The sequence below is a fragment of the Phyllostomus hastatus genome, unplaced genomic scaffold (genome assembly GCF_019186645.2).
Source record: "Phyllostomus hastatus isolate PE091 unplaced genomic scaffold, TTU_PhHast_1.1 phas_contig_34, whole genome shotgun sequence".
In the NCBI taxonomy this organism is placed as follows: Eukaryota; Metazoa; Chordata; class Mammalia; order Chiroptera; family Phyllostomidae; genus Phyllostomus; species Phyllostomus hastatus.
Window position 1 is genome coordinate 55991221 of NW_025333857.1, and position 71618 is coordinate 56062838.

Consider the following 71618-nt stretch of genomic DNA (forward strand, 5'->3'; position numbering starts at 1 on the left):
ATGAAGCAAAAAATAATGAAATAATGGATTGTTTTCCTATAGATAATCCGGAGTGAAATCTATATTTTTTTAAAAGACTGCAAGGAACGGAAAGTTCAGCAGAGTGGCCACGAGGGATGGCCTGCCAGGCTGTGCGAAGCGGTGAGTTGGAGAGGCCGGCCCAGCTGGTCCCCAGCACTAGAAACATTCTGGCTTCTAAGTTGGGTGGTGGCTTGTGGTGTTCATTTTTAAAAATTATATTTCCAAATGTATATGTGTAGCGTATACGTTTTTTGTAAGCATCCTATATTTCCCCCTAATACTAATAATAATTTTAACAAGAAACAAAAGGGGTGCCCGATGGAAATGCGCAAATAAATTGAGCGAGTGAGCTCTCAATGAGGGCCATTTGTAGCTCCTGGGAATGCAGGGCCTCAGGCTGCTGGCGCTCTCCCCGGCAGCTCTTCTGCAGATGGGTGATACCACCCCAGTCTTCCACTCATTCAACAGCCATTCCATGCCGCCACCCTGAGCCACGGATTTGGAGCTAAAGAAGAATTGCTCCTTGGTCTAGAGGAGCTCAAGCAGTTGGGTGGATGCGAATTGCAGGGACACACTGTTGGGGAATCAGGGCTTGGCTCCTCTGGGCCTCCGACGGTGGCCTCAAGGATGCGCTTTGGAGGAGGCCAGTTGGCAAGAACGGAGCTGCTTTCATCACTGGCATAGAGGTCCTCCTCTGTGCAGGACCCCCTTGTCACTGTCCACCCAGTGACAGACATTTCTGGCATGAGGCCTCGTCACACTATCACACCTGACTTCCCGACTCTTAGCCAGCACACATCCTCACATCCTCCTCCGACCCCCAGGCCCTGTGGACTTGGCCGGGAATAGTTTGAGGGTTGTCCAAGTGTGCTGATGTTAACCCGGCATGTTATCAGCACCCGCCATCACTGCGCAGTGCTCTGCTCGACACTAGGGTGATGCTGGGGAGTACTAGACACGACTCACCCTCTCAGGAGGCCCCACGATTTAGCTGCGTCTCTGAGAACCAAGCTGTTGCTCTTTCCAAACGCTCTGGCAATTTTAAAACACCTCTGGGAAATAAAAACATTATATTTTTCTTGTGAATCCAGTATGAAATGATTAGTAAGGTAGTATTTCACTTCTTTCCATTTTTTTACCCTCACCCGAGAATATTTTTTCATTGCTTTTAAAGAGAGAAGAAGGGGGAGAGAGAAACATTGACACAAGGGAGAGGCATCAGGTGGTTGCCTCCCATATGCACCCAGACCAGGGATCGAACCCGCAACCTTTCAGTTACTGGACAGTGCTCCAACCAACTGAGCCACACCAGTCAGGGCTCATTTCTTTCATCTTAAAACAAACCCTTTCTCTTCTGCCTCGCAGTGAGCTCTGGATCCCCAGGATTGGGAGCTAGGTCTGGGAATGTCTGCGGTCCCCTCACCACTCGGCATTGGAACTGCTGACTCACACGGAGGTCCCCCCCTGCTAGGAGAGATACTTGCTGAGGCCAGAGACATAGCCTTTATCTCTGTGTTGTCTGGGCCTGGCTGAGAGGAGCTGCTCAAGCCAGTACTGTTGAATATCTGAAGGGAAGAAACTGTTCCTGGATTTTGATCACGTATCTCTCCTCTCAGGCTCTGCCCTTCTAAGCTGTGGAGTCCTCATTGTCCTCTCTGAGCTTCTTGCGTGTCCTGGCTCCCAGCAAGGCCTCAAAACCACATTCTGCAATCAGGGTGTGTGCACACATGTATGTATAGATGCATAAATGTGCAATCCGGTTATTCTAGTTACACAGTATCACACTGAAAACCCCATAGCACCCAGGTGTCCTCAGTTATGAGCTTAAAAATAACCCCTTTATCCATTCGAAAGTGACTTAGGGTTTTACAAAGTGCTTCTGCAGCCGTTCGCTCAGGTCAAAACTCACAGCCACCTTGGCAGGTGGGTATGACTCCTCCCTTCCATTTTACAGATGCGGAAACTGAGGCTCAGAGAGGAAGACGGATTTGGCCCAACGTAAACAGATTGACGGCTCCCAGTCCTCAGTTCAGAGACTCTGGAACACAAAGCAACAACCTGTAGAGAGGAGGTTGGGGTACAGTGCCACAGGGAATTAGGTCCCTGTCCAGGGTGAGCACAGACATGAAGTTGACTTGCTTTGAAGCCCTGGCTTATTGCTGAGGTTCTGTTTAAGTCAGGAGCTCGTTTCTCAGGACAGGCTGAACTGGCGAGCAAAGGCCCACAGTGACAAGCGGTGTGCTTTGTGCCCATTCTTCGACACGCTCCTCAGGACTCCTGCTTCATCTGTGCTAGCAGCTCTGCTTCAGAATTAAATTAGCTGTATGTCCTACCTCCTGAAATCCACAGAGGAGACACCTCCAGCTAGGGCTAGAAGTGGGGGTGAGAGCCAGAGAAGCTTCTGGAGGAATGAGAGCCAGAGCTGGGTCTTCAGGCAGGAGGAGGCATTAGCTAGGCAAGGGTGTGATGGCTGAGAAGATGGGAGACAAGTTGGAGAGACAGGAAGACTGGGCAGGGAAAAGGCATTAAGACAGGGAAAGATGCTCATCAACAGATGAGTGGATAAACAGGTTGTGGTACATTTGCACAATGGAATACTATTTGGCCATAAAAAATGAAATCTTATCTTTTGTGACAGCAAGGATAGACAGAGAGGGTATTATGTTAAGTGACATGAGTCAGACAGAGAGAGTCAAAATACCATAAGATTTCACTTATATGTGGAGTCCAAAGAACAAAATTAACAAAATAGAAACAGACTCATAGACACAGAGAACAGGCTGACAACTGTCAGAGAAAAGGGAGTTGAGGGGCTGGGTGAAAAAGGTGAAGGGATTAAGAAATAGACATCGGTAGTTACAAAATAGTCAGAGATGTAAATTATAGCATAGAGAGCACAGTCAACAATATTGTACTAACTATGTCTGGGGCCAGGTGGGGAGTTGAAACATTAGGGGGACCACACTGTGAACTACATGATTCTCTAGCCACTTTGCTATACATCCAAAACTAATACAGAATAATACTGAATGTAAACTGTAATCGAAAAATTAAAAAAAATAAAACAAAGACAGGGAAAGAGCTTAAGCTAAGATACACTTCAGCTCCACCTACATCACCTTCATGATCTTTATTACATCTGACTACCGCCTCTGCTGACAATGTTTCTAACTGACTGTTTCTAAGACTTCCATGCACGTATTTTTAAAAGACACACTAAATCATGAGGGTTGCTTGTTAGTTTCTTTGTTCCTGATACACGTTAAAATAAACACCCAAGTATTCAACTGAAAAACAGTCATCCTTTTATCCCCCTAAAATTGTCTGGTATAATCATTGAGTAAATTGGGTGCTACATTTAACAAACAGCGAACAAAGGTGTGGCTATGAGTAAGAACGTGGGGTGTGGAGGAAATGCTCAGAACAAGCGTGAGGCGAGAGTTGTGACGAAGTTGGAGACCTGAGTGGGGCCTGAACTTGAAAGGACTTGTGTGCCTGGCTAAGGAGCATGCTGTGTCATCTCTGAGCTGAGAATGGGGAAGTTGTGGAAGTTGGTGCTCTGAGCAACTCAAGGACGGGAGAACCATCCCCTCCTTCTTGTGGCTCAAGTGGTCCTTTGAAGGGTCTTATTTATATATTTTTAATTTTTATTTATAGAAGAGAGAGAGAGGGACTCGTTGTTCCACTTATTGGTGTATTTATTGGTTGATTCTGCTATGTGCCCTGACCAGGGATTAAACCTGCAACTGTGGTGTACAGAGATGATGCTTTAATCAACTGAGCTACCTGACCAGGGCTTGAAGGTCTTATATTAAAGGGTTACCATAAACCTCAATGATGAGGAATTCTTGAGGAGGCATATCTCTAAGAGAGAATGAGCCTCAGAGTCAGAAAACCACGTCCCTGACAGCTCAATAACTTTGGGCAAGTCATGTAACCTCTCATAGCCTCAAGCGTTCTGTCTGTAAACAGGGTGCATGCCAGGGCACCTGGGGCAGCAGCTAGAGGCTTCAGGTCACAAGCATCCTCGTCTGCTTCCCTCGAGATCAGGATTTCTCAACCTCAGCACTGTGAACCTTTGGATCTCGATAACGCTTTGCTGTGAGGGGCTGTCCCATGCGGTATAGAAGGTTTAGCAGCATTTCTAGTCTCTACCCACTGGATGCCACTAGCATCTTCCCAGTTATGGCAACCAGAAAAGTCTCCAGATCATTGCCAATGGTCCCCCGGAGGAGAAGGATGTCACCCTGTTCGGAGAGGTGGAGTGTCAGGTCCTGGTAGTCCCAGCAGTGTTAGCGGAAGACGGACCCAGGGGAACACAAGGCTTCCTGCAGAGGAGCTCACACATCCCAGGTTCAGAACCCCAGATGGGGAAGAAATTGGTGGTGAAGGAGTTTTTGTCACTGACTTTGTCACCGAAAGGGTGACTCATTGATTCCCTATGTAATGTCCCCAGGGAAGGACACACCAAAGAGGATCACGTGCTCCCAGCACTCACAGGTATGACCCAGTGCCTTCCCGCTCTGACCTGTCCCCCACGATAAGACAGACGGCGGGAGGAGAAAAGACCACTGGGCTTAGAGCGGCTTACGGGGACAATCAGAATGACTCCCCGACGTGCTGGTGGACTCACACTTTCCAAGGCCTAGAACCCAGCCAACCTGTTCTTTGACTCATGAAAATAATTATAGTAATAGAATCTCTTAAGCATCTACTGTATACCAGTGCACATGCTTACCTAATCCTCACAACAATACCTTATCCCTGCTTGATACAGGAGGAAATCGAAGCTTTGTGGGATTGGGGAATTTGCACAATATCGCACGGCTGTTAAGAAGAAGGCAACAAGTTAAGAGTGTGGACAGCAGGCTTTAGTCTAGGTCCGTTTAATTCCAAATCCTTTGTTATTGCTCTGGTGTCAGGCTACAAGTTCCCCTTCCTGATGGTGCCATGAGAAAGGAAGAACAGCTGCAACACGGTGAGGGTTTTGAAGAACCACGACCATCGACTCCTCAGGTGTTGCTTGGGGTGACAGAGCTTGAAGCCACATGCACATAAAACTGGCAAATGCAGCCTCTGATATTTTCAACTGTGTAAAGTGCAGGTACAAAAAACCCCCACCACACCAATGTACAGAATTGTGATTTATTACAGACACACATTTTTAAACTCCTGTGCACATCTACCTCTATATAATTGCACATATGAGCTTACAAACAATATAAACATAAAAATAAACAATGTATGTGTGAATACAAATAAGGGTGTACAATGGGAAGAAGGGCGCAGTGACATTTTTCATTGGTTGGGGAGCAAGGAGAAAAGGAAGGAGAGTGATGCTTTGATTCACGTTCATCACTCTGTGAATTCTGGTTTCAGAAAGGTGCTCGTTCTGTATTCAAACTGCTCATCTGAAGATGTCATGGACAATGCAAGATCCTGTAGGGGGTCCTGTGTACAGGCCAACCTTGTTTTATTGCACTTCACTTTATTGCACTTGGCAGATACTGTATTTTTTTAGACACATGGAAGACCCTTACGAAGACTCTTCACCAGCAAAAAGATGACTCACTGAAGGCTCAGATAATGGTTAGTAATTATCATTAAAAATTTACATTGTTTTTCAGGCATAACGCTATTGCACACTAATTAATAGACTACAGTATGGTATAAACATAATTTTAGCCTGGCTGGCGTAGCTCAATGGATTGAGTGTGGGCTGCGAACCAAAGGGTCACAGGTTCAATCCCCAGTCAGGGCACATGCCTGGGTTACGGACCAGGTTCCCAGTGGGGGGCACGTGAGAGGCAACCACACATTGATCTTTCTCTCTCTCTCTTTTCTCCTTCCCTTCCCCTCTCTAAAAATAAATAAACATATCTTTAAAAAACCATAATTTTATATGTACTGGGAAATAAAAACGTCATGTGACTTGCTTTATTGTGACATACACTTTATTGCGGTAGTCTGGAACCAAACCTGCAATACCTCCAAGGTATGCCTGTGCACGAAATGTGATGATAATGGACGCTGGAGTTGTGCAACACGGCCCTGGTGAGGCTGTTAACAACATGGAAGGAATTTTGAGTTGGCTGGTCTTGAGGTCAAGTTCAGGCTCTGTGGAAGACTACCCATGAAACTTTAGGCAGGGATTCAGTCTCCCTGACCCTCAGCTCTCTCATCTATAAATGAGAGTAATAACATTCCTAGCCTCCAATGGTTACTAGGGTGATTGAACAAGCTAATAGTAGCAAACAGCTCCCACGCTCTTATTTATAATGCAACTGACACTATAATACTAAGTATTTTATATGAGTTACTCAGAAACCCTGCACAGAAGGTACTGTTATTATCTCCATTTTACAGACCAAGGTAGAGGTAAGTTAAATTCTCTGCTCCATGTATAGTGACAGATCCAGGATTGAAACCCAGTCTAACTGCAGAAGCCACGTGCAACCATGCTTGTCTAGAAAATCTCCCTGACACTGTGTGTCCGATGCTTTGCCCAGGGCCCCAGACAAAATGCTGAAAAAATGGTTGTCATTGCTAGTACTGTTTCTGCTCTTCCTGTGGGCACGATTGCTGGGTGGCTGCTATATCCCAGTATGTACCTTATTTCATATACATTACCTCATGAAGACTTTGCAAGACACTGGCCAGATAAATATTAACCCCATCTTACAGGTGAGAAAACGGAGGTTCAGAGAAGGTAATTTTCCCATAAGAACATACTTAGAAATCTTTGTATTTGCTTCTGTTCCAGAAGTGTATTCCTATGAAACACTGATTATCCTCTTTAAAAGCTTCTGGTGAATGGAAAGCATCATTTCTATCATAGTCTCTAGAAATCATCTCTACCCTCACCTCAGCTGGGCCAAACAGGATTAATAAGTCCCATCCCTCATTTATCAAGAGGAGGTCTTGCCCTAACTGGTATCGCTCAGTGGATTGAGTGCCGGCCTGTGAACTGAAAGGTTGCTGGTTGGATTCCTGGTCAGGGCACCTGCCTGTGTTGTGGGCCAGGTCCCCAGTCAGGGACATGCGAGAGGCAACCTGTTGATGTATTTCTCACACATCCATCTTTCTCTCCTTCTCCATCTCCATCCCTCCCTCTCTCTCTAAAAATTAATACTTTTTTTTTAAAGGAGGAGGTCTGAATTCCTAGGAAAGGGGAACTTAAAATCAATCTTCAGTCAACACTTGTTTGAATCATCTAAAAATGCCCAGAGAGGTAACTGGAAAACTAGGAGCAGGCGAACAATGAGATGTAGTAATATAACACTGTTTGAGAAGATGAGATACAAAACGGTGAACGTGGTAATAAATTCCAGCATATTTCTCTCCTTGTATGTATATTGTTTTTGAAACATATCACCGATAAAACATCTAGGAGGTTCCTTTTTTTGTTTTGTTTTGCTTTAAATATATTTTACTGATTATGCTATTACAGTTGTTCCATTTCCCCCCCTACTCCCCTCTGCCCTGCACACCCCCTCCCACCCATATTCCCCCGTTTTTGTTCTTGTCCATGCATCATACATATACGTTCTTTGGCTTCTACATTTCCCATACTATTCTTAACCTCCCCTATTTTCTACCTATCATTTATGCTACTCATTCTCTGTAGCTTTTTCCCCTCTATCCCCCTCCCGCTCCCCCACTGATAACCCTCCATGTGATCTCCATTTCTGTGATTCTGTTCCTGTTCTAGCTGTTTGCGTACTTTGTTTTTGTTTTTGTCTTTGTTTTAGGTTCAGTTGTTAATAACTGTGGGTTTGTTGTCCTTTTACTGTTCATAGTTTTGATCTTCTTTTTCTTAGATGAGTCCCTTTAACATTTCATATAATAAGGGCTTGGTGATGATGAACTCCTCTAACCTGACTTTATCTGGGAAGCACTTCATCTGTCCTTCCATTCTAAATAATAGCTTTGCTGGATAGAGTAATCTTGGATGTAGGTCCTTGCTTTTCATGACTTGGAATACTTCTTTCCAGCCCCTTCTTGCCTGCAAGATTTCTTTTGAGAAATCACCTAACAGTCTTATGGGCACTCCATTGTAGGTAACTGTCTCATTTTCTCTTGCTGTTTTTAAGATTCTCTCCTTATCTTTAATCTTGGGTAACATAATTATGATGTGCCTTGGTGTGTTCTTCCTTGGGTCCAGCCTCTTTGAGACTCTCTGAGCTTCCTGGACTTCCTGGAAGTCTATTTCCTTTGCCAGATTGGGGAAGTTCTCCTTCATTATTTGTTCAAATAAGCTTTCAATTTCTTGGTCTTCCTTTTCTCCTTCTGGCAACCCTACAATTCAGATGTTGGAATGTTTAAAGATGTCATGGAGGTTCCTAAGTCTCTCCTCATTTTTTTGAGCTCTTGCATCTTCGTTCTGTTCTGGTTGAATGTTTATTCTTCCTTCTGGTCCACACTGTTGATTTGAGTCCCATTTTCCTTCCCGTCACTGTTGGTTTCCTGTACATTTACATTTATTTCATTTGGCATAGCCTTCATTTTTCCTCTAATTTGCGACCATATTCAACCAATTCTGTGAGCCTCCTGTTTACCAGTGTTTTGAACTGTGCATCTGATAGGTTGGCTATGTCTTTGTTGCTTAGTTGTATTTTTTCTGGAGCTTTGATCTGTTCTTTCATTTGGCCCTTTTTTTTTCTGTCTCGTTGCACCTGTTACTTAGTAAGGGGTGGAGCCTTAGGTGTTTACCAGGGCAGGGCAACCCTCTCACTACGTTGTGATGCTGTATGTGGGGTAGGGGATTAAGAGGGAACAGTGCCGCTTGCTCTGCTCTCTGCTGGTTTTCAGTCACTTCCCCTGCTACCCACAGTCAAATTGGGTCCCTCTGATGCTGATTCCTGTGTGGGTGGATTTGTGTATGTTCTAGGACCCTGTGGATCTCTCCAATGGACTCTTCTGTGAGGCTAGGAGTTTCTCCCGCTGCCATCTCAACCCCTACAAGTGTTTTCAATCTGAGGTTTGAAGCTTTATTTCCCTGCACTGGAACCCTGAGTTGCATGGTTTGTTTCACTCCCCAGTTGTCTCCTGGTTTATTTGCCTGCAAATGTGGGGCTGCCTGGTCCATCACTTGCCACCTCGCCTGGTCCACCAGCCACTGCCTTGCCGTGAGTCCTCTCCACCCTGATGCCCATCTCTGCCCCTCCTACCGGTCTGGGTGAATGTTTCTTGTTTAACTCCTTGGTTGTTGGACTTCCATAGAGTTAGATTTTCTGTCAGTTCTGGTTGTTTTTGTTTTTAAATTTGTTGTCCTTCTTTTGGTTGTGCAAAGGGGCACAGTGTGTCTACCTACACTTCCATCTTGGCCAGAAGTCAGAGGAGGTTCCTTTTAATGGAAGATTTAGTCTATGGAGTTCCTGCTAAAAGCTCACAAAGCCTGTTCTGTGCCTGTAATGGACTCTATTTAATCTTTCTGTAATGATACCATTATTTTTATAGCTTTAAAATCCCATACATGATTTATATGCAAGATATGGTTTCTTTTTTATGTAGGTATGCATTGTCCCTTGGAAACGATAAATTCCCTTTTTGGTGATAAAAACACTCAACATTCTAGGTATAGAAGGAATTTACCTCAACATAATAAAGGCCATATATGACAAGGCTACAGCTAACATCATACTCAATGGTGAAAACTGACAGCTTTTCCTCTAAGGTCAGTAATAAGACAAGGATGCCCACTCTTGTGATTTCTATATGGTATAGTGCTGGATGTCCTAGTCAGAGAAATGATGCAAGAAAAAGAAGTAAAATGCATCCAAATCTGAAAGAAGGAAGTAAAATGCAGGTGACATAATCTTATAAATAGAAATCTCTAAAGACTCCACCAAAACACTGTTGGCAATAATAAACAAATTCAGTAAAGCAGCAGGATACAAAAATCAACATACAAAAAATCAATTGTATTCTATACAGTAACAATTAAAGAAAAGTTAAGGGGACAATTCCATTTTTAATAGCATCAAATATTTTTAAAAATACCTAGAAATTAATTTAATCAAGGAGGTGAAAGGTTTGTATGTTGAAAACTACAAAACATTAATGAAAGAAATTAAAGAAGACAGAAAAGATATCCCGTGTTCATGGATTGGAAGACTTAAGACTTTTAATATGTCCATATGACCCAAAATTAGCTATAGATGCAGTGCTACTAGCCCAATCAAAATCCCAGTGGAATTTTTACATGAATACAAAAACAGACTTAAAATTAATATGAAATCACAAAAGATTCAGAATAGTGAAAATGATCTTGAGTAAAAAGAATAAATCTGGAGACATCACATTTCCTGAATTAAAAATGTATTACAAAGCTTCATAATTAAAACAATATATTACTAGCATCAAGGCAGACATATAGACCTATAGAATGGAATAGACAACCCAGAAATAAACTCATGCATATACAGTTAACTGATCTTCAAAAGGGCACCAACAATACACATTGGAGAAAAGAGAGAATCTTCTAATGTGGGAAAACCAGATATCCACATGCGAAAGAATGAAATGGGACCCTATCTTACACCATACATGAAAATCAACTCAAAGTAGATTAAAGACTTGAACGTTAGACATAAAACCATAAACCCCTAGAAAAAAATAGGAGATAATTTTGACATTGGTCTTGGCAATGATTTCTTGGGTAAGACACCAAAATTTCAGCCAACAAAACAGACACCTGGGAGCACATCGTGACTGCATCATAAAAACTTCTGCACAGGGAAGGAAATGATCAGCAAAGTGAAAAGGGAGAAATTATTTGCAAACCATTTATCTGATGAGGGATTAATACCCACAATATACAAGGAACTCATACAGTTCAATAGCATAAACAAAATAACAACAACAGCAAAAACCCCAACCAGCTCAATTTTTTAAACAGGCTAAGGAATACAATAGACATTTTTCCAAAGAAGATATACAAATGGCTACCAGTTATATGAAAAGGTGCTCAACATCACGACTCATAAGTACAAATCAAAACCACAAAGAGATATCACCTCACATCTGTTAGTATAAATACTATTTTTTTTAAAAAACCCAAAAGGTAAGTGTTGGTAAGGATGTGGAGAAATTAGAACACTTGTATTCTGTTGATGCAAATATAAAATGGTGCCTCCTCTAGGAAAACATTATAAAAGGTCTTCAGAAAAATTAAAACTAGAGACCTGACTAGTGTGGCTCAGTGGGTTGGGTGTTGCTCTGCAGACCAAAAGGGTCACTGGTTTGACTCCCCACCAGGGCACATGCCTGGGTTGTGGGCCAGGTCCCCAGTTGGAGGTGTGCAAGCGGCAACTGGTTGATGTTTCTCTTCCTCCCTTCCCCTTTTTCTAAACATAATTTTTTAAAAATCTTTAAAAAGAAAAATTAAAACTAGAGCTCCCATATGATTCAGCAATCCCACTTCTTGGTATATATTCAAAATAATTGAAATCAGACTCTCAAAGAGATATCTTCACTCCCATGTTTATTGCAGCATTGATTATTCACAACAGCCAGATGACAGATGAATGGATAAAGGAAATGTCACACATGCGAGGGGATATTTTTCAATCTTTTAAAAAAAGAAGGAAATCCTACCATTTCTGACAATTAGATGGACTCAGAAGACATTATGCTACATGAAATAAGCCAGGCCCGGAAGCACAAATACTACATGATTCTACTTGTATGAAGTATTTAAAGTAGTCAAACTAATTGTTGCAGAAAATAGATTGGTGAGTGTCAGGGGCTTGGTGGGGGGTGGGGGGGAGGGAATAGGGAGTTATTGCTTAATGGGTATAAAGTTTCAGTTATACAAGATGAATAAATTCTAGAAATCTGTTACACAGCATAGTGCACAGAGTTAACACTATGATGTTGTGCACGGAAAACTGTTAGGAGGACAGATCTCATGTTGTGTTCTTATACACACACACACACACACACACACAGGGGCATAAGGAATATCTGGAGGTAATGGACACGTGTATTACCTTGATTGTGGTGATGGAATCACACATGTATATGGCTATATTCATTGAATCATATACATTAAACATGGGCAGAGTTTTTGGTGTACAATTATACCTCAAGAAAGCCAAATATGAAACAAACAACAAAAAATCGTGTCTCATTCCCGAGGAATTGAGAAACCTGATGTATTTTGTTCACTAAGTAAAAATCAATCCTTTTGGGAGGGAGTGAGGGAAATCGTTTCCTATTCACTGCCAGGATAAGCAGGCTGGAAAATCATGCTTCTCTTCCAGTAGAACTCTGTGGAAAACTGAAATAGAGTGGAGGGTGGGGAACGCATCTGATATAGTCCAGAACTAAGACAAAGAGCTTGTGTACACCTGGGCATCCTTTAAACCCCTCTCTGCACAGAGAGCAGGTAAGGAGAAGCCCTGCAAAGGCTCTCCGATGAGTTGTCCTGGCCTGGAAGAGGAAATTCAAAGTTGCTTTGAACTGAATCCTTGAATTTGAACCCTGGCTATGCTGTGAACTAGCAAATCTCTTTCCTTCACAGGGCCTCAGTTTCTGTGTTGAAAATGGGGTTAATGCGAGCCCCACGTTCGTGACAGCCTGCCTTGGGTCAGGTCCCCAGCAGCTGCTTCTCACGCATGCTTTCCATGGCCTGGCCTCACAAGCCCCCATGATTATCCCCACTCTACAGATGAGGTGTTTGTTGGATGCACTTAACTACATGCATCTCTCCTACCAGACTCTCAAACAGTGGACCACAGAGATCATATAATATCCCTTTGTGTGTTGCCAAGCACAGAAACTGGCCCACTATCATTATTCGGCAGATGTTTGAATAGATTTGAAAGAGAAACATGTATGACACAAAGAAAATCTTAAATGCTGAAGAGCATGGAGCTTACCAGTTTGAAAAGTGGAGCCAACTGCCCAACCCCCAAGGATGACAAACCTTCTCATTTTTAGTTCGGCTTCTAAGTATGACCATCACCTGATAGTAACTTATTTTTGCCTCCTGTGAGTCACAGAGCAAAAGGCACTGTCTCCAAGCCACCGGGGCAACCTTTAAACAAATGGCCCCATAATGAATAGTTTTGGTAAAGTAACTGCTGTTGCATACCTTGTCATAATATGGGAAAACTCTGTAATTTGTTTAGTGCTCTGTATTAATAAAGTCCATGTCCTATCATTTCTAAAGAGTCTCTAAGAATGCTTGTTAAGGTGGCCAGTGAAAAGCCCCGTGCCATAGCCCGAGAGAGTGGCCTGGAGATGAGGCAGGGCTGGATGGACTGCCGTGGGAATGAGCCCCGTGTCAGCCACCCTGCCTCAGTGAGTTTTCATCCAGAAGATGGGCTGTGCTGAGGGTTAAATGGATGTAACAGACACAAGTGTGCAATGTAACTGCTAAGGCCCGTATAAAAATTGCACACTTCCCCACTCCCCCCATTTGGAGTCTGTCATGTTTGAGAGCTAGACAAGTCATAGGGACCCAGCCCTGGAGGTGCTGGCATCCTATCACACATTCACAAAATGAATCACACTTGGATTGCTGGCAGAAAATACTGTTACAGAAGTGCTCATGTAACTCAGGAGGACTTTAACTTTTACCACCCCACCCTACCCTCAATAAAAGGCACATTGACCTCCAAGAAGAAAATGAAAATAGATTTCCATGTTGAATTCTATCTCAGGAAACTGGAAATAGATATCACCGAACAGGTTTGAAAGAGGCAATCCTAAAAGCTTGAACTCTGGGAAGATCCATCAGTTTTCCTACAGGCAAAGTACCAACTTCTGGAAAGAAGGCAGGAACGGCAGGTGACAGGGCATGACATCTGACAAAGTCAAGGACAGGGAGACCCCTGAAGGGTAGTTTTCCAAGGCAAAGAACACAGCAAAGGGGGAAGCCCAGTTCAGTATAACAAATACTCATGTGGGTACCCGCTTTGTGCTTGGAACAAATCATAGTATATTAGTACTTGCTGAATACCTGCTATGTACTTGGTGGTTTCGTACACACAAATCCATTCATCCTCACACTGGTCCACTCCAGAAGGTGCTATTGCCCCAGATTTTAAAGATGAGGTAGCTGAGGTTGCAGGATAGACGGTCAGGAACTGACTGTCCATTCCATTACTCCAGGTCAGGAGTGTGTGTTTAGTATTCCTAACACTCCTAATTTCCAGAAAGGATCTGAGGCATCTGTGAGAGGGGCTTTCCAGGGGTGATGAGGTAGAAGGACCCCCGCAGTTGAAGCCTCCTGCAGCCCAAAGAGTCCAGGGTACAGAATGGGATACACACAAGGAGCACTAGAGGTACATAGTGAGTAGCCAGTAAATGGTGTAGTGATTGCTGGGAGTAGGCGGGGTTTGTACTGAGCACCTCCCACGTGTTGTAAGATACGGGAACTGGGGCCTGCTCACTGCCTGTGTGCAAGGCTTGCACAGCACCTGCCCTGTGCTACAGGTACCAGTATTCTGGGACCTGCTGGCTAGGGAAGGGGGCACAGGGATGAGGCCTGCCTGGAGCGCACAGCAGCAGCTCTGTATTTCTTATCTTGCAGTCACTCTCAGTCAGGTATGAGTATTCCTATTTTGCAATGAGGATATTAGTTTCAAGCAGGGGACGGCTGAGTGCACAGTTACAGGTGGAGTGAGATGCACAGCAAAGCTGGTTTCCAGCTGAGTGCTCAGGGTCGCTTCAGAGGGGAGGCAGAAGCCATCCCTCCTCTCCTCCCCTCAACCGCGCCCCCCCCCCGCCACCCATAGAAGAGCAGAGACTTCAGGGAGACCCCCATCCAAAGTTCCAAAGTCTAGTCAGCTAACAACAGCAACACCTGCTACTTATTGACCTCTTACTCTACACCAGGCGCTTGAGCGCATGCTCTCTCTTTATTTCATTAACTTTGTCGGGGATATTATCCACATTAGCTAAAGGGAGGCAGCAGTCCAGAGCTCCCAGGAGCAGGAAGCCAGGATGTGACACAGCCAGCATGAGAAGCCGCTTGGACCTGATTTTAAATTTTGTTAACACTGGGTCAACCACAGCGGAGAGAAAGGGGGCGCACGTCTCCCACGCAGAGGTGCGGCGCTGGGGATCTGCGGCCTGGACCCGTCCTGCCCCAGGCTGTCCGGCGGGGGGCACTGTAGACCGCTTGCCGCCCTGCGCCCGCCTCCAGCTGCAGGCTCCCGGGGGCCGCAGGGCCTTCGGGCGCAGCTCTGGCCCCCCGCCCCCGGCCCCAGCCGGCCCCAGCCACCCCAACACGGAGTGCTGACGAGCCTCCCTGCGAGGATGCCAGAGAAGGCGGATCGAGCCCCGCGGGGGCCAGCATGGACACCTCGGGAGTTGTAGGGGCTCGGCCCCGGGTCGGCTCTCCACCTGGGTGCTTCTCGCGCCCTGCCCTGCGTGCGCGCAAACTTACATCTCCACTTGGGCAGCGAAAGGCTCCAGGGACCAGGTCTTCCCGGGTGGACGTGGCGGTTCCGGCACTGGGTCCCACCAGGGACCTGGGGATTTAGACTCGTCTGGCTCCGACTCCAGAGGAGGAGGGGAAACCCAACCAGAAAGCCGGGACTCCGAGAGAATCCCCGTCGCATTTGAATGTCCAGCCGCTACTTCCCCACCCCGCCCACGCTGTCACCTCTCCTTCTGCCCTGCGGATTCCGCACCCTACCCAGCTCGTTCACCAAATTCCGACATTGAACCCGAATTTGATCAGCGTGTTTGGGCCCAGGCCACAGCCAGCAGGAGCTCTGGTCCTCGCTAGAGCAGCTGCAAGCGGGCATCACTGTCCCCGGGGAGGGGACCCCACCTCGGACCAACAGAGGTGAAGTCCCGCTTTCTAAAGTTACTCCCAGGCGAGGTATGTGGCATCCACCGACCTTGACCCTTCCCTGCGGTCACCTGGGACACAAGCATTTAAGGTGGGCAGTTTAACGAGGTGATAACGAAGTGAAAATGGCCTTACTAGTAGCCTCTTGAATTTGAATCTGGGATTGAAGCTTTTTTTCTTTTTTCTTTTGAAAGAGAATTTTGTGAATAGGTTACTCTCATGGAATTCTGTTTCCAGTAACAACCCCTGATTGTTAATTGGTCATCATTACCCCGTTAAAAGTGTTGTAAGACCCCTCCAAGCTCTAAGAGTACAAGGGAAAGAATGTTTCTGAGATTTACAGCAGGGCAGGAAACATCCTATTACTTTTTGCATTAGGTTATACATTAGCATACTTGTTGAATTGAACTTTCCGCTTTGGAAAGATTTTAATATCTTTCCAGTTCCCAACTAGTCTCTGGAAATTTAAAAAGGGGTGGTGGGAGGACTGGTGATGTGTATGCCACAGATGGAGATGGAAAAGCTGCCCAGAACACGTTGACATTTAAAATAATAATAAAAAAAAGTTAACATCCCCCCACACTTTAAAACTATCATATTAGGAACAGAGCATAATGGCAAAAGTTACTCGTAGAACATCTGTTCCTTCCAATGGGAGGATTTCTTTCCTGCCAACAATTTATGAATTTTATATAGGAACTTGGTTCTGTTTGGGGAGGGCGGGAGGAAGCCCGCCAAGGCAGCCCCCTCCTCAGCGTGGAATGCAAGAATACTTGATTCCTGACTTGTAGATGGCTCTTGAAGCTGCGGATGGGGCAAAAATCACCCTGCAGAAGGACGTGGCTAGGAACGAAAAATCTGAAACTGCCACCCTTGAGCAGAACAATACAAGGGAAGGTCAAGACCGTGGGACTTGAAGACAAGACTCCCATTCACAGGAGGCCTAATCCTTTTAAAGAGTTTATTATTGGGATACAGTCGTACTAATGTATATCAGTTCATTTCAAATGTTCCTTTCATTTTGACATTAGCCAGATAGGAGGTCATTCATTCATCTCAAAAATTTCCGTCAATCCCTTCATCTGCAGTCCATTGTCTTTTGCTGTTGTTCGGTTGAGCCTGATGGCTGGAAGGTTAAGCACCCAGGGGGTGCTCAGAAAAGCTGGCTGGGTGAATAGGGCACTAAATGGATTAGCAGTTGAAACCTTAATGAGCCTCTTTTGACTCAAAGCAAGTTTATCTAAGTGGATTTCCAATGGTCTCCTTTTCTGCATCAAAAGAACTTCCTGTTCTTGCGAAGGTGACTGTCTAGCATGACTGAGGTCAACTTTTTGCACTTTCAAGTAGACCACTTTAGGTTCTTGATCCTTAAGTGGAATGGAATTTTCTTTTTAGCTCAGAGAATTTCAGATGTAATATTTAAAAAATTAATAATCCATTGAAATAGTGAAAATTTAAATTGCTCCTTTTTGAAAGCAAGAGGGAGATTTTAAAAAAAAACAGCATTAAGCATTTGCTACATTCAAGTCCACAAATGTTTATTGAGCACCTACTACATATTAGGCACTCTTTTTTTTTTTTTAATTTTTAGAGAGGGAAGGGAGAAAGAAAGAGAGAGAGAAACATCAATGTGCAGTTGCTGGGGGCTGTGGCCTGCAACCCAGGCATGTGCCCTGACTGGGAATCAAACCTGTGATGCTTTGGTCCGCAGCCCGTGCTCAATCCACTGAGCTACGCCAGCCAGGGCCATATTAGGAACTTTTTAAAGGCATGACCTATCCCTCACTCTGGAGAGGAGCTAGACAATAAATGGGTAGGTCCAGTATGTATTACATCCCAGGTACTGGTCACTACCATGGGAAAAAGTCAAGCACATTAAAAAGGTAAAGCATAACAGCGGTGGACTGGGATGGCTCTTTTAGCCTGGCCATGGGAGGCTGCTCCAAGAATTGATATTGAATGGTCCTTCTAGAATTTTTCCAGTACAAATATACCCCCAACCACAAAAAAACAGATATATTTTACCAAGTTGTATCCTACTCTACAGGCTTTCCCCACTCCTGTTAATGTCTGAACAGTCGTCTGTGTGTAAAGAGTCTGTGGCTCCAGAACACGGCACTGGTGGAATCAGGTTTAAATCCTGTGACTCACCACTTTTGTGGTTTAAGGCAGGTTACCTAAACTCTTTGCCTCAGATTCCTCATCCTTCAAATGAAGAAAATAATAGTTCCTGTCTCATAGGTTTCTTTTGGGAACTAAATGAGAAAAAAAAAGCATGTAAAATACTGAGTATAGGGACAGCATGTAGTAAACCTTAGTAGTAGCCATAGTTGACTCTTATTCATTGTTTGCCAGATGATTTTAATAGAGCATGGTAGTTCATTCTAGGGACTTTTTAGGGCTTACTTAACCAATGCCCTCCTATTGGATGGAAAGAATTGGATATAAACCTAACCCCTGGGTCTTGCTTAGCAACTTAACCTATGGCGACATGTGCAGGCTGAGGATGAGGGTCTGGAAAAGTCTTAGGCTGGAATGAGGTTCTGCAGTAGCATAACTGTGGGAGACTGGGCCTCGACTTTCTCATTTCTGCAAAGGAACCTTCAGGCGAAATGTCCCTTGGACCTCCTTTCAGCTTGGTGGCTCATTTGCTCCTGGAGCCCTAGACTGTGCTCCCCTGCTCGGAAGGGCCTTCCCTGCCTCTGAGATCTGAGTCATTTGTTCATGCCCTACGGCACATACCCAGATCTATTTTAGGCTGAGATCCCATTTAAGGGAAAAAGGATTCTCTTGAAATATTGGGAGCAATAAGGAGAATGTTGGCAGGGCAGTTTGGAAGGTGGCAAAGAGGCAGCGTTTCCCGGGGGGCATGGCTGAGAATGTGGGCTCAAAGTGCTGCACTCCAGAAAGAGAAAAGAAGAAGAAAAAGAGAGAGAGAGAACCCCAAAACACTATACTCCAAAGTGCCACTCCTTTTGGTTTTTTCTTCTGCTTTCTTCATTCAAAGGGGCCTCAGAATGTGTGATCTTTAGCAAAAGCTACAAACTATTTTTAGGCTTACTTCCAATTGGCCCAACTATCAAAATGGCTGCTAGTCTTTATTTGAATGGAATACAGGTATCAAGCGCCTTGGAGTCACTGAATGAAATACCCAGGAAGAAAAGCAACGGCTTATTTACTTGTGACAATTTTACAGAGGCTCTGAGGGTGCCACAATGCAGAAACAAACGGCCTCTTCTTGAGTCATTATCCAAACTGGAGCAGAGAGGAATGTGATGTGTATATGTTTTGTTTTGTTTTTAATTTTGAGGGTACATTTACTAAAGCTGGGGACAGTGAAACAAGGAAGGGCTTAGCATTGAAGAAGAAACAGGAGAGACCTAGGTGGGGCTGCTTTGGCTCACTGGAAAATCACAGAAAAGGGGGCTGTGGAGACACGTTGAGGGGTAATCCTGGGATGAGCTGACGCTGCCCATTGCCCCCTTGGTTGCAAGTCTTGGGAGGATGCTTAGAGTTTAGGAGATGCCTGCCTGTGGAGGAAGAAGAGAGGGAAGGGAAAAACGTGGGCATGCCATCGAATGCGGTTTATTTCTGATAGAATGACAGATAACATTACGTTTGCTATTAGAAAGAGGGATGGGTTAGTTTAATTTTGTCCAAGAGCTTCCTGTGCACCACACAGAACCCCTGTTTAGGTTAAAAAAGAAAAAAGAAAAGAAAGCATTCCAAGGAGATGAGGAGCAGATAATTCCCCACGTGAAGTTGGTTTTACTTGATCAGGGAGTCAGTGTGATGTGGTAGAAGGAGGCTGAGCTCAGGCGTCAGGCAGATCTGGGTTCCGATCAAAGCAGCGTGGCCTTGGGCAAGTCACCCGACTCCTCCAGGCTTTCGTCTCCTCCGCTACTAAATGGGCATGATAACAAATTCCTAAACGTATAGCAAAGTTCTTGGCATACCTTAGGTGTTCAGTGAAGGTGACTCTTTTCATCTGCCTTGAACCGTCTAACCAAATAAACAAAATTCTTTCCAGAATCAATGCAGAGAATTGCCTGAGTCGAGTCCCAGCTCTCTCAACCAGCAACTCCCAAGTTCCACCTACATTCATCCATCCTGACACATGAGAAATATTTTCCTGTGCTCAATGACAATAAAGGTGTGAGCAATGGAAGAGTTAAAAAGAAAACAAACAAACAAACAAACAAACCACATGTCCAAAACCTGCAATCCAAGAAGTTGTTCCTCCTCACACACTTTCTATTCCAGGCTTTATGTTGCCAACCTGGGAGGGTGGTCAAAGCGAATGTTAGTTAAAAATTGTTTACCATGGGACAGGTAGTTAAATAGCACCTACAGCTGAGAGTATTGTTATTAGAAACCTCAAATCGTTTTTCCCATACCTTCTTTTATGAAGAAAGACATAAGTTTGACGTTTGACAGAAGAGTTCAAATATGTTCTGAGGCAGAGGACTTTTTTATTTTTTATTTTTCAAAGCACCAAGTGTTCTAATTAAGGAAGTAAGTGAGACGTGTGTGTCCCTATACCTAGGTGTTGTTTGTCAGTTGCTAAAAAGATTACTGACTGGCTTAGTAGTGCTGGAGCCCAAGCAGACTCCACCACTGATAGTGAAAACCAATCTATCACAATCCCTTAATCAGTGCAAACATTAAGGCAAGCAGTTTTATCAAATTTTAGCATACAGTGTAGATTGTGTATCAGGACAAGAAAGTGAAAATAAAGGGGAACTCTAAAGCTGGGAGAGGTCACATGTTTCCAAATGCAAATTGCCATCCCAACATGAAACAATAGCCATCTTCTAATCCTTTTACAAAGGCACAAATTGCAAATCTGACTCTGAGGCCAGAGTGGCTTTGCCTAACAAAGTCTTTAATGCAAAGAATCCCTTAGGCAAAGTCTCCTCTGTTTCTACAAGCTCTGGCACCCAGAGATACTCAAAAAGTCAGTCCTGCTCCCTGGCTATAAAGTTCGTTTTGCCTGAAACAAAATCAGGTTGTTCCCCTGGTCTAGGCGTGCAATCGTGAAATCATAAAAACTGAAGGGGCCTTGGTTTGCCGGTGGAGCTCTGTTTTTGCCAGAATCTTTCATTCCAACAGAAGTTTGTGATATTTTGTTGAATAAGGCCAAAACCTTCATGCTAAACCTGAATAACGTGTTTTACATGCTTTAACCTGTACCTGATAAACAAGTTGGATGTATCTAAAATAATAAGCAATCAAGAAAATTGTAGGGAGAAAAAATGGTATATAGGATTGTAGTTAATGTGGGTGAGTCTCTCCAACAATTATACCATCACTTTTCCAAAAGAGGTAAACAGTTTTTACTAGGGCTAGGATGCTGATTTTCGTGGAACAATTGTACCGGGAAAGAATGTCTGTGGACACACATATTTATATATACTTACTCATCTTTGTTTCCCCCCTCCCCTTTGCACAGAGGCTGGTAACATAGGTCCTTGAGCAGATTATATATGTTTGAATGAAAGTTCAGGAAAAAAGAAAGCGGAACAAAGCCAGGATTATATTTTAACCCCTTCCTGGAATGGTTGCTGTGTTCTCTACGGAGGGACACAGGAGTGAGTGAACAGTGCCTGTCTGGGGTGGCTGGTCAACAGCACTACTGCAGGGCTGTAGAGAACAATGAAATGCGTTTCTGGACATCAGAGCACAGTGTCTCATTGAATATAGTATTTTCCTTTTAAAACGACCCTTGTTTGCATGGTGTTTTTTAAAAATTTTTATTTCCTTTAAAGCTTCCCTTGGCCATCAATTATTGGCCAGTTAAGTGGGATCTAGGCACTTGTTGGTGTTCAGATCCTGACTGGATGTGACCTTGGGCTGATGGGTGACCCTTCCTCCTTTGGGCAGACCAGCCTACCCAGAATTCTAGAGTGGGAAATGCCTTCTGTAAGCTTTTAAAGTGATTTAAAAAAAAAAAAAAGCTTGATTATTTGTCAGATGTTCACAGTACACTTATAGTTTTGTTCTTGGAAGGCACGTGAGTTATCTAAGGAGAAGGATAAAATATTTCCTTTTTCCGAAGTCTGGCTTCCTGAAGGCCATGCCCAGTGGTTCCCTAACTGCTTCCTGTGAGTCAACTGACACCTCTCTTCCTCCCCCAATACAGAAAAAAAAAAAAACCCAAATAAACAAAATTCTTTCTAGAATCAATGCAGAGAATCACCTAAAATAGATTCTAGGATTTCGGGCTAAATAAATGATTAATGTATTCAATTAAATTCAGTAACTATGGGAATTCAAGGGAATATAAGAAAAGCTCCCCTGGAGGCCTGGCTGGTTAGTTTAGTTGGTTAGAGCATTGTCCTAATTGCCAAGGTTGTAGGTTCGATCCCCCGATCCCCTGTCAGGGCACATACAAGTATCAAGCAATGAATGCATAAATAAGTGGGACAACAAATTGATGTCTGTCTGTCTGTCTGTCTCTCAAATCTATAAATGAAAAGAAAGGAGAATAAGAAAAGAAAAGCTCTCTGGGCCTCCCAGGAGCTCATGCCTTTTGGAGGACCCAGACCAATAAATCTTGTAATATATAAAGCTAAGAGTTTAACGAAAGATCTAAATCAAGTGAAATGGAGGAGACTTTTTAAGAGCTGGGCTTCAAAGATTATACAGGAGCTTGTGAAGGGAATATGGGTCTTTCCAGAAGCAGCAGAGGCCAACATATGTAGGCAAAAGCTCAAAGGCTAAAACAGGCATAATGTGTTGGGGGTCAGGAGTAGTGTAGCACGGCCCATCCATTTAAGGAATGGTTGACTACTTAAGGAGGAGATACCAGACAAATAGCTGGAGGCCAAAATTAGAGGAGTAACCAAGTTAAATCTTCATCCACTAGGCCCCGGGGACCATGGGGAAGTAGGGGAGCGGCTGGACCAGCTCTGTTTGACCTGGCGAATTGTGTGCTCAGCCAGAGGTGAGGACGGAAACAGGAGCTTTTTGTTACACATCAAACTAAAAGTGTAGTTTGCCCTGGCTGGGTGGTTCAGTTGGTTAAAGCATCGTCCCATACACCAAAAGGCTGCAGGGTCAATTCCTGGTCAGGGCACATACCTAGGTTGCAGGTCCCATCCCAGTCGGGTTGCCTACATGAGGTAAGCAATTGCTATTTCTCTCTCACGTTGATGTTTTTTTCTCTTTCCCTTCCTCTCTCCCTCTATCTCTAAAATCAATGAACATGTCCTCGGATGAGGATTAAAAAACTAAAAACAAAAAACTAAAACACTGAAAGTGTAGATCAGTATGTTACATAGTGACCAGCTCGAGAAATATCTGAAGGACACTCCCTGTCAGTCTGCCTAGACAAAAGAAATAGCACACTGACTGGGAGACAGAAAGTCTGGGTCTTTTGACTCTTGAACAGGTTTACTGGAAGAACCTGGATATTAGCAAATCCTTTTGAATTGGGGTGTATTTATTTTGTCTGTAGCCCTACCTGCCCAGCAGAACTGATGACAAAAGAATTAGAGGAGAAAAGCTTTGAGTATGTCAACAAGATGAGAAACAAGGGTAAAACAAATGCTAACTTGTAAAGGGAACCTCAGTTCATTCATCTGTAAAATGGGGATGGGAGAGGGGAATCCCACCCTTACCTTTTGCTGTGAGGATTAATCGAGGTGAATGTTTCCGTAGACCTCGCCGAGTTGTATAGAAGTAAGTGGCTCAGGTCTGACAAGTGGCTTGCTTGTCCTTACTGAAAAATATCCCTTCCAGTTTTCTCATGTCTGAGGCTCTGCTTCATGGTTTGCAACGATTCACTTATCTCCCTGGCTTTCAGTGAGTGTGCCTAGAGTTCCTTCAATTTCCCTGTAAAGTTACTTACCCACGTTAGCTTTTAAGTGGGTATGCAAGTATAGCATCTGAATGCATTGGCTGCGTGTCTTGGCGGTCTGGCTGCCGTTCAGTCATATGCTGATCCAGTGCCAGTGAGTACAGGGCCAGGTGTTACAGGTGAGATAGGCATTATAACTGCACTCACCCTCCCAGCCCCAGACACCCTGGACTGGACAGATTTGATGGTTTGCTCCAGTTGATATTATTTTTCATTTTTCTTAAATTTTACTTATTGATTTTATTTTTTAAACATTTATTTATTTTTAGATAGAGGGGAAGGGAGGAAGACAGAGAGGAAGAGAAACATCGATGTGAGAGAGAACATTGATCAGTTACCTCTTGTACATGCCCAGACCTGTAACCCAGGTATGGGCCCTGATTGGGAATTGAACTGGACACCGTTTGCTTTGAGGAACAATGGCCAAACAACTGAGTCACATGGTTCAGGGCAAATTTTATTTATTGATTTTAGAGGAAGAGAGGGGGAAGAGAAAGGGAGAGAGAGAAACACTGATTTATTGTTCCATTTAGTTGTGCATATACTGATTGCTTCTTGTATGTGTCCTGACTGGAGATTGAGCCTGCAACCTTGGCTGATTGGGACAACGCTCTAGCCAAACTGACCTACCTGGCCCCGGGCTGCCCTAATTGATTTTAGATTGTCAAACCTCTACCTGAAGTTGACTCTATTTACCTACCTACCTACCTATTTTTCCATAAAGAGCTACTTTGCTAGTCTCTTACTCTGTTTAGATAATAGCATGTAACACGGACATGAAGAGAAGCATAAAAGGATGCCAAATGGTCCTCACAGTGTTGGGTATCATTATAATTATTGTATTATACCAGTGAAAACTGTTTTGTTAGGTGTAAATGTCAAAGGGATCCCGGAAATGTGAATGTACTCTTTGTAGTTGTTATTAAGTTAGATCTCTATTTATTTCCTCCTTTTCCTTTAAGAACAAGTGGAGAAGGACACTTGGGAGGACCAGTTGCAACATGCTGACTCATCTTGGGTGCCTAGAAGACTGAAGCGATTCGAATAGTGATTCTATCAACGGCATCGCGAAAATAATTTAAGAGAGAAACTCCCGACATGCAAGATTCCAGAGAAGCAATCTGATTGATGTTCTACCTCATGGGCCCTCCTCTCCCTGTTACTTGGCTGTGGCAGCCCAGGGACCGGCCTGAAAGGATTCTGTGTTTATGCTATGTTAGCAGTTGGTTTCCCCCAGGTTTTGACTATGACCAGACATTGAAGCTCTAGGTACTTCCTAAGGGTTTAACATTTTATTCGTTTTTCAGGAGATGACGAGGAATGTACATTTCTGTCCTGCTTAAGGTAAACACTTCCAAAAGGTATTTGTTCTCAACTTTCATTTTAGTTTTGCTTAATGTGAAGAAAGAAAAAAAAAACTACTTTCATACAGCATTGTGATTGTAACAGTAGGTTCTTTGCGTTTGCACAAAAAGAACATGATTCCATAGCATTCATTGTGTAGCGTTCTTGGTGGTTTTATATGAAATATTATTGAATGACACTGCACATGAACAATAGTTTCATAAGCACTCTTTAGGAAGCAGACACAGCTTCAGTTCAGCACTACGCAAACATGCCACTACAGATAGCCTCTAGAAGGTGCTAAGAAAATATGAGAAAATAAAATAACTACATAAAATAAAATACACAATAAATAAGATGATGATAAATAGAATACATAAAAAGCTTTGTGTGGGACTGGATGGTGCTTACGGGTGTAGAAGAGAGAGAGAAGCGGGGAGGGAGTGGAAGGAGAGAGACTGTGGACTGTAACCTCCCTCACGTATGTGCGGCGTTGTGCTGAATAAAGCTCCTGAAGCCAGAACACAGAACAGGTGGCTGACATAGGCTGCTCAATTTAGATACTCCCACATATCAAAAGGATACCAGGTACCATCACTGCTTGTTTTACTATTTTCCCTGTGGATTTGCTTTCATAGCCTAAGGACTGTCTCATCTGGGCTTTCTAATATGTAATAAAATTATATGTAAAAATTGTTAACCCAAATGTAAAACAACATTGCCTTCTTCTAAAAATTAGAACAGTTTGAGAAAGGAAAAGACTTATTCCCCTGACCACCCTGCTGGAGACAGTGACAGTTTCCATTTTAACAAACCCAGACAGGATTGTCAGAGTCAAACAGGGTTTCAGGTAGAAAGAACATCGTTCTGAAAAAGGCATTTTATTGGAAAAGAGATAGACGGAAAGTCTGTTGATGTGTAGGAAACACTATTGTTAATTGTGTGTGCACGTAAGTTAAAATGGAGGACATATAAAATTAAATCTTATAAGGAAAATGTAATAAGCAGGCAGCTCAATTATTAGGTGCTCCTTACTACGCAGGATAAACGGCTCTGTAATGCAGTAATGACAGTGTGTGTCCCCAGGAGCTCAGAACTGATTGGTACTAAATAGTTTTAGCTATCTGTGCACGTTGAAAGGTTTGTCCTGTTATATTTTTGGAAAATCTTCCTCATTTATTTTGAATATTTAAGCTCTTTTGCAAGTTACAAAAAGTTAATGCAAGTTGTAGATCCCTATCATATTATAAAGATTTAAATAAATTTAAAATGTCTTGAGATTTTATGAATGTCTCTTCTACTTGAGGTAATAGGCACTTAGACAATATGAAGATGGCAACAACTATCCAATAAATACTTTTCATACACCCACTGTCTACCAGAAGGCTTTGAGTAAGACAAAGGCAGAGTATAAGAACTACAACCACAATATGAAGAAAAATGTGTTCAAATATAGGCTCCTTGTCTGAGTAGCTTTCATTGCTCTTTTAAAATTAAAGCCTAAATACTTAGATGTGGATTCCTAGAAAAACAAAGTTTCTCCATTTTAAATACTTGTTTTAGAATATTTGAAAACTACAGAAAGCTTAAATATAGCAAAATATAAACTGAGAAAACTAGTGTTTATATTTTGACGTTTCAGTCCAGTCTTTCCCCTTTTCTATTGCTTCTCATTCCTTCAATGCACACACACTTCAAGTTACACAATTGGAATCATACTGTTCATAGTCTTATATCCTACTTTTTCCACTTAACATACCATGAGCATTTTTCCATGTCATTAAGAATGCTTTGAATATGTTCTAGGCCACATAAAATTCCATCCTATTGGTGCACCTGTTTTCTTTTAAGCTAAGACATACGCCATGTTTTCCTGTTATGTTAGACTCTTTTAAAAAATATATTTTTATTTTAGAGAGAGGAGAAGGGAGAAAGAGAGGGAGGGAGGCATGGATGTGAGAAATAGTGACTGGTCGTCTTCGGCAAGCACCCCTGACTGGGGACAGAGCACAGAGCACAAGGCCCAGGTATGTGCCCTGACCAGTAATGGAACTGGCGACCTCTTGGCCAATCAACTGAGCCACACCGGCCAGGGCTGTGCCGGACTCTTAAAAGCCAAGGAAAATACCTTGTGTTGGTCCACCATGATCCTCTTATGAATTGCTGTTTTTTATTCCATGTATAAAATACACCCACGGTGCAAACACTTCTGGACTGTAGATATAATGGGTGGTTAATAAGCATCTAAAGAAAATGCCAGTCAGCTTCTGTCCACTTGACAATGTTAATTAGTCACCCACATCCCCATTACAAATATAGCATCAACAAGTGGCACAAATGCTTTTCTCCAGTTTTGCGACTGCCACAGCTCAGTCTCAGACTTAGAGGGACCCACCCCAAAAAAGTTTCAGTGCAGTTTCACACTTTAGTAACTCCAGAAATATGCAACAAGCTTACAAAAACATCATTTAAAAATTTAAATTTACACTTAGTTTTGTGACTTTGAATAATTTGTAATTCTTTGATTTCAGTCTGTTGAAACAATAGGGCCGTCCATCTTCAGAGAACTGATGAAGTTTTAAAAACAATCTGCTAGAAACTTTGATTCTGACCTGGTTAGGGTTTATGGCTGCAAGTATTATCTGTAACACACACGCAGGATAAATGAATAAATGAGTACTTTAATCCTCAGGAGGGCACTGTGGAACTACTTCTTAGGGTTCCCAGCTGTGGGAAGTTTCTTTTGTTACACAAATTGTTCTGACTGCAAGGCCAGGCCTCCAAGAGATAGATTTTTACATTCATTTAATTTTAAGAAACCATAAGGATCTGTTAAAATGTATAACTGGAATGTGTATATTTACTTTATGAATACTTTCATATTAAACTGAGCAAACTGAAGAATGATTGATTGAGCTTTTTCTACCTGTCAGTTCATACTCAGGTAAGGAAACTCAAGTACATTGGAAAGAGCAACCTGAGACAGGTAAATTTAATTCTGTGATCTCCAGCACCCAGGGTTTTCAGCCCTACCACACTGGCTGTGGTAATAGTAAGACTAAGTAGCCTTTTAAAGCTTTCCTTTCATCTGCTGAGCCCTACCCACTGTTTAAATGGACATTTCTGCTACATACTTTTTCAGGGGAAAACAAAACGAAACGAAAACAGAGTTCAGATAAAATATTATAGGTTTATTTAAAACTTAATTCTCACCTTGCGTATGCAAAATACAAACTCCACAAAATGTTCATTTTACTTTGTAGTTTACAAATATACAAAATAGAAGTTTGCTTAAATTTATATTACATATTTATTAAGGCAAGGAACTATATAGAAAAAAATATTTGTTCTGCTTAAGGCATACTTGGGAATAAACCATTGTACAAATTATTGCACATCTGAAACCACAGTGCATAACAGACTGTCTGCATAAAAAGGTTAAAGTAAACCAGGTCTATTTACCTGACTTAGGTCATACATGTAGATCGGAAGACAAAAATCGATTTCCTTGTCAAAGTATGCAGCAGTGTGAGAACTTTGGCTTCCTCATTTGGTACCTTTAGAACCAAGACTCACCACTCACCAAGCACCAGTTTAGTCTTTTAAAACACATTTTCTGTACCTGAATTTTTACTTCTTCTTCTAATATCATAATAATGGCTTTTAGAAGGCAAAGAGAATAATACAAAGTGATCTTTATAGGTATATTGCGTGGAAACACAATTCAAGGGAATTCTGGTCTTCCCCCCCACCCCCCCGCCCCCAACTCACGGATCTAATTTATACCCTGACATCCACAGCTTCCAGTCACCCCCTTGGCGTTTTGTAAGTCCAGGAATATTCAAGTTGGGTTTAGAATTGGAATGTTAGAAGATCCAGTCACAGACCCCCCCTCTCTGTTCTTTGATTTGTCTTTGGGTTTCCTCCTGTCTCCTGATTATTCGTCCACAAGACTTGCCGGGAACTTGACCATGATTGTAGTGCTTTCCAGCTGGGCTCCTTCCCTCACTGGGAAAAAAATACTGAATTCTCTTCTGGCAGTGTGGGTCACATCCACTGTCTCGGGATTTAAAAGTGCCTCTTCATGTGTAAGGCAAGGTGGTCCGACCTGGAGAATGCCCGGTCGCACTTCTGGCACTGGAAGGGGCGGTGCCCGGTGTGTTTCCGGTAGTGCCTGGTCAGTTCGTCTGAGCGGGCAAACTTCCACCCACAGCCGTCCCAGTCACAGTGGTAAGGTTTCTCACCTGTAACAGGAAAATAAAGCCCTTGAAGCCATCGCTCAAGAACAAACATCCAGGTGACATATTATAGAACGGTACACCTGAAACCTACATAATTTTATTAACCAACATCACCTCCAAAAATTCAATAAAGAATTTCTAAAACAAATAAAATGCCGAAAGGGCTATAGAACCGTATACCATGCTGATACTAGTTGAAAGCAAGCTGGAGTATTTTCAGAACAGGAAAGAAAATACAGGAAAACTCAGAACAAGGGTTAATTATCAGGTATAAAGAGGGATATTACATAATGATAAGGGGGTCAATTATCCAAGAAAATATGGTAATCCAGAATAGATAAGTTCAATGAAACAGAAAGCAGATTAGTGCTTGCTAGGGGCTAGGGGGAGGGAATGAGAGTGACTGCCTTAACTCCTTGGAGGTTGACTTTGGGGGTTTGAAATGTCTTGGAACTAGACAGTTCTAGTTGAACATTATGAATGTACTTAATTCTACTGAATTTCACACTTTAAAAAGGCTAGAATTTCATTTTATGTGAATTCTACCTTAATAATAAAAACAAAATTAAAAAAAAAAACACTAAGAATTGGCCATGTAAAAAAATTGGAGCCTGCTCCCCCAAAACCTGAGCCCAAATATTAAAACCAAGTCCCCAAGTATCCCAGTCTTCCCACTCTGAAAGGATCTAGGAATGTCTTAATACCACGTAAGGCCATGTTGAATGCCAGATCATAAGTGAGAATACATCATGCACATTGTTTTTGCTCCTGTTTTTTAGAGGAGCATTAGAGAGTTGAACCTGGAAAAGCAGATACACCTAGCCTACACTTCTACAGGGCTAACATTGCCATTCCTTTGAATCAAGATATCACAGTGGTAGACATAAAAGTTATGTCTGCTAGTGTGTTTCTTCTTGGTCCAAACTGAGTCATAATTTTCTATTCCACTAAATTGGGTCTGAAAAAGCCACAGGAGGCTACTTTTCCTGTACCCAATTTCTGTTATTTTACTAACAGAAAAAGTCCTGTGCTACACCCACATGACTTTGTGTACCTACTACTTCAACTGATATGGAAATTCTCTGCAGCTGAGGATCCTAAACCAGAATTCTCAGCAATCAGAACCATTAAATACTTGACATTTAATAAAGTCTAACTGTAAGACTAGAACTAAAAAATAGAAAGAGTGAATCGAGAAAGGGATCAGACAATGCAAATGGTCTAGAAAGTTAAAAATGGATTTAAAAAGCCCACCGTGCTTTTCCACAGCAAAGTATAATTTCTTGATTACAAGGGCAGAGCTTTTCTTCAGCTAAGAGAGGCCCACGTTCAGCCTGGAATCTCCCTGCCCTTCAAAGGCCTGACAAAACTGCACATTTAAGCACTGATACCATCCATCAGGCAAAAGGCTCCTGGGCAAAAAAGTCGGCGCCGTTTGCAGCTCTCTCCCGTGATCCAGATGGAAGAGATAGACTGCACCCCACATCCCAAGAGAGGCCCCAAGGAGTAGCCATAGTTGGCGGGTGGGGCTGGATACCAACCCGCCCTCCTCTCCTTTCTGCCCCTTCTGTTCTCCTACCTGTGTGAGTTCGCAGGTGTGCCTTGAGATGAGAACTCTTCGTGTAGGTTTTGCCGCAGCCCGCATAATCGCAAGTGTGAGTGGCTGTTCTTTTCCGGGGCCACGACCTTCTCCCCCTCTTAGGTTTGGGCTCCTCAGGCATGCAGGAGCCGGGTGGCATGAGCTCTAGGGGTGAAGAAGGTGGGGTCAACGTCATCCAGTGGGCCCCAGAGGGCCGGCACACGGAGGGCTCCCCAGCCCGAACTATGAATCCCCGGGACTGACCTTGGTAATGGAGTGGTGGGACCTGCGGCTGCATCTGGTCGGGCAGGAAAGGTGGATAGTTGGGCCCCGGGTGAGGATGGAAGCCTGGGGGAAGCGGCAGAGCAGGATGACAGTCCCTGCTGCTCAGCAGTTCCTCGGCACCCAGGGTCGGGGTAGTCCTGTTGGGGAGCTGCCGCCCCAGAGGGAAATCATGCGCAGGCGGCCGGTGGCCATTGCTGAGAGGAGGTCCGGTGCTCAAGTGGGCCTCCAGGGGCCGACCGACGGTGCACGAGGAGACGGCCTCCTGCTTGATTTTAGGGCACATGCGCGGGGGCCCGCCGCTGTAGGGCGCCACCACCACCGGGTGGCTGCCGTTCGGGCTGCCTTTGCTAACACTGATGACCGACGGGCTGCCGTACTCACTGCCAGGGGCACTCAACGACGCCTTCAGCACAAACTTGCCCATTAGCCCGCCACCTGGCGGCGGCGGCGGCTGCTGCTGCTGCTGCTGTTGCGGCGGAATGTACACTGGGTCCAATTCGGGCCGAAGGAGTTCGGCCACGAAGCCGCCCGAGGGGCTGACGTCGTTGATGTCCGCCAGGTTGAAAGGAGCTGTGGGAGGGGGCGCAGACTCCCTGCCATAGAGGAGGCCGCCACTCGTGCTGCCGGGTGCCACACCCGGTTCGGCCCGGATCGGATAGCTGAAGCTGCAGGTGGAGGGCGCACTGACAGGACCGCTGCTCGATGGGGAGGACGAGGATGAGGCTGATGCCGATGAGGACACGGTGGCGCCCCCTGACTCCTGATGGGACAACGAGTTGGAGAGGATAAAGTCCAGGTCCAGGAGATCGTTGAACTCCTCCGTCTCTCTCCGGGGTAGGAGTGCCGGATTGCTGCCGCCACAAGCTACCCCGCCACTCTCCAGGTCGGTGGCAACGGTCGCAGCCGCCAGGTCGTACGGGCGGCCGGGAAGCAGAGGAGGAAGTCGCTTCATGTGGGAGAGCTCCTCCCGCCAGCGCTGCGGGGACAGGGCGAGAGAGAGACCATCAGTGGTATTCTCCAGCTGCTACCCGACATACTGGCTGGCCAGGCGCACCTACACTGCCAAGGCATGGGGAATGGGCAGGCAGCGCCCAGAACTCCAGAGCCAGTGCTCCAATCTCGGCCCACACTCGGGTCCGAGGAGAGGCGGTGCGTCTGTTAGGAGAGTGATATGTTGTGTCTGCCCGATTGCGTGTGAGCGAGCGCCTCGGCTCGCCAGCCTGGGTCCCTCCCCCGCCAGATCCTGGGACGCTCCCGCCGTCCCCGGAATTGGGACAACGAGGCTCTCCCGGTGTGCCCTCGCCACGGGGACGCCTACGCGCCAAGCTCTCTCAGACCGGCCCTGTGGCCCGCGCGCCTGCCCTACTACCTGCGTGATAGGGGACGTTTGTGGACCCGGCGTGCGCCCCCGGCGGCTCCGCAGTGTCCAGACCACACGCATGTACAGCTGAGCCAAGAGCGCAGAAGCCATCCCGAGAAAACTGCGGAGCCCTGTGCACTCTTTCCCCTGTCCCTAGGGTTCTCGGTGACTCCAGGGCTCCGCCCATCCCCACCCTACCCACAGAAGCCCACCGGACGTTCCCCACGACCCAGGGCAACACTCACGTTATTCGGGGCACCTGCTGGACGCAGTGTCTTCTCCCTTCCCGCCGGGCCAGACGCGAACGTGGAGAAGGACGGGAGCAGCGCGTCGCTGACAGCCATGTCAGACTCGCCAGGTGGCTGCCTGTGGGCCGGGTGGGGCGCAAAGGAAGGCAGGAGTCAGGGACCCACTCTCGATCGCCATTCTGGTGTGTCTAACCAGCCCTCACGCCTCCCTTCGCCCTGCGTTGCACCTACCTCATTAATGTAGGGGTACCCGAACCCCAAAGTCAACAAAGAGGAAAAAAACGATGAAGCCAAAACCAAAACCTCAAATTGCCCGAGATCCTTCTTCTTTGGATTAAATATAAATGGGAGATGTCTTTTTTAAAAAAAGTTCCTTTGTATACAAAAGTTCTTATAAAAGTCGTAAATTCTTATAAAAATAAGACACTCAGCAAGGCGAGTAAGTAGGTCCGGTGGCCGGGCTGCTGTCTTCGATTCAGGAGCGTCCCCCACCGCTGTCGCGGTCGCCGCGGCTGTCGCCGTGAGAGCTGGGGCTGTGGCCGGGGTGGCGGGCGGGCGGCGCCGCCAGGTGAGACTGGCCGCGGTGGCGCGGATCTGAGGACTGGGCGGCGGCACAGGGCGCAGAGTCCGGGGGGCTGAACGAGGCGCGCGCGTCCATGGGCGCTGGCCGCAGGCGGGTGGGTGGGTGGGGGGCCGGAGGGGCGGGGAGGGGCACTTGGCGGCTCCCGGTGCCGCCGCCGCCGCCCGCCACCGCCTCTGCTCCCCGCGCGCCCGCAGCGGCGGTCGTTCTCTCGGGCAGGGGAACTGCCGGCAGCCGACGCGCACTCCTTACTTATAACTTTGGCTCCGACCCTTCCCCCCGCCTCCTACCGGCTGTTCGCTGCGGCGCGCCTCTAGGCCCCGCCCCTCCCTTTCTTTTCCCCTCCCTCCCAGCCCCCCTCGCGTTGCCTTGACAGCTAAATAAACAAACTCGGCGCACGTGGGGGCGGGGGGAGGGAGGGACACTGGAGGGGAAGGAGGGGCGCGGGCGGGGCCCAGTCCCGCGGTGACGCCAGCCCGGCAGCTGGCGGGCGGGAGCCGCGCTGACGCCGGCGGCGGCGGTGACGGCGGCGGTCCTGGCGCGGGGCTCCGTGTACCCGGCGCAGGTCCGGTCCCGGTGCAGCCAGGGTAGTTACTAGGTTCGAAGGCCGGGCCTGAGAAGGCCGGTGGGGCAGGGGGGATGGTTAACGCACTCGCCGCTGTATGCGCACTAGAGAAAAGCGCGATTATTCGCGTGACTCATGCAGCCCTCCGTCCCTCCCTTACGCACGCAGGAGCCGGGCGCTGGTCCCCAGCGCCAATGCGGGCGCTTGGCCTGGCCTCGTAAGGTTCTTCGCGGGCTCTTCTGGGGGGTGAGGGAGAGGGTATCGAGAGGAGGCGGGTGCCCAGCACGGTGTAACGAAGACTGGAAACTTGAGAAAACTGGACTGGGGACGGGGGCGGCTTGTTCCGCGCCTGGGAAGGGCGTGAAGAGACCCGCATGGGGAAAGGAGTAAAGGTTTTGACATTTAAAGGGGCGAGGAAGCGAGTGAAAGGGTTCAAGATTTACGGGTGGGGGTGGGGCGCGGGCCACAGGGGCTGTGAGGCTCGGGGACTGACACCTTTCAACCAGGGAATTTCAAGCATTTTACAAGCCACGCACTCTCCTTTCCACTTTATAGATGAGCAAACTGACTCATAAAGAGGTGAAATGGCGAGATAAAGGTCAAACGGCAACTCGCTCCCCTGGCTGAGGCTCCGAACGGTCAACCTCACTGAAAGGGACTTAGCCAGGAAGTGGAGCGATGCAGTAGGACCCCGGTTCTCGAATGGGGCACACCGAGCTGGCGGCTGCGGTCTCTGTCCACCGGGAAGTGAAGAGGAAACGGCGATCGTTATTTCAAGTGTTACAACTCTGCCTCCCCACCCCCACTCCCCGTCTAGTTTGTGATCAGTAATTTTCCAGCCAGGAAATGTTTTCGCCCAATGTCTTCTCTGCAAACAGTGCCTTTTTTTTAAAACGTGAGTGCGGTGTTCGGTATCGCTTGCTAAACGTCCGCCTGCGAGGTGTTTAGTTTGGATTCAGGCGTACCGAGAGCTCCGCCCGCTCTTCGCACCGATATCCCTAGCTAGTAAATGCTGAAGCTCCCGCCGGGTGTCAGCCCAGGGCGGGGAGGGAGGCGAGGGTCTTGGAAAAAGGTCCAAGCTCCAGCCCTGGGCAGAGTGTGACTCACCTTCTTTGAGGTCTACCTGCTTAGTACTTTAAGTTGTCACCTGATTGAGTCGTGAGATTACGGTACCTATTAGGTTTCCTAAGAATATTTGTTACCCCAGATTTTTCCACTTCTTACCGACCACAGAAGCATTCTTGGAATGCATCTCTCTTCGTATGAATTCACGCCCACCCTACCAACGCTAGGCCGGGGAATTGGACTCCCTTATAGATGACTTCCATCCTTAAACTCGACGTGAGCCAACGGCTGTGAAGGTCCGCAGCTGGGGGAGGGGGGGCGTGCTTTGGCAAGAAAACCATGATTCTCCCTCCCTTGGCCTAGAGGGGTTCCACCCCGCTCCATAGGAGCAGGCCAGTTACTTTAACTCCGAAGATAATGCTCTTTTCAAAAACAAGGATCAAGAAAGGAAAACACCTGTTAACCTCCCTCCCCCTCCCGGCACCCCCCCCCCCACACACACACACATACAGACACTTTCTTTGTGATGCCAAAAAAATGTTTTGGGATGCTAGGACTTGAGGATTACTTGGAAAAGTTATCCACTTTTCCATTAAGGCCAGGGTTCCTAAACCTCAGTGAAGTTGGATGAGCCCTTGATTGGCAGCCATCACCCTCAGAATATAAACATGTAGGTCAGGATTTGGAGTTTCCAACTTAGGTAGCCAGTGCATGAGGTGTTTTTCTGCTTTGTTTTCATTTTTCTAAGGCAGTAACCCTTGCCCTTTAACAAAAGTCACCACCACAATGAAACACAATATTAGATGAATTGGAAAGCTGCTATTATTATGTCATATAATCAAGACAAGATTCCGAAACTCAATTTAAAAAGATGAACTTGGGTTTCCCAATAGGTCTGCTAGAGGAAGAAAGCCAGTGCTGCTTTGTGGCAGGCAACTAACTATCTGCTTGTTCCTCTGATTGCATCACAGAGGGAAATCTCTATATTTGCCGCAGATTTCTAAAAGAGGTACAGAGCTGCAAGTTCACAAATCATCTTTCCCCCCGGGTGCCTGCTGTGGCAACAGGGCTATGACCCTCCCTCTTTTCAGAACAGGTAGGTCCAGAAGAGTTAAATCCCTGCCCTATATAATTTATAAACATGAGGATGAGTAAACCTTTGATGACTAAATTGTACTCTAAAATAATAATAACAGAAGACACCCTTTAAAGAAGAATTAAATACTTACTGGTGACTTTATTTCAGCAAACTGATATTACAAGTTTTGTGGTATGGAAGTTAATTATTAACGTCCTTGGAGTTATAGATTTTTTTTTCCAGTACAAACGGCATTTGTTGGCATAAGACGTGATGGAAACCATTAGTGCTGAGGGATTACTATGGAGCCGTGGAGGGGTGTGATAGATGGAGAAGGCTGCATGAAGGTTTCAGTAAGGGACTCTGCACCCAGAACTGGGAACTATCCGGGCACCTGGCTGCAGGGGACTTAGGAAGGGCTGCTTTTATTTTATTCTCCTTTTTTTTTTTTTAATGTGTGTGTGCATTTTTAGAAGAGCTGCCTTTAAAGAGGGGAAAACAAGAGACATTTTTACATATACAAATTGTTTTGAAATGAAATACCTACTGATGAATAAACAACTGTGAGAGGGGCTTTCACGAGGTAGCAAAACTTCTCTCACCTCCACTTGCATCTCTTGTAAACTCCAGCCCCTTTTTAACCTCAGTCTTGTGTAGAGGTTAAGAAAGGGGGCATTAGCACTAGATTTCCTGGGTTTGTGTTCTGGCTCTGCTGCTTTCTACCTGGGCAGGTTACCTAATCTCGATTTTCCTGTTTCTTCTTCTATAAAATGGAGGATATTAATAGTACCTACTTCTTTTTTTTTTCCTTTTTATATTTTACTTATAAGTTTTCATTTATTTCACTTTTATAAACTTTATTTTTTAAGTATAGCTTTTTAAGTATAGTGTATTGATTATGCTATTACAGTTTTCCCAATTTTCCCCCCTTTATCCCCCCTCCACCCTGTACCCCCCAACTCTCCAGCATTCCCCTGCCCTTGGTTCATGTCCATGGGTTGTACATATAAGTCCTTTGAGTTCTGTTTCCTATACCATTCTTAACGTCTCCCAGTATATTTTATGCTTACCAATTATGCTTCTTATTCCTTGTACCTTTCCCCTCATTCCTTGCTTCACCCTCCCCACTGAAAACCCTCCATGTGATGTCCATTTCTCTGATTCTGTTCCTGTTCTAGTTGTTTGCTTAGTTTTTGTTTTCATTGTTTTCACTTTTTTTTAGGTTCAGTTGTTGAGAGTTGTGAATTTGTTGTCATTTTACTGTTCATATTTTTTGATCTTCTTCAGTTTCTTATATAAGTCCCTTTAACATTTCATATAGTAAGGGCTTGGTGATGATGAACTCTTCTAACCTGACCTTATCTGGGAAGCACTTTATCTGCCCTTCCATTCTAAATGAAAGCTTTGCTGGATAGAGTAATTTTGGATGTAGGTCCTTGTCTTTCATGACTTGGAATACTTCTTTCCAGCCCCTTTTTGCCTGCAAGGTTTCTTTTGAGAAATCACCTGACAGTCTTCTGGGAACTCCTTTGTAGGTAATTTTCCTCCTTTCCTCTTGTTGCTTTTAGTATTCTCTCCTTATCTTTAATCTTGGATAACTTAGTGATGATGTGCCTTGGTGTGTTGCTCTTTGGGTCCAACTTCTTTGGGACTCTCTGGGCTTCCTGAACTTCCTGGAAGTCTATTTCCTTGGCCAGATTGTGGAAGTTTTCCTTCATTATTTGTTCAAATACGTTTTCAATATCTTGCTCTTGTTCTTCTCCTTCTGGCACCCCTATAATTCGGACATTGGAACGTTTCAGGTTGTCCCAGAGGTTTGTAAGTCTCTCTTCACTTTTTTGAATTCTCGTTTCTTCATTCTGTTCCAGTTGGATGTTTATTTCTTCCTTTTGTTCCAAATTGTTGTTTTGCGTCCTGGTTTCCTTCCTGTCACTGTTGGTTCCCTGAATATTTTGCTTTATTTCACTCTGGGTATCCTTTATTTGTTCTTTCATTTTTTCAACTAAGCTCAATCAGATCTGTGAGCATTTTCATTCTAGGGCTTTGAACTCTCCATCAGATAGGTTGGCTCTCTCCTCATCACTTAGCTCTCTTTCTGGAGTTTTGCTCTGTTCTTTCATTTGGGCCATATTTCTTTGTCTCTGCAGACCTGTTAAGTGGTGAGGGGGCAGGGCCTTAGGTATTCACCAGGGCAGGGCCACCCTCTTTGCTGCACTGTCTCAATAGTACCTACTTCTTAAAGTGATGAGGATTATAGTTGGGATCCCCCAAGTAAAGTGTTTAGCACAGGGCATGACAGTCAATACAGGATACGTATTATTATCACCAGTATTTTCCAGGGGACCATAAGCTTCATGAGGATAGCAGCTATTTTATTCACTGCCATATCCCCAAGTCCTAGTACAGAGCCTGTCCAGCCAAAAGTAATGCTCTGTGAGTGTTTGTTGAATGAATAATGTACTTTTACTTTTTGAGCAGTCTATTAGCAGGAAGCCTGACTTTCCTTTCAGCCCTCATTAATCCTCATATTTTTCAGGAACCTCAGTTCGCCCAGACTGTTGTTGTAATTTTCCCCACATTATTTTATACCTCTTCCCCAGCTTCCCAAGCTAGAAACCTAGATTTCCCTTGATTCCTCCCTCATTTTCTTTGATCTGGGCACCCAGGCATCCTTGGAGTTCAACAGTTTTCATCCCTAAATATCTCTACTCTCTTTTTTTGTAGTACAAGTTAGGCTGCCTTGTTTCAAGCACTCCTCACTTAGAGCTTTTAGTTATTGCTGTAACCTCCAAACTGTTGTCTTCCTCCCCCTCCTCCCTAAGAATCCCACTGGAATTTCCCTACTAGATCCAATCCACTTTGCTCACAAATCACCAAGGTTCACTTCTGCTCACTTCCTCCCTACAGGCAACCCTTAGCCTGAGGGAGCAAGACCCAGATCTCTTCCTACTCTGGCTCTCCACAAACTTTATGGGATCATCTCTAGAGACGGACCCCACCCTCCCTAAACTTTAACTGGATGACTCTTCTCTCGAGTCTCTGAATACGCGATGTGTGTTTTCACTGGCTGTTTTCACTGTCTGAAATGCTTCTTCTCCCCTCGGGAGCCCTCTAAATTGCCCCTTGGCCTGTTAGTTCCATCCAGGTTGGTCCTGTTTCCCCTGAGCTTTCATAAAGCTGTGTGGTGACTCCACTATGCCATTTGCCCAGTGGGCTGCTATAACCTGGGAACTTGCTTGTGGCTTGTGTTCCACTGTAGCATCTTCAGAATAAACGCCCAGTACACATTCATTGTAGAGTGAAGGGAGTGAGCAGAACTGCCTGGACGAAACGACTCATCGGGGGAGCCCTGCTTGTCCATAACACTTCTCTCTGGTTGGGAGTTCACTGGCTTGGTACTGTTTTTCATCCCTTTTCTTCCTCCGTCCGATGCGTTTCCTTCTTCGAAAAGCTCTATGAGCGAGACTGAAGGTAAAAGTGCTTTGTAACTCTGCCTCACAGAGCAGTTGGACAGAAAGCGAGAGAACAGCCTGGGCAAGGCATTGTAATGAAACCGAGTAGAAAACACAAACAAAAATAACCCAAAGCCAAACTAAAGCAGAATGGAGAACGAGTCAACTCTTTTCTGTAGCCAAATCCATTGCCTTTCAAAACCCAAACATTGGGTACTGAAGTTTTTAGAGCAGAAAATGAATCACAGACATTTGAAAATCAATTCTCAAAAATGAAATCTTTTTTATGAACCTTTAGGTTTGATCACTATCTTCTTAGCTTCCCCAGTTTAGGCCTAATATATTATTCAAGCCATTTAAAAATACGTTATAAACTTAATGGGATTATCTTAAAGGCTTCTGAACTGTTCCAACAGTATTGTGTTAAATTCAACTTTCCCCTGTTCTCAACTTGTTCTGAGATGTTAAGAAGATTAAAAAAACCCCAAAAACCCCTGGCTGGCGTAGCTGAGTGGATTGAGCACGGGCTGCGAACCAAAGTGTTGCAGGTTCGATTCCCAGTCAGGTCACATGCCTGGGTTGCAAGCCATAACCCCCAGCAACCGTACTTTGATGTTTCTCTCTCTCTCTATCTCCCTCCCTTCCCTCTCTAAAAATAAATAAATAAAATCTTAAAAACAAACAAACCCCCCCCCCAAAATCCAAAAAAAAATAACAACAAAACCCCTCTTCTCAGGTTGTTTATTTTTAAATGCAACAGAGTACATAGTAATATCTTTTAAGAATAAGATATATAATAGTGATAGTTATCTTAAAGAAATTAGGGTCTAGTATTTACCATCTTTATCTAGGATGTTTTTTTTTTTTTTCCTTTTTCTGTGATTGTTTTTAAGGCCACAAGAAGAATACTCGGTACTGTGTGCATTTGAAAATAAATACAGCATTAAAAAGTAAGTGACCTAGCAAAGAAGGCAAATCCGCAGACAAAACCTGTTGCTAGAATTTTCTCCTTGATTTTCCTGGCCTTAGGAAACTCTCCAGGAGAACTAGCATTGAAAGGAAAGCCAGGACATTATACTCCCACAGATTCTATTTTTTTAATTTAGCATCCTCTATCCCTCAGATTCTTAGACCAGGCCAGCGTTGCCTTCCTGAGAAAAACTGTTCCTTGGATGTAGTCAGAGTGGAGGCGACATTTTCGCACTATGGAAAGTGTAGGGATTTTGAGGTTTGAAAATGAATGCTTCACACCCTGAGAAATGCAAACAAGAAACAAACAATTCTGTGTTTAATTTTCTTCTCAGTTTGTGGGCAGGACAAGAGGATAGGGTATTTTTTTGCCAGTTTGACATTATATACTTTGAGCCAGGAAAATGATTAAAAAAATAATAACAATGTATTTGATTACCCTGCAGTTGACTCCTTCACAAACATTGTGTTTCTGAATCAATTTGAACGTACAGGCTGGTGGGGAGAGTGCTGGGAGGGATGGCCAGTGTTGGGAAAGAAAAGCCAAAATAAATTTCAGGCAGCGCTCAAATACCTCATACTGTGCTTGATGCATTTTTTAAAGTTGATAAATCTAAACATAGTTCTTATATCAATGGATGATCAGAAGCTTCTTAGAAGAGGAAGCCCTGAAATAGTTTCCTAATCTCACTGGAATTCCTAGCATTATAGTAGAGATTCAGGAAGATAGTACAGTCAAAGACTGTACTCAGCCTCTATCTGCAGTTACTGATGAATTTTTCTGGTTGCTACTTTCACCCAGCAGAGCTCTCGGGATGAAGCATTTATGAGAAACACTGAGCTATTGAATTTCAGTGTTCTGTATTTCATTCAGCAGACTCGGTTTTCCATAAAAATAGAAACTCATTTTGGGTTCTTCGAAGACAAGACACTATCTTTGAGCTGAGTGCTGAGTAGAATGCCATTGTCTGAGTTTAATTCTTCGTGCCCTCTAACTGTACCTCAGTGAAGGAGGGGTGCTGTCAGAGTTCACGGGCTCTGGGGGATGAAGGAATGACTTGGAACGAGCAGTGCAGGGACTGGGGGAGGTGGCTGAGACTGCCACCCCAAAATTTGCATTCCAGGCCCTCTGCAAGTTATGCCATCTAGCTGCCCTTCACTGTCCTTGTCTGTGAAATGGGGCTATGAAGGCACCCGCCTCACAAACCCGTTGTGAGGATTAGGTGAGATAATGGACGTGAAAGCTGCTGTTGTTAGTTTCTCTCCTCTAGCAACGAAACCTGCCAAGGTTGTCCCGGTTTGATAAACTGGAAGTGTTCCAAATATTGGGAGATGATGCAATATCTTGATCTGAAGACTAAAATACTTTTTCAGTGTTTTCTTTTCCCCTTAATACCCCAGAGTCCCTGCAGATGCAACAACTAAGAACCAGGTTCACCTAAAACCTCACAGGGATACTTTAAAGTGGGGCCGGGTATAACCTGACATGGGACTCACACTTCCTGGTTTTGTGCCATTGACTTACAAAGGCTTTTTTTTTTTTTTAGGTTGTGTCAAGTCTAGGAAAACATACGATCCTTCATGAGCCAGTCAAGAGTTAGGTTGGACAGGGGGGCACTTCAAAGTCAAGTTTACCATTGAAGAATTATATGCTGGTTGACAACGTTGGCCCAGTTCTAACCTTGTCTTTCCTGGAAGAGCCCTGGAAGGATCTGCTGTGTTCTCCCTTTAGGAATCTGAGGAAGCGTGGACATTTGAATTAATAATTAATGCCACGATTATCAGACAGTAAGCTAAATAGTTTGCTAAGCACTGTATATCCACGAAGTCATTTCCCCTCCGTGGTTGGTGCTGCCAATTCTTGTTGCCCTAGAATGCAGGCTTCCAGGGGCGAAGACCCTGCCTGCCTTACTCTCATTCCAGAACGTAGTGTGGTCTGCCAGTCTGTAACAGGTGTGTGATACATCTTTGTATAATAAGTGGACCCTATGTTCGTTACAGTTAAAAACTACAGTGTCGAGTGGTTGGCAGGCTAATGGCTGTGCAGCAAAGTAAGCAAGGGAGCCCACACAGGGGAGGAGGTATCAGCACGCCACACGCAGCCTGCTTTTCAGTTTTCTGTGTTTGCTCCCGTCAGCTCTGCGAGGCTTCCCTGCCTCCAGAGTCCTTCCGTCACATTCTCCAGAGAGTAAATCTCTGAGCTTCTGCCCACGTTGAGGGGAAGAGTAGTTCCCCAGATGCCCCAGGCTGGGGCAGAATCTTGGTGCCTAACTGCTTAGATGGATGGATTTTCCTACTGCTGCTTATATAGGCTTTCAATCAATAATCCTGTTTTCATTCCCACATGTACCTTCCTTACTGAGGAAGGTGGTGTCTCTACTTCCCAAGACTTCCAAGGACCCTGCACTTTAAAGTCAGCTGCTTCATTTTCCACTTCCTCTGACCTGAGTTTATGCACAGTCTGCTCATCTGCTTCCCAGCTCCACTCTCTGTCCTGGTCAGTTTTGTCTTTTCAAATTCTTTACTGTCACTTGAATAAAGTTTCAGAAGGAGCATCAGAAAACGCATTTGTGCCCTGGCTGGACAGCTCATTTGATTAGAGGATCATCTTGATATGCCAAGGTTGTAAGTTTGATCTCCAGTCAGGGCACATACAAGAAGAAACCAACGAACTCATAAACAAGTGGAACAGCAAATTGACGTTTCTCTTTCATTCTCTCTCTCTCCCCCCTTCCTCTCTCTCTAAAATCAATCAGTAAAAAAAAACTAAAACACATTGTTTAATACAACATGGTCTTGCCAAAATCCAGTGTTCCTTTTATTTAACTTTTTATAAAGTTAATTTTATTCTGATTTCAAAAATTAATACCTGCTTATTTTAACAAATCAATCAACAAATGTGTGTTTCAAGTAAAATAATAATCCAGGCCTTGCCAGTCCAGGTAGGACTATGGTTAACATTTTGGTGCATAAATTTTCAGAATTTTTATGCATATATAAAAATATTAAAATTTGTTTCTAAAACACCAATTATCATTTGCACAGTTTTATAAACGTGCTTTCATCTTTACTCAGCCATGTACCACAGACATCTATTCATGTTAATACATGAATATACCTTATATATTTAAACATTATAGTATTTTCTGTTGGTATTTAATCAATCTCCTTTTGATGGACACTTAGACTGTTTCTAATTTTTCACTGTTACAAAATTTCCATGTGTACCCTTAGGCACTGGTCAACATTATCAACCATTAACAAATTATTACGTAAAAAACTTGCATTCCCATCAGCAAAGTATGAAGATATTGGTTTCCTTATATGCTGCCCAGTGCTGAGGATTACAGTCTTGTTTTTTGGTGGGCCTTTTAAATACTGGCTTTTACATACATCAGCTTTTTGGCTAGCCAGTCTTTCATGGACTCTAGACCCTGAAGATACAGAATTGTACATTGTTAGCTTGTAATTGGAGGCTTCCACCTCACACATATGGAAAGAGAGGCCTCGGGAGTGGAGGTGACTTCTCCCTGCCACAGACCGGCAAGCTGGGGTTATGAAATACATGTCCTGGCCCCCCTACCACATCCAAGCCTCCTCCCCTGCATTAAACCAACACAGGAACCCCTACAGCCTACTCTTTCTGAGCCCCTTTTCCTCCTGAAGCCAGAGTCACGGACCTCAGGAGGGGGGAGAGACCCACATTTTCAGAGCACTGTCTAAGAGCTCCCATCTGTTCTAGGTTCTTTGCCTATGCTCCACCCGCAAGGGTCCTGGTGGTAGGGATTATCAATTCTGTTATGCAGAGGGGGAAATGGAAGAACTGGAGATTTAGTTCATCAAATTAGTGATCCCTGCGGAGGAGATTTAGCACCAGAGACTTGATGAGATTCATTTTAGAATGAGTACTGTGACAGCGTGTGAGTTGGATTTAAAGGGAGAAAGAGCCGTGTCAGCAAAGCCCATCTGCCCTGTGTGGCGAAGGAAAATGTTTCCTGGGAAAACTGAAGACACTCTGATGCCTCCTCCCTACTAACATGCACTAATTCAGGCATAAGAGGAAAACCTAACAGCACAAATAACTTCTCAAGACACCGTCTAGCAGTTTCAGGATCTGTGTTGCTTGGGGTTGAGCACAAGCCGTACACAATGCTTGCTGGCTGAGCTTGTGTTCTGGAATGACTGAGCTGTCCAGCACGGCCAGTGTGTAAATGTCAAGTAAACACCGAATTCAAGTGCAATCTAACTATTGTGCGGGGACTGTTTGCTTTAGATATAATAGTCAGCAGGAAGGGAGAAGGAGCAGGAGGGGGAAAAATGTATGTAACTTCAGAAGGCAAGTCATGAATGTTGTGAGCCCTCCCTAGGCCAGCTGGAATGTCGCAGTGACCAACGTCAAATAAATAAAGAGCCTGCAGTCCATGTTGCAAAAATAAGCATGTCCATTTGCTTGAAAAAAAGTTTTCAGATGAGGGAACATTTTCCAGTCAATCACACTGCAGCAAAGTCATTCTGTTGAATTTGTGACTCACAGGCTCTCTGTGTCAATAGACAGGGAGTTAGCCCAGCATAATGACTTCACTGGGAGATGAAGCAGAAGTTGGGACGAGGCAGGGCTGGCTTTAAAACAGGGCTCCAAGCACTGACAATAAATAGCAAAGGAAAGTCTGACCGCTCCCAGGATGGGTAATCACATTTGTTCCCTTTTCAGTATTTCTTGCTTGTCTCCTAAGAAAGGAACCAATTTGAACTTTGACTTTCTTCATCCTTTCCTTGCATCAGCTTTGATGGAGGACCTGGTCATTGTGAGGGCTGTGATGGACGGAGCATCTTGTGGGCCTGGTGTTCTATACACATTGTTATTGTATCTGTTCTCGTATCCATGCTGTAAGGTGGTTGAGCCTTGGCCAGTGTGGTTCAGTTGGTTGCAGCGTCATTGCATAACCAAAAGGTTGCAGGTTCAATCCCTGTTCTGGTGCATATGGGAGGCAACTGATCGATGCTCCTCACTCTCATTAGTGTTTCTCTCTCTCCCTTCGTCTCTCTCTAAAAACAATGAGAAAAGTGTCCTCGGGTGAGGATGAAAAAAAATTTTATAAGGTGGTTTGTATTCATGTTATTTTGTGGTGGGAATATTGAAGCCCACAGAGGTTAGGCACCTTTGTAAGATCCTGGCCAAGGATTCTAACACATTTCTTTCTGGCTTTAGCTTCGGATTCTGTGTAATTTTTGAACAGCCTCCCTTTTTGCTGTCCTACTGTGAACCAGACATGAGCCTTGGCACGGGGCCCCACAGATAAATGAAAATTGGTACCAGCCTTTCAGGAGCTCAGGGACCAGCCCATGACTCTTGCCCGATGTTGCCTGAAGCCAGGAGACTTTTTAAAAGAGGGTAGTACCAAGAGGCTCACTGCGTGTTTTCCCAAGTTGGCACCATCTGCAAATGCCTGGGGAATGCCTGCGGGATAGAGCACCACTGAGAGATGATAGAGCATAGATGAGCTAGAATGTGGTACCAAATGGCTGATCTGGAGGCAGAGCTGGCTGCTGATTGGCTTTGGTATGCTGGCTGAGGGAAGCTAGAGGCTTGCTGTTTGGTCTTGTGCAGCAGCCACAGAGCAGGATGGGCACGGATGTGAGCCCTTCCGCGCAGCTGGAAGGCTTGGCCTCTAGACTGGGCGCTCCTAAAAAACACTCATGAACTTGGGTTAGTCATTTGCTTTGTCTGCATGTCAGGCTCTTTAGCCCTAACATGAAGGAGGGAGTGGAGCCAGTCACTTGTTATTCAGAAGTACAGTATCAGGATCCATCTGGATGGCCAGATCTGTTCTTGCCTTTGTCTGTATGGCCTCAGCCTAAATATTCTCCACTTAAGAAATGAAAAGAGCAATGAACCTGCCAGCTTTCAAAGCTGAGACATTTCTTCTTAATTCTACCTGCGACTCTGATAAAAATTGAGCTCACAAAGTAGATTTGATCCTTTTAAAAAATCTGTTGTCTGGCCAGACAAAAGCAGTTCTTAGAGTGGCTTTGCCTTCATTGTAACACTGATTCTTCTTTCTTTCTGTGGTCTGATGTTCTCCCCATTCTGAGCCGTCAGCACATGTAATATATTTGTTGATTGCCTTAGTTCTCTTAAAGTTCTAGTCCTTAGAGTTTTTCTGGATGGCTGGGAAAATTCTTGAAAGGACATGGTCAATATTCTTTTGCTGGAGTATACTTTGAAAAAATTTATCTTGGCTCTGGGATGTTTGTCAAGACCTCTTTGAGCCCTGTGAGTGAGAAAACTCCTTTTACCATTTTGAATTTCTCCTCTTCTGGTTGGCAGGCATCGTGTTCTGCTGTAATCTGCCTGAAAAACAAACAGGAGAGTTTACACTGGTCTCTGTGTCAACCATCTGCCCACTCAATGATCTATATAACTGTGTAAGTGCTAGACCGACTGTATATGTATGTGTGCATGTCCATGTGTTTGTGTGTGTGGAGGGAGAAAAATGTATTCATTTATATAGCTGATGTTTTGGGAGCACCAGCTGTGTGTCTGGCTTTGTGCTAAGCATTGGGAGCACCAAAGGTGAACAAAGATAGGTGTTATCTACTCACAAGGACCTGACAGTCTATTGCCAGGAGAAAGACAGTAAACAAACAATCACAAAAAGCTGCAAACTGTAAAAACTGCTATAAAAGAGGATGCATAGTCTAGGAAAGCCTGTTATAACAGGGGGAGCTGGCCCCGTTCAGGTATACTAGAAACACAGTGGGGAGAGAAAAGTCATGTTTTCTTTGTGACCTCTGATCCCCAGTAAATGAGTAAGGTAAGTATTTATGTCCTTGAATTTCTAAACCTAGCATGGCCTCAATGGCTTTTAAAAGTTATTTAATGTTTTAAAGTTATTTAATGTTATTTAAGTTATTTAAAGTTATTTAGGCTGGGAACTCAGGGCACAGAGATGAACATTTGCATTGCATAGGAGACACAGTCCTAAAAAAACTGTAATACAAGGGGCCAAGGGTCATCATAGCAAGTGGGATGCACAAGGAGCCCCAAAGAGCAAAGGGCTGACTCTGCTTGAGTCAAAGGGCTGACTCTGCTTGAGTGCAAAGAGGAAAGGCATGAGGTGGGAGAGGGCAAGCTATGTAGGGGAACTGGTGTGAAACCCAATGGGGCCAGAGGAAAATGTGTAGGTGGGATTGATGAATCTTTGGAAAAGTCATTTAGGGAGCAAAATTGAGGGGCCTGGTGTCATGACTCCCCTTGCAACAAATAGTTGCTCAAGACCCACACGTTAAAGTTGTATTTCCAACGCATCCAGTGACTCTAGAGCCACATTCAGTTTTTTGACATGAGTGCGTTCTACCAGTCCTAATATGATTAATAGTTTCCTTTTAATCTACCCATTTTTAAAACTATAAAACATTTAAATAATAATGTGTCATAACACAATTTAGATGTGCTAGCTCAACCCATAATCCAATAAAAGCATAACAATGAAAATAATAAATGTTTCTCCATGTGCCATATAAAATCATCTTGCATCCCATGGTACTCATATTCCATGTTGACAAGAATCATTCTACCACAACTCTAGGGCCATTTAGACATCATAAACCAAGGTGTACTTATTTCTTCGATCACTCTTGTGTTACATTCAGGGATTGAGCAGAACCTCTTCTACTTAAACTGCTGAGATTTCTGTGACTAGCAAGTAAGGTTTACTGCATTCCTTGGAAGAAGGCTTTGGGCTTGGATTTTCTTTTCTAATTTTCCTCCTATTTTTGAAGAGCGTGCATGTCCCTCCTCTTGTGCTACCCAGCAGTGCAGCTTCTGGTGGTCAGTTGCCCATTCATAATTTACAGCGTAGGCCCTGGCTGGGGAGCTCAGTTGGTTAGAGTGTTGTCCCGCTGTGCCAAGGTTGTGGGTTCAATCCCTGGTCAGGGCACACACAAGAATCAACCAATGAATACATAAATAAGTGGACTAACAAACCAATGTTTCTCTCTCTCTCCCCTCTCCCCCCCTAAAATCAGTAAGAAAAAAATTAAAAACTTAACAATGTTTTTTATTTGCCCAGGAACACTCATAAGTAAAAAGAAGGGAATTTGTAATATTAAGCATCTCGTCTCTGAGTTAGTCCTTGAAACAACCCTAAAACAGTCATGGTTAAAGCCCCATTTTACAGATGAAGAAACTGGGGCTCTGATGGATCAAGGTTACTATGGGTCTCTGGGCTGCGTGGCCAGCCAGAGCTGGGCTTTAAATCCAGGACTGCCTAGAGGTCCCAATGCCAGGGCCCCCCCCTCCCCCTTGGCTTCTTGATTCTCTCGGGTGAACACTCTCATCTGCTTGACAGACGTGTGCTGAATTCCAGTTACGCACAAAGTGCTCTGTTCTGTGAAGGGAGATTCAGAAGCTATGTTCCTGGGACAGTAAGGATGATAAAGGATTATTTTCTCTTTAGCTATTAGATGTAATTAATTTTTACGTTTAAAACAATTAAATGATTTTGTATTAACTCATACCTGCACGGGGCAAAAGATTCAAATAGTTCATGAAAAAATCTAAGATTAAAAGCATAACTTTTTCCTATTACTCCTAAATACTAGATCTGCTCTACAGATGAAAGTATCTTGAATAGCTTCTTTCTTAGTATTTTTACTTTTCTCTGCCATTCTACAAAGACTTTGAAGTGACTGACAGTGAAGGATAGGTTTGTTTCCTTCATAACATTAATAATATAGAAATAGAAAACCAAGTCTCTGAAACAAAAAGAAGGAACCTGGCTTGCAATATAGTTGCTATTGCTGAACATGAACTGCCTCTTAGCTTCCTGGCAGCCGAGGCAAAAAGGGAACAAGCTGAGTTCCATAGCTCTCATCATCATAGAGGAAGAAGCCCTTTGCTATTCTGGGTGCTCACGCCTCAAGTTCACTTCTCACCTGGAAGCCCACATAGGGACATTGATAGGTAGACATGATAATTAATATTTTAGGCAACAACTTTACCACAAATGCCAAATTTTGTCATTTCTTATAAAGACCTTTAATTAGGGTCAAGGGCTTAACACTGAAGCAGGCATCAGGGAGGGCTTGGCTCACCTGGCTCAACAAACGACTGTGACACAGGCAGAACGGAAGAGAGGCTAGTGGGGGCGACAGGTAAAGCACAGCAGGAGCTCAGAAGACCGTGAGGTTACACATGGGGATACAGTCCAAAGCCCCAGTGGATGCCCGAGACCACGGACAGTACCAAACCCTGATCGACCTCTTCAGTTCTGCCGGAAATGTGACAACGGTGTCTTCATCAGCAGGCACAGCCTCTCCAATAATTTTTGTACCTTTCTGCCCAAACCTATTCCCCTGTCTGTGTAGCCACTGCTCACTTGCAGTAAATAGCTCAGTGTCATTCCTTCCAGGGGATTCCTTGCTGAGTCTCCATGTAGGCGCACTGCTGTCTGGTGCAACAAGTCTCCCTCAGTCAGCCCACATTTTCAGTTCATGTCCTCCAGCTACAAATGTAACGCCTTTTCCCCTTCACTAAGCACTTACCATGCACTGTGGCTGTAACCTCTGCAGTTTGAGGTACGACAGAGAAAGTAGCATGGGTTTCTTTTTCCTTCTTCACAATTTCACGGATTAGCACCTTCATTTAAGTGAAACTTTCACCTCCTCATTTAAAGGAAGCACTTTGCTGCTTCTCTTTGGCATAGCTGAATTGCTGGTATCACTACTGTTTTTTATTATTATTATTTTACTTATCAATTTTATTGATTTATTTTTAAATTTGTATTAAATGCATCAGGGTGACATTAGCTGATTGGATCAGATAGGGTTCAAGTGTACATTTCTATGATAACATGATCTGTAGATTGCACTGTGTGTCCACCACCCAAAATCAACCCATTTCCATCACCATATGTTAGGCCCCCTCTACCCACCCCCTTCCCCCTGGCAACCACCACATTGCTGTCTGTGTCCACAAGTTCCAGTTGCATATCTCATGTATGAGTGAAATCACATAGTTATTAGCTTTTTCTGACTGTCTTATTTTAATTAGCATAATATTCTCAAGGTCCATCCATGTTATCACAAGGGGGGTGGAGAGACATGTTGATTTGTATGTTCCACTTATTTATTGATTGTTTCTTGTATGTGCCCTACCGGAGATCGAACCCTCAACCTTGGTATATCAGGACAATGCTCTAACCAACTGAGCTACCCAGCCAGGGCCCAGCATCACTACACTTGAACTTTGTGGCCCTTACGAAGTAAAATAAGGGTGGCTTGAACACAAGCTTGGAGATACCACGTGGATCTGATAACCAAGACGGCTACTGGCTATTAACCAATGAGCAGTGTGATGGCAGAGAAAGGAGTGAGTCACATCTCCCACGCAAAAAGCACGACATCGTGAGATTTCATCACACTACTCAGAATGTATGCAGTTTAAAACTTAGGAAGTGTTTATTCTTATAATTTCCCACTTAATATTTCTGGACAACAGTTGGCTGCAGGTAACTGAAACCATAGAAGAGAGGCACGACGGCATTCACAAGTTAGACCACAGGGGAAAGGAGCCCATAGGCAGAGACGGGGGTAAAGGGAGGGGCAATCCAGGCTTAGAGAGCGATGCAAAGGCACAAAGAAAATGAAAATGCTTGGCCTGCTTGGAGATGGTCAAACTGTCGAGGGGTTGAGAGAAAAAAAAGCTAAGAAGGCTTCTATTAAAGAGGCTGGATTTGCTGCTTGAATATTTTCTAGCTCTTCCGAGACAATTCTGAGACCACTTTTTGTTGAGTTAAGCGAAAACGAATGAGAATCAGATGGACCACATTTCTCTTGCATACACATGGGCTTAAAAACGCAGGGGAACAAGAACTTGACAGAATGTGTCTTGGCTTCTGCCAAACCCAAAGTATTTGAAAAATCACACAAGACACATCTCGAACCCAAACACATGCCTGGATTCTCCCACTCCTAATTGCAGCTGCAACCGTTTAACGAAATGAATTGTGTACAAGCAAACGGGGTCTGAATGGAGGGGCCTCATTAAGGAGAATGACTGATGCGGGGCGGTTAGCCAGCTTGCCCTTGAGAATGTGCACATCTCATTGCCCTGTAGAGGAAGAGAGAGGGCCAATGTAGAGTTGCTAACCAAGTTATTGATCTTGCTTCCTTGTAGGACAATTAAAATCCCATATTATTTAAATTGTATCATGTGTCGAAAGAATTTAGCATCTCTTATTTCCCTTCCTCGCTGTCTCTCAGATTTATATTTCCGAGTGTAAAAAAGAAAAGAAATATGGTTTGCATCAGTCTCTATTCACATGAGTGGAGACCAAATGAGGGATGGTGGAAATAGAAGAACAAGGTCGTTAGCATTCTATTTATTATAATTCCAAATTCTTGGCTTGAGGATTAAGGACATGTGAAAAGTGGAAGGAATCAGGCCCAGAGAGGTTAACTGACTTGTCCGTGGTCCACAGTTAGTTAATGGTGTTATTCAGACACAAGCAGGCCTGGGTCTCTGATTCCTGCTGTTGCACAGCAGACACGATTTTGTCGGGCTCAGGAACTGAGAGTACAAGTGAAGTCTCTCATATATTCCTTCCTTCCTCCCTCCCTCCCTTCTCTCCTTCTTTCCTTTCTTCCTTCCATCCATCTACCCTTCAATACAGACATTTTTTGAGTACTCAAGGATGGCAGTGGGCTCAAAAGATAGTTAAGACTCAAAGTCCATCTGGAGAAGATGCCGTGTAACTGTGCTGTTGCAGAGTTTAGAAATCAAAGGAGAAGCCACCACTGAGATGGGGTGCCATGGGCTCAGGGGTAGGCTGCACAGAAAAGGAAGCACTGGAATGGGCCTTAACGCCTAAGAGGCCATTTCCTGGGTGGACTGGTGAGGGAGGGGGTGAAGGCATGAGAAGCATGAGGCATGTGGATAGATGGGAGAGCACTGGGGATCTGCCACACTGAGGCTCACGAGGCTGGGCGGATTTGGGAAGGGGGCGGTGGTGGTGTGGGCACTCGATAAGGGAGAAGCAGCGGGCAGGGGTCAATCTCAAAGGGTCTTGTATTGCGTGTAAAACAAAGCAGAGTGGTTGGGCTTGACGGTGCCGTCAGACCCGTGAGTGCTCCAAGTCTGTCCTCCTGCAGTGAAAGTTCTTAAAGGGGATTCTGACTTATATTTTTACACGCTTTAGTTATTATTATTATTTTCAGTAGTAGTAGTACCTGTGAGAATTGTCAGGGCCTTTAATACCATCAAAATGGCATGCTCGTGGGGCTGTCCACTTAGGATTCATGTACTTTTCAGTCTGTAGGCTACACTTCAGTAACAAAGGATATAAATGAAATGCTGGGCAGGTCCTTGACCAGCTTTTTATTTTTATTTTTTAGTTGAATGTATTGGGGTGACATTGGTTCACAAAACCATACAGGTTGTAAGGGTACAACTCAACAAAACATCGTCCACACACTGCATCGTGTGCCCAATGCCCCAAGCAAAGTCTCTTTCCATCCGCACTTCCCATACCTTTGCCCACCTTCCCTACCCCCACACCGTCCTTTCCCTCTGGCTTAATCCCTTCACCTTCTTTCATCCAGCCCCTCAACCCTCCTTCCCTCTGATAGCTGTCAGTCTGTTCCATGTATCGCTGTCTCTGATTCTATTTTTCTTTTCCAGTTTATTTTGTTCCTTAGATTCCGCATATAAGTGAGATCATATGGTATTTGTCTTTCTCTGTTTGGCTTATTTCATTTAGCCTAATAATCTCCAGGTCCACCCGTGCTGTCGTAAAAGGTAAGATTTTCTTTAACTTTTTAAACTGCAAGGTGTCAGCTCATTAAAATAAGGATTATGGTAAGGTCATTGGAATCCACAGAACTGTGTTTCTTGTCCCCAGGGCTCAGAGAGTGTGACCCAAAGTGAACCTTGGGAACTCCAGTGGGACTATAAAGAAAACCAGTCTGCTAAAGATCCCTGCTGGGATGTTCTGGAGATCCCTCCACGTTAACACATCCCTAACATCACCCTCACCCCGCAAACACGCTCTTGTTCCCCAGCCCCTGATCGTAGTGACACCATCACCTCAGAGTCCCTCACCCCAGAAACCTCGGAGTCCCTTGAGACAACTCTCCCTTACCACTCTTACTTAGGTGACTGCCCAGTCCTGCCAACCTCACCTTCTACGTATCCCTTTAGTATGTCACTTTGTCTTCAGCCCTCGGTTCATGATCTGGTTTTGTTCCTATTTGTCTCTTTCTCACTCTTCCACTTAAAACAAACAAACAAACAACCCACTTCATGTTTTAAACTATTGCAATATGAAATAAGCAAGTCAGAGAAAGACAAATATCATATGATTCCACTCATATGTGGAATCTAATGAGCAGACTGGACTAACAAGGAAAATGCAGGATGACAGCTGGGGAGTGTGGAGATTAGCGGGTGGAGGGACTGAGCAGAAACAAGAAAAGACTCATGGACACGGACAACAGTGTGGTGATTGCTGTGGGGAAGGAAGGCATAAGGGGGCTAAATAGTAATTAAAAAATACAATAAAGATTAAATAAATAAATAAATAAATAAATAAATAGTTGCAATAACTCCCTATATAGTCTCTCTTTGTTTCTTTAAGATTTTATTTATTTTTGGAGAGAAAGGAAGGGAGGGAGAAAGAAAGGGACACAAACATCAATATGGAAGGGAAATATCGATTGGTTGCCTCTCATACGCATCCTGACCAGGAACCCCAGGGCCCGAATCTATAACCCAGGCATGCGTCCTGACTAGGAATCGAACTGGTGGCCTTTTGCTTTGTGGGCTGATGCTCAACCAACTGAGCCATGCTGGTCAGGGGCTATCCACTCTTAGCCTCAGAAACCATTCCCCACACTGCCGCTGGAGTAATTGTTTTAGGTGAAAATAACCTGCCACTGCCCATCCCTCACCGTTCCACATAACAGTTTCAACTCTCACAAGACTGGCCATCATTTGGGCGTCACGAACTCTGTCTCTTGATGCTTCCAGCCTCTAGCTTTGCACTGACCCCAGTGGACACCTTGTAGCTTCCAGAACAAGATAAGCTTCTTCTTGTTTGCGTGCTGGCTTGTGCTGTTTTGTTTGCTTGCTTTTGCTTTCTTTTGTTTTTGCCTCTCCTCCTTTGCTCAGACTGTTTCCCTCCACTGGGGATGCCCTTCCCCCCCACCACTTAGTACCCCAATGGGGACTCTTTGAGGAAGTTTCCTTCGAAATCAGCCTTTCATCCTTAGCACCTGACCTAAAAATGGGCACATTTTAGATGTTGCATAAATATTTACTGGATAAAAAAAAGAAAGAAGACTGTTTACTGGATGAGAGTATTCACGACTCATGAACACAGTCCAAGATGCCCATTCCCTCATTCATTCATCTGTATGATCTCAGTAAATCTGTGCAGAAGCTTAGGCAGGGTGCCATTCGCGTGATGTACACTGGTATCGTCAAATTGATTGTTACTATATCACTGTTATAGAGGTTGGTCAGTAAATAAACAGCACCACTCCTGTATGCCCCATACCCACCCCACCACACTGGGTCCTACCCTGGAGTCCTCTGGTACTCCCTATGATCCAGCAATGAAAGGGTTAGCTCCAAGCGCTGTTGGGGGACCAGGAACCTGGTGTAGTTTCCCTGTCACATGGGCTGTTAAAGGGTGGTGCACTGTCCAGGGGGAAGTTGCACAGAAGGCAGGTGGGGCTCCTGCCCCTTAGTCCAGGCTCTTCCCAGGACTCAACCAAGCCTCCTGCTCCTGCCCCGTCCAGTCTGTGTGTTGTCAAGCATCTGGGCTGCCGAAGCCACTTGAGTTTTGACAAACCCTTCTGTGCACAGAGTGAGGCTCAGGGTAACCTAATGTCAGAGGCTTGAGAATGGTCTCCCCAATTTATTTAAGCTTAAAATATAAATCCAAATGATGGGGGTGTTTCTTTGCCCCCCCCCCACACACACATAAAGATCTGTGTGTGTGTGTGTGTGTGTGTGTGTTGCAAATTCAAGATCAGCCAAATTAAATTTAGTTCAACTCGTTCAAACAAAATTATATTCACATGGAGACACAGTGGGGCATTTCTGGGCCTGAACGCATAATTATTTTCCTTAGGTTATAACTGTTTCCCTGTCTCTCACTATCCAAAAATACAGAGTTCCTTTTTCAGCTCCTACTGAGGACAGTAGGGCAGCTGGAGACAGAGCACAGAGCACAATATTCATTGCTGTTTCTGGACATGGAGTCCAAACGTTTGCACATAAATAAAACCATCCTTCTAAGGGCTAATAAGTCTTTGTACTCTGAAGCTCCTGGTGTCAGCCTGACTCTGCCGATCACCTGAACATCCAGAGATCTGAGGGACTTCACATCTACCTCCCACCTGCCCTACACCACCCCATTCCTGGTTCTCTTGCCCATCAGGAAACCAGAACCTGCCCTGAGGCCCCAGTCTGTTCCACTGCCTTCAGGCAAACTTCTGAGTGAGCTTCTACAGCACAGCCTTGGTGCCAGTCTGTCCTTCCGGAAGTCTTAAACACGTGAAACATCCAGGGCAACGTGGAAATGGCCTGGGGCATGTCACAAACTAATAGGAAGCCACAGACATTGACTGAGCATCTTTTGTGTGCCAAACACTCATCTAGGAGAAAGGGATAGCCCGAGTTTCCTTGAGCTTCAGACACCTTCCCCCCAATTTTAACATTTTTAAAACTGGGATAGGCATTGCAGGCAATGGCTCTTGCAGTCGCTGTTGGGCAGGTGCTAGTTATGACATGTTCATCCCTTATCAGTTGATTTCAGATGTAAATGTATATAGTATGCATAAAAGTCATAAATGATCTCAAACTCTATTTCTAAGGTCAGAAGAGCTCTTTCACTAAGTGTAAAGGAGAAATCCCCATTGATAAGAAAGCAGCGTGTCATGGCGTAATTGGCAGCATTTTTCTCTCTCAGAGGTTCATAAAATGATGAAATATTGTATTTGAGAAGATGATGCCCCTTTGCCCTCAAGGAGCTCATGTTGTAGTTGGGAAAAAAAAAAAACCCGGTTGTTAATGTATAACAGCAAGTGCTACGACAGAAGAAAGCCTGGGGTGCTATAGGCCGACAGGAGAGAAAACTGGCCCCGCAGAAAGGGCCTGGAAGGGCTTTGAAGGGGAGGAGGCAGTGGCACGTGAAGGATGCCTGGCAAAACCCTTTCACCAAGGTGGTGCCCAAAGCAAAGAAGGAAGCCCCTGCTCCCCCAAAGCCGAAGCCAGGCCAAAGGCTTTGAAGGCAATGAAAGCAGTGCTGAAAGGCGTCTACAGACACACACACACACACAAAGATCTGCACATCAACCACCTTCAGATGGCCAAACACACTGGGGCTGCAAAGGCAGCCTACCCGTCCTTGGAGGAGTGCCCCCAGGAAACACAAGCTTGACCGCAATGCATCATCACCTCCCCCTGAGCCCCGAGGGAGCCGTGAGGGAGACGGAAGACAACGGCACAGTTGAGTTCACTGTGGGTGTCAAGGCCAACAAGCACCAGGCCAAACAGGCTGTGAGGAAGCTCTGTGACATTGACGTGGCCACGGCCAACACCCTGCTCAGGCCTGATGGAGAGAAGAGGGCGTGTGCTCACCTGACTCCCGACTATGATGCTTTGGAGGTTGGCAACAAAATTGAGATCGTCTAAATTGAGTCCAGCTGGCTAATTCTAAATCTAAAAATTTCATACTGTTGAAACAAGAAAAAAAAGGATGCTTGTCAGTTTACCAAGAAGAGAAGAGGAAGTACATTCTCATCAGAGGGAGATGAGCAAAGGGAAGGGTGCACAGCCCGTGGGGGAAAGGATGAGTATCCTGTTTCTGGGTCAGAGCTGGGGGCGGGGGCGGGGGCGCTCCTAGAAGCACACTGAAGGAGTTTGGTTTACTTCAGGGAAGGGACATGATCAGGCCTGTGCTTTAGAATAGCATCTGCCTGCGGCATGAGGACAATTGTCAGGAGGCTGGGGAGGCCCTGCCGGGGGTGGTCCAACAAAGGTGGGGTGAGGGTCTCTCTCAGGGAAAGAAGGGCGAGACAGGACACCGTCAGCGTGCTGGCGGTCAGATGTTTATCTCAGCTGGATCCCACAGCCACTGTTGGAGGTTGGCAGTATCGTGACCATTTTACAAGTGAGTAACCTGAGGCTTGGGGGGGTCACAGTAGTTTGAATAAAAACTTGAGTGGTGAGGTCAGAATGGTACCAAGGGACGGGCAGCTGACTGGTTTTCAAACAGCCTCTCAGAGTGGTACAGCTACAGGGAAGACGCCATGGCCTCGGGGCCTACTCTGGCGGGCGGTGGGTGGGGGGGGTTTAGAGACCAGGCTTGTCTGCGCCAACCCCCCACCCACTGCCGCCAGCCACTCCAGCTGTCGGGCTGGAGTCACATTACACAATCTCTGAGATATGGGTATTTATATTGGTTATGGGCATTTCATTATATTGGTTTATACCATACCATATTATATATTGATTTACAATAAAAAGTAGAAGTGTCACAGAGAGGACAATTGCCTGGTTTCCCGCATTCTGTCCCTCGAGGAGATCTGTCCCTGGGAAGCCAGGGTATGACCAGAAGAAGGTTACCTCATGGGCCTGGAATCCAGGCAGGAGGTCAGTTCCCATTCCTTTACCCTTTATATGATTCAGCCCCTGACAGCCTGGTGCTCCCATTTCTGCCACTGGGAAGGGAAGGCCCAACCGCCATTGGGAGGACCCCCTTCCTCTGAAGAGTGTTTGTCTCACCATGTCTTTGCCACGGTCTACAAGGCCCTAGACAGCTAGCTCCCCGTGTCCTTCCTAACTCATCTCCAGCTCCCCACTTGCAAACTCCCTTCTAGTACTGGGCTTCCTGTAGCTCCTTCAGCACTCCTGGATCTCCCAGCTCTGACCTTTTTCATCTGCAGTTTCTCCTTACCAGGATCCTCTTCCTCAGACATCCAAACGGCAGATTCTTTCATTTTAAGTCTTTGCTCAAGTACCAACTTCATGGCATAACCAGCCTTTAAAATATGGCAATCCTCCCTGGCTGGTATGGCTCAGTGGATTGAGCACTGGCCTGCGAACCAAAGTGTCACCAGTTTAATTCCCAGTCAGGGCACAGGCCTGGGTTGTGGGCTGGGTTCCCGGTAGGGGGCACGTGAGAGGAAGCCACACATTGATGTTTCTCTCCCTCCAATCCTCTCTCGCTCTAAATAAATAAATAAAATCTTAAAACAAAAACAACCCTGCCATCCTCCCCAAACCTGCAAATCTCCATTCCTCTTGCTGACTTTATTTTCTCTCTATTACCTGTCAGCCACTGAGGTGTCATTTATTTTTCCAAGTTATCTTTTTTATAGTCTGACTCCCTCCTTAGAATACGAGCATCTCAAAAACAGGAATCTTCTGTTTCGTTCACTCTACGTCCTCATACCTAGAACAGTGCCTAGCACATGGTTAAGATTTAGTAACTATTTGTTGAATGAATGAATAAAAAAAAAAAAAGACTGCTTTTTCTGTACTTCTGGAGACCGACACGCCTTCTCTTCTTGCTGCAGGCCACTGTTGATGGACACATTCTTTCTTTAGATACCTTAATCCTAAATCCAGCTCGGTTTTGTTCTAGAAGAGCCATTCTACCTCTTTTCAGTTTTGCATATCTTTGACTTAATGCTTCTGGGCATCCCCCTGTCACCTCTGACTCTAGTCCGGTGACTGCCCTGGTTGAGTAGGTAGTTGCCACATTAGAATCGGGAACTCTGACCCCCATGCAGAAAGTGCACTTTCTACACTTTCTCTGTGTAGAAAGTGAGTCACAAAGGGTCGAGATGGTTTTGAGAGTTCTGGAAAGGAGGTCGCCACCTTGGGCACACCTCTTTGTTCTGGGCTCCAGTTCTCCAGCTGTGCAGGGAAGAAACTGGTTAGAGGACTTCTGAAGTCCTTCCAGGCTTGACTGTTTTACAAATACACAGAAGGTGCTAAATCCTTCAGAAGGTAATTTCTCCCATCTGCCAAGCTGGGCTTCCCAGACTCCAAAATTCCAGCTCAACATCCACGTGTTCATCGTTGGGTTTAGAGTTCAGATGCTGGAGTCTCGGAGACCTGAGTTTGAATCTTGGTCCTAGTAACGGTGGCTGCGTGCAAGTTACTTCCTCACTTCTGGGGGACTCTCGCTCCTCATCCGTGCACTGAGGATGATAATAACAACCTGAACGTGATTACACATGGCGTATTATATGAGTTGATATTTAGAGGGCTCAGCACTGTGCCTACGATGGAGTTAATCAACAGTAGCTATTATCTCATTCTCCCCAAAATATGAGAAGGAAGGAAGGAAGGAAGGAAGGAAGGAAGGAAGGAAGGAAGGAAGGAAGGAAAGAAAGAAAGAAAGACACCCGTGGCTCCACTTTTGACCAAAGCTTTTCATAAACAAAAATCAGGTATGTTTAAAAGTGGAGTGGGGATGGGGGGAGTACAGAACATCATTAATTAATAGCTCATGTATTTTACTAATGGTAGTCCATAGTTCCTGGGCTTTACTGTGTAAGTACTATATGCCTTAAAGAATAGAGGCTCCCTAAATAAAGCATTGTCTAGACCAGTGCCTTCAACGTTGGACTTGGATCCTTCCCCATCACCCAGCTCTGTTTTTCTACTCCTTTTGCAGTTCTGTTGCAGGCTCAGACCTCCACACCCACCCAAAGGTAGCACTCAAGTTTTGTTCTATTGAGAGAAGCAGTGGTTCAAACTTTCCTTCCAAACACGCTGAAACTCTATTGACTAACAGTCAGTTTGTGCCAGGCGCCAGGTAAGAGACTCAAGCTCCCTAAATTCCCGTTGATATGCTCTGCAACAGATGTCACCATTATCACCACTTCTCAGGTGGGAGAACTGAGGACCAGAAGTATCAAGACACTTGCCTGAGATCGAGAGGTTGACGTCAGGAGTGAAGTCAGGATACAAATATAGTAACCTGATTTCCAGGTTCTCCAAAGTTAACTACTGGGCTTCATTCCCTACCTCGAGAGGAGATAAAGTTTACAGACTAGGGAAAGGAAGCTAGATGAGGTGAGCGCAGTGGAGCAGAGGGCAGAGGCGAGGGCTGTCCGTCCTCACTCCTTACCTCCACGTGCCTGTTGTAATCCAGGCATTCACCTTTCCTCCTGCACTGTTGCAACAACTGAACCTTCCGTTGGTCCATACCTCCACTCTGGCCACTCGAGGTCAACCTGCCAGCCCAGACAGCCAGAGAGATCTTTCCGATACTGAAACTCCTATTCGACTACATCATCCAAAAACACACAAAGAAGTAGGGGACATATATATTTTTCAATAAATGGTGCTGGAACAACCCGACTGCCATTCAGGGAAAAAAAACTTACACACACACACGAACAATTGGAGTCCTACCTCACACCTCATGTAAAGGAAACTCCAAGTGATTTAAGTTTTTAAAAATAAAGGAAACCACATAGAAAAAAAAATGTATAGCCATTTTTATAATTTTGAAATAAAAAGAGCTTTCCTAAGAATTTTGCAAAAATACAGAAGTTTTAACTGATGGACAGACTTTACTAAACAAACATTTAAGATTCATATATGAAGGGGGAAAACTCAATAAAATTGAAGAGGAAAAACCAAATATTGGGGGAAATATTTGCAATGTATGTAACAAGTGAAAAAGTTAAAATCCTTGCATATAGAACCTTCTTTCAAAATTATAAGAAAATTGTAATGGCAATTTGGACAACATATGTGAACTGCCAATTACAAAAGAAGAAATAAAAATGGCTAACAAGCACATTTTAGAAAGTTTGGTTTTACTAGTGATCAAAGAGATGTGTAAAACGAGATACTATTTTTCACTAAACATGTTGACAGAAAGGGCAACTTACACTCCTCTGGTGGGTGTGTACGTTGGTCCAAACTTACAAGGAGGATGATTTTACAACTCGAACCTGAACTTTGCACCTTAAATTCCTAGAGTCCAAGCGTAACCTTGATTTCTAGGAATTCAGTTTGTGAACATTTGAGAACAGAGAGAAGGCTTCAGGCCTCTGGATGAGATGAACGCGTTTTATAGTATATGCCTGTTCGCTTCTCCAGGAGCCTGGTGTGAAACGAGTCTTACTCCCAATGCTGTGCCCGGGCTTGAGCAGATGGGCCAAAGGGAAAATACGGCTCAGGGAGTGCTGGATGTGTGGGTGAAGGAATAGAAACAAGAAAATGAACGCACAGAGTTTTGCACGTGCTTGGTGTTACCAGCTGTAGCGGCTTCCCAGCCACCCTCCTCCCACTCCAGTCCATTCCCCTGGGAGGCGGGGAAAGGGAAAAATTTGGGCAGATCCTGTTTTTTAAAAATGCAGTGGATGTATCAATGTTCACTACCCCCAGCAGGGTCTGAGGGCTTGGTCACTACATTCTTGCCAGCACTGGATATGACCTGACTTTTCCACTGTAGCCATTCTCCTGCGTGTCCATGGTGGTTGTCATTTGCTTTCCCTCGTGCCCCTTTTTTGTATGTCTACTGGCTGTTTGGATATACTCGTGTGTGTGTGTGTGTGTGTGTGTGTGTGTGTGTGTGAAGTGCCCATTCAAGTTTCTCCTCCCCCCACCTTCTCGTCCTGCACATTTTTCTGTTGGGTTGTCTATCTTTTTGTAATTGATGTGTAGGAGTTCCATATACGTTCTGTTTACCCGTCCTTTGTTGGACATATTTTTGCAACTATCTTTTCTCAATCTGTGCTCCGTGTTTTCAATCAATTAATGGTTTCATTTGAGGAAAAGTTCTTATTTTTAAAATAGTTAGTATGTAATATTTTTTAAATACCCAATTTATCAAAATTTTCTTTTATGGTTAGTGTTTTTGTATGTTATTTACAAGAAATTTTTGCCCACTCTGAGTAATATTCACCTATATGCACGTGTATGTATGTATATATATTTTTATATATATATATATGTATGTATTTTTAACAAAGCCATGTTGTTTTCCTTTTAACATTTAGATCTATAATCCATCTGGAATTGATTTTAATGTGTGGCAAATTTTTTTATGTGTTTATCCAATTGACCTGGCACCACTTATTGAAAACATCATCTTTTCCACCTGTGCATTGCAATAGTCACCTATGTCATAAATCAAGCAACTGATATTGGTGAATCTGTTTCTGAATTCCCCTTCAATCCACTGGTCTATCAGCGCCTAAACCACACTGCCTTAATGACTATAGTTGTATAATGTACAGTAGTGTAAGCACTCCAGCTTCGTTCAAAATTGTCTTGAATATTTTTGGGTCCTTTAAATTTTAGAATCAGCTTGTCCACTTCCACAACCATCTTATAAACTGGCAGTATTCACTAAACCTGAACAACTGGACTCCTATGTAAACACTTAATAGAAACAAATATCCCAGAAGGTCCGTAGCAACTCTATTTATAAGAGCCCCCCAATTAGAAACAACCCAAACGTCCATCATCGGAATGGGTAAATAAATAACTGCACAGTCAGAATGGAATGTTATGCAGCAAATGAGCACAAATCAACCAGTGCTACACAAAATGACGTGGTTAAATCTCATAAGCATAGCGTTTAATGCAGTAAGCAGAATCGAGAGAGTGCATATGGGGATTCCATTTATATGAAGTTCAAAAACTAAGCAAAGCTAAGTCAGGGAAGTCATGTTATTTGGGAGCGGGGTCCTGGTGCAGGGCTTTCGGGGTGCTGGAATATTCTCTTTCACTTTGTGCACACTCATGATTGGGAACCTATCTGTATGCATATTATACCTCAGTTGAAATCTTCCTTAAAATTAATCCAATGCAATATGTATATTGAAGCCTTATTTGGGGGGCTGGTAAGGGATGGAGGAACGGAGCCTCTAAAATTTCGCAGAGCATTGTGGGAGCAAAATAACCCCCTCGATTAAGCTTCCCTGGGGTTTGGGGCAAGCTGTGTCGGTTATTGAGGGCTAAGAAGGATTTCAACTATTTATCAAGAGCTGTTAGTGTTTTTGAGGCCAGGAAATAGAAACATATGAAACTAATGTGGCAAGCTGTATTTTTAATTTGAAACAAGGTTAAAGTTTAATTTAAGGCCTGACTAATTTCCTTGGCACTCTGGGAGGTAGTAGGTATGTTGTAATCCGAATGGTGAATATAAAAATCTCTAATATGACGAGAATTGATATGTGGATCCCTTTGTCCTCTATTCTTCTGTACACTGTACAAGTTCCTGACCAATGTCATGGGTAGTATGGCTTCACCAGAGAAGTGAAATGTAGCTATATTTGTTAAACAAGCAAATGAACAAAAAACCCCTAAATTTCTCTGGACAGTAAGGTGTTGCCAAAGTAGCCCAAGAAGGAACTGTCCTCATAGGTAAGGTCCAGGGGAAACGGTGGATACTATGAAGCAACCAGGGAGAGGGAGATGGAATTTTCTGTCTAATCGTTGGCAATTTGGGGAAATCCCGAAGGACCAAATGTTCTGGAAGAAATTTTGTGTAGTAAGAATGTCCCCAAATTAGACCTCTCAGCTTAATTCAGGCCTTCTGGAACCCGCTGGCTTCAGGAAGGGTAGTTTGATTGCTTCCTTAGAAATGTAAACCAACTCCATTCCACCACGTGTGGGTGAGAGCCAGGCAGGGAGGACTTGGTTACTTGAACAATGCGGGCTGGTTCCGCACAGATGGAACGAACTGTTATTTCACAGCTACTTTGTTGTAAAAGTCTTTCAGCCCCGTGGAAAAAGTGTGTAATGGAAAGGTTTGGGGGCGGACAGACAAAGATGCCAACCCTTCCTTGGCCATGTACAGGTTCTGTGCCCTTGGAATGCCACATCACAGCTCATCCATGCCTCGGTTTCCTTTCTGGAAACGAGATAATAACATACACTTCGAATCACGTGCAACTTTGTGAGAATGAACTCAAACACAGAGTCTGGCACATAACAAGCCTTCACCCAATAATCATAATATTATTATTTTCGCAATGCTTGCTGGCTGATGTCATGCTGGACAACAAGCCATTGCAGCATTGAGCATCTCCTTTTCTAGGTCACTGTGTTCACAGAGTTCACACTCTGATTGCATTTATACAGAGTTCAAAAACAAGCAAAGCTAACACACAGGGTCAGAAGTCAGGAAAGTCATGCCCTTTCTGGAGGAGGGGTTACGGTGCAGGTGTTTGGGGGCATTCTCTTTCTGGATAGATGCATATTCATGAGCCAGATGCCACATTCACTCAGAGCCAGGCTCAGTCCTCAGGCAAACCGTGGGAAACCTGGCAATTAGTCAAAGTATAGCATGGGCCTATTGATCGGTCTGTCTCTGCTACCGGCCTTAAAAACTCATCATCGTATGTTTTAAACTTCTCCTTAAAAAAAAAAGATTTTATTTATTTATTTTTAGAGAGGGAAAGGGAGGGAGAACGAGTGGGAGAAACATCAGTGTGTGAGTGCCTCATGCACCGCACACTGGGGACCAGGCCTGCAACTCAGGCATGTGCCCTGACTGGGGATTGAACCAGTGACCCTTTGGTTCACAGGCCGGCACTCAGTCCACTGAGCCACTCCAACTTTTTTTTTAAAAGGCAGTAACCCACAGTGAGAAATACATTTTGTATTGATTTCGGGACATATGTGTTTATAGATAAAATTTTCACAAGACAATATCTATCTATTAACTGCAATGCACCCAGATATTTTATATTCTACACTCTATTTCACTTTTTAAAAAATGTTGGTTGCAATCCATCTTACTGATTTCATTACCTATGAATGGATCAAATCCTGCAGTTTGAAAACCACTGCTCTCGCCCAGTCCCTCAGATTCCGGATTAGGAAACTGAAGCACAGAGTTGGAAACCGAGTTGCTTAAGACAATTGTCAGATGGCACAGGACCGCAGCCAGATGAGTGGACCCCAACACTCTGGTTCTTTTCACAAACCTCTGCATGGAGGTGCACTCCAGGTGTGTAAACAGCATCATTCCTGATGGAGGGGCTGGAAGGGACATCTTTCCTTTCTCTCTCCCTCCCTCTCGCCCTCCTCTTCTTTTCCCTCTCTCTTTCTTTCTGCTGGGTCCACAAAGGCTCTTAGACAATCTTTTAGCAGAAGTCCCATTGCTAAAAATAGACACTAGAATATCCTCTCCCTGAGCTCATAACCCACCTGCAGCTGCCCTGTGAGCAGATTTCTCCTTCCAGGCAGCCCTCGGAACTGCCCAAGCTGAGGTCAGAAGTAGCTGTTCTTGAGGAACTCAGTGGTTCAACCTCTTGTCCTGCTTTCTGCAAACAGCCAAAAGCAATTGACAATCTGCTCCTAAGCCCACCACTGTTTGCAGAGCTAGGGTTGTTTTTGCCGTAGATTTCTCTGCAAAGCAGTACCTCCACCTCTACAGAAACAGAAGGCTGGGCCTTCATTGCAGATGGAGCTTCTGACTCCCTCCTCTGTGCTCCTGGGTAATTGAGTGCTATGTCAATTCTCTTTCCTTATTCTGCTGTGTTAGTTATTTCCATTCTAGTCATACCTAGCCTATGAGATACACACTCTAAACCTTGCTCATCCTGTTACAAGATCTGGCCCAGTGAATGTGAGTTCAATCAAAGTAAGAATTTGTTTCCCTTGAGTTACATTTTGTCTTTTTTTTTTTTCCTTCAGGGAAGGACATGGACTTTTGTCCTTATACTCACAGCAGCACCAAAGCCCATCTAAGTGGCTGTGTCTGACCAGCAGGTTTCTGCCTGAAGATACATGAGGCTGATATTGCTGAAGCCAAATTTACAGGTTTCTGTGACGCCGGGAGCCTTTTGTGCCAGTTGCTACCTACACCTTGGCCTTGGCTGCCATCTGCTCTTTGGCTAAAAACACCTGAACTTTTGCCCAGCTCCGTGTGCCTATCTGTCAGCTAGGAGGTGGAGCACTGCCGATGGGCTGTGTACTCATCCTCTCGTCATGAGCAAGTGGCAGGTGCTCATTTGTTTCTCCATTAAATACTTGTCAGAGTTCCATTGCTGGAGATCTAGTGGCCAAGGGAGACAGATACAGTCCTTGATCTGATGATGTTTATGGTCATGTGATGATGATGTCTATAAACACATGAATGATAATCCTAGATAGTGTACAAGAAAGAAAAGAGGATAGGGAGATAGAAGGATTGGGCTGGTCTCTGGAAAGAGATAACGTTGACCAGAGATCTGAATTACTTGCATGCCAATAGGTGGCCCAGGTGCCAGGGCCCGGGGCTGGGAGTCGAGTGAGAGTCAGAATGACTGCAGAGTGAGGCCAGCGGAGAGGCAGCTGCGGGGGAAAAAGGTGCCAGTGGAGTCCCACCGGGAACACCTTCTCTATTCGGGGAGGTGTGGGAAGACCCCAGGAAGGAGCGTGGATTTTATTTTAAATGCAATGGGGATTTAATTACCTTTCTGACTTTTCTCTCGGGAAGCTGCTGAAAACCTCTGGCCTTGAGAACATCCTCAAAGCCAGGGGCTACTACCGCCCTTTAGGACATTTGAGTAAGAAAAAATATATATACATATGCAAACAACATTATGACAAGAGATAAAGGAAAAGCAATCACTTCCCCATTTCCAACCATAACTAGGACAATTCTGATCTTTCACACAATGGTCTAGTTCTTGCCAATATGCACACTTCTTAGAGATTTCATTAGGTGAATATGACCCATGGTATGGAGCAAAATATAAATAGTTGACAGTTAAAGCCTTCCACTCCCTGTCTTCCTCTCTCCAGCCCACCTACTTACTGAAACTAACATTGTTAACCCAGGCAGCCAGGCGTTGTGTGAGTTAAGTGCATTATCTCAAATAATCAACATAACAACCCTGTGAGGTAAGTGCTATTATTATTCTCATTTTACAGAGGAAAAAAACTGGGCTCAGAAAGATTAAATAAATTGCCTAAAATTATGTAAATTGTCACTACTAGTGACACCGTCAGGACTCCAATCTAAAATCCCAGGCTACTGTGCATTTGACCCTAATCCAGAACCCCTGCCCCTGCTCCTCTGTGAATTCTAAGGAAAATTCCACAAACCAGCTTCTTTTACAATGGACTTCAGCTTCTGCCCAGTTGGGCTGAAGAAGGGACTGTCGTTGGGTGTCCTCCATATTTATCTCACTTACTGTAAATAATGCTGATCATTAACATGAGTACAGTGTGATAAATAAGTAGTTAAATGTTTATGAACGTCTTTCAAATACATGACCTCACTTGATACTCACACAGCAATCATGTGGCAAGGGCTGCCTCAGCATGCCCAGCTGGGAGAGGAGGAGAGAGGACAGGGAACCTAAGTGACCAGCCCAAGGTCATGCAGACTGCAGGAGCCTTCTGTTGCCAGACCAGGAAGATGATGGGGGTGGGGGAGGGGGCTGGCAGCCCATGTTAGGGGTAGATACTGAAGTTCTCTTTTCTTGGTCAGTGGAACTTCCTGGGCTGGATGTTACCATGGGAGAGAAGGTGGGGGTAAATGTCCCCAATTTGCTCCTGCATTTGCTCCTGCATGAAGGGCTATGTGTTGGGCCATTGAATTGCCTCAATACTTTTTGCAGACTCTTGACTTTTGGAAGCTATTTGCCACTCTGTGTATCCCTGTCTCCCAAGGAAACGTGTGAGGTAATGCAGGTGTCTTGTGTCCAAAAACGATCCAGTTGAGTCAAGGCAAAGATGTGTGGTTCACTGTTCCAGGTTTTCTTTTTAGCACAAAACATCGATGTGACCGGCAGAAACAACTCTGCTGCCCATTTGAGGAATAGTTTACTGCTCACAAGGGCTTTCAGCACTTACTCTCCCAACAACTCCCAGGGAAGCGGGCAGGCTTGCTGTTATTTGAGCCCATTGTGTAGATGAGGAAACTGAGTCTCAGAGAAAACACAGAGCTAGTGACTGGTACTACGAGCGCCAGAGTCCAAATTGTCCAAGATGAATCTGAGTTTTGTTCATGCCTTTTTTACTGCATGATACCTTTGTTAAAATTTTTTAAAAAAGATAATATGCCCTGGCTCATATAGCTCAGTGGATTGAGCTCAGGCCTGTGAACCAAAGGGTTGCAGGTTCGATGCCCAGTCAGGGCACATGCCGGGGTTGCGGGCCAGGTCCCCAGTAGAGGGCACATAATAGGCAACCACACATTGATGTTTCTCTCCCTCTCTTTCTCCTTCCCTTCTCCTATCTCTAAAAATAAATACATACAATCTTAAAAAAATAAATATGAAATGTTCAGCAGCCCTAAAATGGTTTATTTATTACAGTCCTTCACCCCGCTCCCTGTGCTCTCCCAGGATAATGCGCCTTATAGACCTGTTCCCCAGGCAGCATCTGAGCATCTGGCAACTGATGGGATCTCTCCCCATGGCAGCTGCAGACCAGCGAGTGAAACATTTACCAAGTTATTGACACAGTGGCTCCGCATGTTTGTGTAGGTATCAGGCAGTTATAGATTGCTTTTTAACACTGTTTTATAATGAGAATAAATGTGACAATAAGCCCCAAATTGGCCATGATAGAATGTCAAGCACACTCAGTACTGGAGTATGATAAGTTCATAGCGCATGGAGGGCACGCAGTGGGAGACCCATTCTGTCTGTCTGAACCTGTGATGGGGCTGAGGGCTTGCGGGATGGGAGGGAGTTCAGGGGGCCTCTGGGAACTGGAGCAGGGGGCTTGAGCAGGGGTGAGGAAGGAACTCAGAGTCAGTAGATGGAAAGATCACTAGCTCCTTGTGGATGATCTCCTGCCAGTCGCAGGATCCATGTTGGTAACATCAAGAGCCACAGCACGTCGATGCCTTAGCTGCGTGTAAACAAGGTCACCTTCTAAGGGGTGAACTATCAACTAGCAAAGCAGGGATGGGCTCAGAGATATGCAAATCAAAAGGAGATAGAACAGCTGAACAGTGCAAGGCTATCCAGGATTTTAACATATCTAAAGAAGGATTATGTCAATTTAAAAGTCAGAAGGTTATTTCTGGAATCTTGGAAAGTGGGAACTGCAGAGGCTGATGGGGTCCTGGCACCGAGCTTGGAGCCTTCTCTGTTAGGGTAAGTGGAGGTCAGTGTTCCAGACACATTAGCTCAAACCTGCTGCACTTTCGGGTCATTCATTCTGTCTGGGGCCCTCCAACATTCTACAGGCAGGCCTGTCCATAGAGAGAATATCTGCAGGCCACACGCCGGGCACTGCTGAGGCCAGGAACCTCTGCTCCCGTTTGGGGGGTTGGGGATGAAGTGTGCGAGGTGATGACGAAGTGAGCAATGGCTGTGAGCAGGGAGGGGGATGGGTATTCTGACTAACAATTGGATTTGGCCAACAAAAGTTCCCGGTGACCTTGGGTAAGAACTGTTTCAGTAGCAGAATGGGGCCTGACGCCAGCTTGTGGGCTGTGCAGGACTGGAGAGGAAAAGAGCGGAGCCAACGGCTGCGAGAGCTACAGCAATAGCGGGAGGGGGGTTGCAATGAAAGATTTCTGCAATTCTGCATCTATTTTGTAGTGGGAGAGATGTGAGCACCTTTGAATGTGGATGGGGAGAGCTGGTGGAAAGGAACGGATTAAAGATACTGCAGAGAGAGAAGACCATTGACAGCGTGGTTCCCCTGAGGAGGTGGATAGGGAGGAGGCAGGCTCAGGGGAAGAAGAGAGGAAGGACAGGAAGTCTTCTCTGCAGAGGCCGAGCGAGCCAGTCTGAGGTGGGCACAGCTGCTAGTTTGAGGAGGAGGTGGAAGCTTGGAACTGGCTGCTGAGAGAGATAGGAGGGCACCCTCAGCAGAGGTCAAGGGGAAGGGTCCCTGGAAGATGTTTCAGACCCAGCACGGCCTTTTCCCACAACCCCCCAGGAACGCAACTGTGAGGGCCAGTCAGGGTTTCTAAAGGAGACAGTCTCTCTGTCTTCTATGATGCAACCAGGAGCAAGAGTCACCAAATCCTGTCTCCAGTGTAAAAATGAAAGTGACATTAGAAACAGACCCATTATGAAATCTAGACACATCTTTCTTTCCGTGTATCATCCAGCACATGACCTTGGCAGCCCTGTGTCTATACCTCCCTCCCCGGAGGTGGCAACTCACTGAGGGGCCAGAGCCCCTCCTCAGCTCACAAGCTGGGGCCTCACCTCTATACACACGCTTTGAGAGCAAAGGGAAGCAGGTGAGGACATGAAGCCCCAGTGTCAGACAGGGGAGCCCAGAAAGATCCCATTTCTAAGAACTCCAGTCTTGGAAGTGGGAGCTGGTGGGTGTTTCTTTAAGCAAACCCGTCAAGTATAAATGACTTACTCTGGGGTTAGCTCTTCTCCTTACAGAAGGACTCTTCCTTCCTTTGCTTAACAATTGCCCACAGGGCTTCTCTAGATACCAAAGTTCCTAGTGCATTAAGTTAGGATTTTAATGCCAGCAAAGAATTCCAGGAACACGTGGGCCACCTGGATGAGCCACTTCACTTGGGTGGCGGCTGAGTGGGGGTCCTACCCCAAGAGGTGTGCAGGAGGGGTTTTTCTGAACTTGGATCTCCCCTCTGTAGCAGGTAGATCTGTGTTCTTTCTTCCCCAGGACTTGTTTTGAGTGGAAGGAGAGCAAATGCCCAGATCATCCCAGTTCATGAAAAGCGATGAACACAGTCCAGGAATGGAGCCTATTGGTGACAGAGAATTAAAAATAGCAGCTGGAGGGCTTGGCTGTTCTAGTAAGAGTGAGTTGTATGTGTTATCCAGACTGGACTTGTGAGCTGTAGGGCAGCAAATGAAAAATCATTCATCTGCAGACTTGCAAATGCCCCTCAAGGCCTGGCAGGGTGGCGGTGAGGACCTGAAGGCCAGGATCCCAGTCTCCAGGGTCCCAGTGTGACTTTTGTTGTTTTGCCAGCCTTACTTTCCTCATCTGAGAATGCTCATCATAATGCTTACCCAGATCTTAGGGCTGCTCTGAGGATCGGGGGAGGTACTGTAATTTGAAGTTCTGTGCAAGTTAAGGCACCCTTTTCAAATATTAATTCTCTTAAGTAGGGGCATCAGATAGGTATAATTGTGCAAAAATTGAGGTGTGTGCCACATTCAGGTATTCTGCAAATTTCTAATGTTGCCGATCTTGTGTGAGGCCCCCCTGCTAGGCATTTGG

The 71618-nt window shown here is 44.8% G+C and overlaps 1 protein-coding gene, 1 long non-coding RNA gene and 1 pseudogene across 3 annotated transcripts; 2 read left to right on the top strand and 1 right to left on the bottom strand.

Moving 5' to 3' along the window:
- Positions 1-15727: 15727 nt before the first annotated feature.
- LOC123820282 lies at positions 15728-25737 on the top strand. The gene is made up of 2 exons (XR_006785927.1): positions 15728-15862; positions 24656-25737. It is a non-coding gene; the product is annotated as an uncharacterized LOC123820282 (long non-coding RNA).
- A 2470-nt stretch (positions 25738-28207) lies between these two features.
- On the bottom strand, positions 28208-33439 carry KLF4 (Kruppel like factor 4). 2 transcript variants are annotated; one of them, XM_045840887.1, is made up of 5 exons: positions 32982-33437; positions 32748-32868; positions 31122-32118; positions 30858-31022; positions 28208-29281 (listed from the first exon to the last, which is right to left on the bottom strand). In XM_045840887.1, the coding sequence occupies exons 1-5, from the start codon at positions 32984-32986 to the stop codon at positions 29106-29108; spliced, it is 1464 nt and encodes a 487-aa protein (XP_045696843.1). In that variant the 5' UTR covers positions 32987-33437; the 3' UTR covers positions 28208-29105. The 2 variants fall into 2 exon arrangements, with proteins under 2 accessions (XP_045696843.1, XP_045696842.1); XM_045840886.1 differs by having other exon boundaries at positions 30858-32118; positions 32982-33439.
- Positions 33440-49655: 16216 nt separating this feature from the next.
- On the top strand, positions 49656-57161 carry LOC123819614 (annotated as a pseudogene).
- Positions 57162-71618: the final 14457 nt, after the last annotated feature.

What these genes read in the sequence shown, in the direction of transcription:
- KLF4 (XM_045840886.1), bottom strand. An exon ending in CAGCAGGTGCCCCGAATAAC is followed by an intron (nt 32,119 to 32,747) that starts GTGAGTGTTGCC and finishes CTGTCCCCGCAG; the next exon opens with CGCTGGCGGGAGGAGCTCTC. An exon ending in ACACCTGCGAACTCACACAG is followed by an intron (nt 29,282 to 30,857) that starts GTAGGAGAACAG and finishes TTCCTGTTACAG; the next exon opens with GTGAGAAACCTTACCACTGT.